Source organism: Strix aluco, chromosome 14, assembly GCF_031877795.1.
Source record: "Strix aluco isolate bStrAlu1 chromosome 14, bStrAlu1.hap1, whole genome shotgun sequence".
Taxonomy (NCBI): Eukaryota; Metazoa; Chordata; class Aves; order Strigiformes; family Strigidae; genus Strix; species Strix aluco.
In genome coordinates, this window is record NC_133944.1 from 15,540,452 (window position 1) to 15,612,540 (window position 72,089).

Here is a 72,089-nt window from a genome sequence, read left to right on the forward strand (position 1 = left end):
TAATCTGTGAAATTTATACTCACTGTGCTAAAAAATCCCAATGGCTTTCTGTTGGAAACTTTTTCATGGGCTATTTCCTGTTGATTTGTTCTACTTAGGTATCTAGCTAGTTTTCATTGGCAGGATTTTCTGTTGCCAAAGGACTGGAATGTTGAGGCTTTTGCATTGACACGCAGGTTTTCTGTGCGTGTGATCTCCCTGTTTTACGTGTCCTGGCCATTCTGAAAATGCCAAATCAAACTGAAATGCTGCAGACGAAGATTATTTCCTTTCCATAAAATACACAATAGATTTGTTGTGTCTACCAACTAACATACATACATAAAAGCAACATGCAAAGATGATCCTACCAATAAAAAAGCTGTTTTAATTGTTTCTGTATAGAAACATGTAATGCTTCTCAACCTAAGTTTTGCTCCGCAAGAAAATTCCTTGAAGAGTTTCAGAAAACATTTCCACAATCACATCCAAACATGCAGTTCCACAGACTATAACCATAATAAAAAACCTCTTGATTATTTACAACTTTATTGTAAGCTTAAAAAAATTTAACTTGAACCCCCACCAAATTTGCAGCTTGGTTGGTGTCTCTAAATTGGGGGAAACCAGTCAACAGGTTTGAGGGCAAGATTCTGATCCAGAAGGACTTAAGACAGGCTGGAGGCTTGGGTCAGCAGGAACCTTATGAAATTCAACAAAGACAAGTACAGGGTCCTACAACTGGGATGCAACAACCCTGTGCAAGAATACAAGCTGAGGACTGTCTGGCTGTGAGCAGCTGTGCTGAAAGGGAGCTGGGGATCCTGCTTAACAGCAAGCTGAATGTATGCCCACAGTGTGCTCTAGCAGCCAAGATGGCCAATAGCATCCTGAGCTGTATTAACAGGAACAGGCCCGTAGATTGAAGGGGTTGTCCCTGCTATACTTACTACTCATTAGGCTGCATCCAAAATACTGTGACCATTTTGGGTTCTCCAATCAAGCAAGACATAGATAAACTGGAGAGTTCTGTGAAGGACCACCAAGACAGCCAGGGCCTGGAGGACCCATCCTGTGAGGAGTAGCAGAGGAAAGAGTGCTGATACAGCCTGGAGAAGGGAAGGCTTTAGGGGGACCCGATAGCAGTCCCTCCCATACCAGTACCTACAAGGAGGTTATCAAAGAGACAGAAGCAGGCTCCTCACAGTAATGTGTGGTGGAAGGATGAGAGATAAAAGACAAATTGAATCAAGAGAGGGTTAGATGGATGCAGGGAAAAAAAAAAAAAAAATCTTTTGAGCATGAAGACAGCCAAGCAGTGGAACAAGTTGTCTCTAACAGTTCTTGAAGGTTTTCAAGGCCCAACAGGATAAGGCCCTGAGCAGTCTGATCTTGTGGCTGACCCTGCTTTCAGTAAGAGGTTGGACTAGGTGGTGTCTGAGGTCCTTTCCAAGCTGAATTAATCTATGATTATACTGACTTAGTAATCAAAATTGGGCCCTATCTAGCACTAATTGTTAACCAAACTCAACAGCAGGGAGAATATAGTCAAGATCTTTCACCAAACACGCTTAGATTTCACAAAAGCATACACTACAGAAAACATAAGGAACATGAGTACTGATAAAGCCAAAGTAAATGAAAAAAAGGCATTAATCTTTTTTTTTTTTTAATAAAAGGAGGAATAAACATTAGCTGTTGACTTTGCTACTCTGAAAAGAGGAACTGTATAGATATGATATTGTGATATTAATGGAAACAAGAATTTCTGTATCAAAATTCTTGTATTTATACATGAGGAATTCTCTTTCTCCTATCCCCCTCATCAGAGAGAGGTTCTGGAAGAATCATCTTGAGGTCTGAGACACAAGCTTGGAGCCTTATTTTTGCTTCAGTAAGAGTAAGATTTTGCAGTTACTGTGTTTATGGGGAATCGTGAATCTTAATTTGCATATATACAGGTATAAAATCTACCAATACAGAAGGATTCCTAAAGCTACACTGTTTTATTTACTTAGATATATGAATATTCAAGGACTCTACACAGGTATTTGAAGTTAAGCAGAAGTAAGTTGCTTTAGGCCGCAAAAAACAAATTATCTAAGAGTAATCTCTTTTTTTTATGCTTAGAACTTTGTAAGCAGTGAACAACCATGGATCTTTAGATGGATGCCTTGATTCTATAAATGAAATTATTTTTTTTTTTGGTGTTCTTATTCAAGACCTTATGTTTACCATTGAGTAGACAAACAGTGGGCCAAATAGAACTAACGTACAGAATCATCATAAACATCATCAGCCTCTCCAATAATACATTTACTGGAAAAAGTTCAGCCATCAAGAAAATTTTTCCAAACTTAAAAAAGATCCAAACAAGCATGTAGTCTTATTAAGGTCAGCTGAATAAGAGCAGCAGGACTGGGCAGCAGATCTATGATATTAAAGTAAAATTTCAGAGTATTTAATAGACATTTTTAATGAAATTCACAAGGCTATAAGCTTCCCAAATAGCAATTTCACTGTCATGTGGATTACTTCAAAAGACTGCCTTTGTAGCCAAGGTTTTCTTTAACTTTTGACCTATTTTTTTTGAGAGAAAACAGTTCTACTAAATAGATTACAACAGGAGCTGAGCATCCTGGCTCAAATAATGAAACCTTATACTTGCTCCTTGGCTATACATAGAGTCTTCCCCAGTGAACTCTTAAGTTTACCCCATAGATAAACCAGCTGGGAAGGTTCTGCAGCACTACAATGAATGCCCTCTTCCAGACCATATGCTTCTTCCAAAACCATATTCCCTTTGTGACAGTCCCAGATTAACCTAGTTTGCATGAACTGAAAACCCGCACATGGCACCTTTGTAGGCCATAGGAATAACTCAGCCCCCTTCTCTCTCTCTCACCCCCTCCAAACCAAAAAACCAACCCTCCCAAAAAACCCAGACCTACCCCCTCCAAAATGTACCTCCCACCAAAAAACAAGACACCACCCCCTCCCCCACCAAAAAAAATAACCCACACCACTCAAAACATTTTGTTTTGTTTTTTTAAAGTATTACAGACTTCCATTACATAGAGAAAGGAAGGGGTTGTTTTGGGGTTTTTTTTTGGTCCAGGTAAAGCAGAATTAGGAGTAGAAATACTAAAAGGATTTGCTTTATTAAACTAGTTAAAATAAAAACACAAATTAGGGCACTTCCAAATTAAACCCAAACTGTAGACCAGTTATGATGCCTCTACAATTTAGAAGGACATGCTAAGTCTGCAAGTCTTTTCTTCTTCGAATCCACAACCAATTTTATTTTATGAATGAAATAAGTGGTATGTTCAATATTCTATTTGCAAGTGCATTGGCTCTTGCAACTTAATTAAATGCCTCACTAACTTCACATATCCAAGCATTTCTGCATGATTGCTTCATATTAAACAATTCACAAGAAACAGAAAATATCACAAAACACTTCTGTAATCAGATATGCCATTGTACTATAAATTATTTTTGTGTAATAGAATCAGCACTAAAAAATAGAGGCAGCTGGTAGAGAAGCCTTTATGGTTAAACGGACCATCATCTCTTTATCACTGGTTAAGCAGAGGGGAATTCCTAAGGAGACAAACACTTGTAAGAAGCTTACCTCTCAACTGCCAGGCTAGGCAGATTAACGACATTGTCAGTCACACCAAATCACCATGATTGTTGCTTCAACTTTATGCAAATATTCTGTTGCTTGCTAGTTTTGTGTTTTAAAACCACAACAGCTTATTAAAAAAAAAAAAAAGCCTATGTATCAAAGTTTCAAGTAAACGTTTATGCTTACGTTTGTATTCAACAGCAGTTGCAAAAGGAGTTATGGTTAGTATGACCTAAGGGCCTGGAAAACACCAGCAAAACAAAAGCTCATGAGGGAGATAAGGAGTTTGTCAAGAAGCTCTTTCAGGCCAAGAGGGCTCTGATTTCATTATTAACCTAAGATCAAAGCATCAGTACATTTAATGTGCCAAAGACATTCAGAACGGCTCTATGGCATACTTCATACTGGAAATGCTCTTTCTGCTTTGGAAGAGAATCATCCTGTGCCAGGTTTAGACAAAACCAGACACTTTGAAGTACACTGAAGCTTCTATGAAAGCATTTCAATGTTGGTCTCTGCAACAGGATACTGAACTCACTACCTTTAGTGCCAGCAAGTGACAACTACTAGTCCTGATGCTCAGTATCTTAGGACTCATAACTTTCTTATGAATTCATTTGTTTGAGCACCAAACAATGCAAACGTTGGCCTGCACCAACAATTGCTATGAAAGCAGTGCAGCATTCCCCACGTACTTCAAAATTCAGACTGCTTGTTCCTGTGCAGCTACTATAGTACAACCTGCTTCACATTTTTGCCTCCATCTTCATTTATCCCTACCATCTTCATGAAAGAAAGTTTAACAATGATCAGAACTGGAACTACATCCACGAAGTTTAGCAAGTCCACAGTTTCATTGCTGTGAAATCAGTCCTATTTTTCCCCTCTCAGAGTACAGTGGATCTTGCAACAACCTGTAGCCACATCTGGGGTAGTTTACATGGAAATGCTGCACAGCAATGCGTCTGCAGTTGTGCATTCCTGTGGCATATGACATACTGCTCCAGATAGTGCTAATGGCATGGGACCTAAAGCACATGTACCTCCCACTGCAAATCTGTTCCTGATTTTCCTTTCCTGAGGTTGTCACATTTTGATGATACTATATGAACACAAAAGATGGGCTTTTCAAAAATGTACGTGCTTAAGTGCTACAGCCACACTTTCTAAAGTACCTGAAGCACTGCAGTCTTTCAGGGGTATTTACGTACCTATACACTTCTGCATATTCTGTAGAGCTCCTTTCTGTATCTTAAGACCCCTAAGCCCCTGTAAAGCTACTGAGTACCTTCTGGAACAACACTTTCCCTGTTATAAAGAAAAAAAAAAAAAAAGAGAGAGAGAGAAGCTGAAACTCCTGGAGCACTGTCTATTACAACTGGATGAGTTGCCAGTAAGGAATTATTTGTTTATATCTTCACATTGTCCACAACATTATTTTAGATTTAAAAAACAAACTGGAAAAAAAACCCAAAAAATCATGACTGGTAGCTAGATTAATATCATCCCTACTGAAAAGCAGAAAAGAGAAGCATAAGAAAATTGAGTTCAGCTGGTTTGATTTTCTCAAATGCACATAATATTCCATCTTAAAAATTATTTAACAGGTTTATTATATTAAACACCAAATCACATCAGGGAAAGAAAACTCATAATGTATTACCATTACTCAGAAAGTGTCTATATATTAACAGGCAGCAACTATATATATAAGCATATATGTTATATATAGTGATGCAAATACGACATTTACTTTTTTTCTTTCAAGATTTTGGAAATATTGTGAAGATAACAGCCCCAACAGTACAAACTGTATTTCTTTACAAGATTTTTCCCTATTATTTTCTTTATTACCAATTCAAACTACAGATTCTCCAAACTGCCTAAGCAGACCTCTTTCTGCAAAACCCTTGACTTTTTTGCACTTTAATTTCTCTATCAATGGAAGTAATAATGTGTACTTCTCAGTAATAATTCTCTAGAGTTTACAGGTGAAGAAACCTCTGTATATCTCAAGAATTATCATTAGTCTGTAAATATTTTGTTCTGCAGAACGTTTAGACGGATTTCTACCTACAAAGAGCTTTTGTAAATTGTTTAACAGTTCACTCATCATTGCAGTTCACAGCACCACATTTTGATAAGTGAACAGTTTTAGGGCTCCTTGATGGTAGTCTACTTAAGTCTTTGGGAAAAACATACACAGGCAATATATCATTCAAGTAAGCGTGCTAATTTATATCAGAGCTGATAGGTTATATCTAGCTTGGAGAGAAATATTACATCTAACTAGTTCAAATGGTATTTAGGCACCTAAAGATACCAATAAGAATCATAGCAAGATTTTCAGTGGTTACTTTTACTTGTAAATTAATTCTACTCTGAAACAGAGTTCTCATGGGGGATCAAACCAAAATAATAGAGCCTGGTGGTTCCAAAATAATAGAACCAACACCAGGTGGTCTATCCAACCACCTGCTAGCTTATTTATAAATAAACCATAAATATCTACATAATTTTTTTTCACTAAAACATTGATATACCTTACTATTTAAGACGCAGCAAGATGACTAAAGCCAACATGAAAATGGACTTGCACAGGCATACAAAAATATCACATTAAAAATTGTCCCTATAAATTAAGAGCTGGTCATATGTTTTTCAAGCTCAAAATTCTGGCTTTCCATGACTGGTTTTGTTTCTTCCCCCCAATCACTCATCAATGCATTAGAATCAAATACAAAATATCATAGGCTTACACCAAAGCAATAGCTTACATAGACTGCTAAAACAAGAAACCAATAAAAAGCAGCAGTCAAAACTACAAAATAACTAGGAAATTAGAGGAAAAAACCCCAAACCTTATATAGAAAACCACCCATCAAACTCTTCATACATCTGCATCACCCTCCCACTTCTCTAAATTTTCAATTCAGAATACAGAGTCTTCATGACCTGGCCTACCTTTTACTCTGAATCGGCAGGTCATATGGCATAGCAGAACCTTAATTCAGCTGGATCTGTCAGGTATTTCCATAACACCAGTTACCAATCATCCCAGCATATATTCTGTTCACCTGTGAGCTAAATTACCTTGTCAGTGCATGGCCTTAATTTAGGGCCAAGGGTGAGCAGGGTATCACAGATGTCTTCAATATAATGCCTGCAGAAAGCTTCAGGAAATAACCTGGTTGAAGGGAGAACACAGATAAGACTGCAACCCATCCCAGTGCATGATCTATTTTCTCCCTCACAACTCTGTTAAGACATGATGAAATCCTTCCTGCTCTTTTTTCTGTCTTAGCAGGAAAGTTTTAGAAGCAGCTTTACCTTTCTGCAAGTGCAGGGATTGCAAATGTTGCCTTGAAGAACTGCATAATGATAGGTTCTGATATAGACCTTCACACACTCTAAAGCCAATAGCTGCATAACATAGCAACCACACAGTATATGTGCCATTTTTTTTTCTTCTGAAATATGCACAACAGAAAATGTGCACCTATTTCCAATATTGTTCAGTAGCACAGTGTCAAATCAATTAGTAGAACAGATAATCCTCAGAAAGGCAGTTAACTCATATCAAATATTAGAAAGTGCAAAATTCTAAGCCTGTTAAACTTGTATTGTACAACAGGATATGATTCAATACCCAGATTCTTCCACAATTACAGAGTTGTTACAACTCACACAATCTATTCTGAAATATAAACACAGTTTTCAAATATACTGGTAAATTTTTACTTGTGGAATAGAACTTGCTCCATAGACCCGCTCAGTGTGTTTCAGAGACTTTTGCCAAACACTGCTTACCATATTTCCCACCCTTCTACACACTGATATCTGATCAGACCTTCTGCTCCATGTCTGCATTCACTAACCACAAGATACTCTTCAACAAGTGTCTAATAGACAGACTTCATGCTTGTTTCACCCAGTAAGAAACTGGAAAGAAACCTTCATAACCTCAAATTTTCATACTCTTTTAAAAAAGAGTTTTACAGCAGATTATAGAACTATTCACTTTATTGTGTCATCCTTTGGACTGGAAAGACATTTCTGGATATAACAGCACACAACCTCTACTGTTTGTTTTGATACCAAACAAGGTATCTCCTTGCCCAACAGTTTGACTTCTTCAATTTAGCTGAATTAATCTTGTGTATGAGTGTATGCTTGTGTATCTTGTGTATGCTGTATGTCTACAGCATTAGGAGATACTATCTTAACAAAACTTTTTCAAAATACACCTACCCTTTATTTTATAGGAGATAGAGAATACATGCTTTCATCACTAGTATTTAGTCCATAACCACCACAACTAAATAGTGGTCCTAGTAACAAGAAGGTGTCACATACTTTAGATGAGAAAAAAGAACTACATTCTATTTCTGTCTCTACAACTACAGCACTGACTAACCATTGGCAACTCTGTTAACTCTCTACTTCTCCTCCTACCTAGAGGCTTATGAACATATACACACAATTTAAGGCAGACTCCCATTACATCCTTCTTACTATGTATCACTCACCGTTAGTGCATTATGATAAAAACAAAAGACAAGCAAGAGCCTATCAGTGAGGAAAGAAATGAAGGGCCATAACATTTTCACAGGAACATTACAAACTTATTTAAGCTGCTCTATTATTTCTATATAATTAAATATCACATTAAAAGAAATCATAACCTCCCCTCCCAAATAGCTCCTCAAGCAGCAATTACATTCACCTCCTACCAGAAACATTTGAATAATGTCCCTGAAAGGCCCTGAGACTAAACCCACCAGATGGGATAGATGAGATATCCTGGGTTTTTGCATGAATTATTTCAATCCATCATAATTTGGAAGACTCATAGCTGCTGTAATACTGGAAAGCTTAATTTGATTTCCGTTTATAAAGTAGGGCTTTGATGGATGCTATAAAACAAAGGATAACCATCTAGCTACTATATCTTTATCTTCTCTGCATTTTTGTTGACAGCAGAGAACTGAGGGCTCTGACTCATGACCTACAGCAGTTTAAACCAATATGCCAGCTGTGACAACAGAGAAACCAACACACAGAAGTCCTGCAGTAGCAAGGGTAGCTGAAGTGAACCTCCTGCAAGTAACACCGGTAACATTTTAGGCCGCTGCAATGTATACCGCTTATGAATCAGAGCCCTAAATTAGTTTTAGTCAAAATTAATGTATTGAACGATTTAAAACAAAAATAACTGTGCATACACACTGGATCAGTAGAGACTCTGCAAACTAATTTCATGATCACCCTACCATTGTCTTAAACCATTTAAATTTTGGTGCGATCTTCTTCATTTGCTCAAAAGCCAGTTTCTGGCTCAGCTCTGGAAAGGAAACAAGTTTGAACATTGTGAAGCTGAGTGTTGATGTTACATGTTTCACACTAAGTTACATTCAGCCTTGGAAATTTCTCTTTAATTAGGCGCTAGCAACTGATAGACACGCGTGCCAAGACAATAAAAAATTGTTTAAAAGTTAAAATATAACAAATTCTATTTCCCTAATGTAAAGAATCCTTGGGTAGCTACAAATGCAACAGAAAACATTATTTTGCTTCCAGTGAATGTCAAATATTACTATTTTAATGCCCCTTCACTTCAGAATGTCAAGAATGTCCTTATCCATATTCTTGGTGTTCTGCCAGTAGGAGATCTGCCAAAGGACTCTGATGTGCTCTTTTTAATTCAGGGCCCTCTGCTGCAAATATCTCCCACAGAAAAGTATTTATAAACCACAGTGTATCTGCTCCTCCTCTCAGAAAATATTGCCAGACCTTCATGCTCTGCCTTTTAGATATTCCCAGTTTTCTTCCGTCTTTGCACAATTGACTTGGATTCATTTGGATTCAAGGTGCAGTAATGCTCCTCACATAAAGGAGGCAGACTCAGACTGGCTTCAGTACCATTTAATCCTTTGTGCTTGTAGGTCACTGTCTCAGTGAAAAGGCTGGGCCCTTCCTGTCTCTGCCTTTGGATTCTACTTTACTGCCCACCAGGTTTTGGAAAAAGTAGACAGCCAGCTCTGCTTTTGTCCTGTTATGTGAGTGTCTGCGATATCATCTCTGATTTTTAATGTAATCCCTTTGAATTTCCTTTTTTTTTTTTTTTTTTTTTTTTAAATACAATTTCTCATGCACTGATATCTTAACTTTTGGGAATCGGAACTGTCCAAACAGCAGATTATTAGTTGCAATTTTCAATTAAAAGAACTCATATCAAAGATAAATATATTATTACCAATTTCATTTTCATCTCAAACCTAAACTATTAGCAAACAGAAGAAAAGTACAGTCCCTAAGCCAAGAAGCAAATGAAACCTAACATACAGCAGCAAGAATACCAATAAAAGTCTAAAACGATACAAAAAGAAATACACGTGAACTTCTGCACTAAGACAGGGTAACTGTGCAAAAACTTATTATGTCCATACATCATCCCGTAGCATTCCACATTTTCTTTGGAGGCCAAGCATGCAACTGTTTACTTTTAAACTGAAGCGTTAACAAGTGGCTCCCTCTACTGTTACAAGAATGTCACTACTGGTATTTCTTTCCAGAAGCTGTTTTACTGCTTTGTGATCATCAAAATCATTACATAAAATTAAAGAACTGAAACGTTCACAATTTGGATTAATCTTTAACATTTGTTTTAAAAAGGGTGTGTGCGTGTGTTTCAATACCAAAATACATGCAAGTCAGCCTTTTATTTTTCACTAATAGCCTCTGAATAATGTTTTGCCCAGCAAAGTTTTCTCTTAAAATTCATAATATAAGACTCAATACTTCGAATATTATATGCTCATTCAACAGCCAGGGAGAAAAATCATACGTGACTTTGGATTTGAATCACAATGATTCCTATACTTAGTGACAAATAATGAGAAAATAAAACTTAATTGGTATATTTCAGCAGAATGATGATTTCTTTAGACCAGAGTTTTTTTATTAAAAATATGTAATATTTTAGTTCTCTAGTGTACATTAAAAATATCATTCCTGGAACAGTTACAACTGTACTCAAGGGGAACCAATGTATTCAAAACCAGTTTGATCTTAAAAAATGCTTCCTTTGAATTAGCCATTTAAAATAATATAATTCAACCTTACAGAATTTATCTAGTCATAAGGCAGACAGCAAAACATGGTTTGTCATACACAGCTGCAGTTTCAACAGTGCAATGGAACCACATTCTAAACATAAATGCATATGCCCACAGGTGAAAAACGTACATATCTAAAATCCATCTGTTGTTTAAAATTCATCAGTTACCTATTCTTTTTACTTGAGCCTTACAATATTTCCACTGTATGCATAGAATTACATACCAACATATATGTACAAAATTGAGTATACACATTAGTAGCCAGGGGCACTAAAAATACTTTGAACATGATTAGTTGCACTCTGTAAGGCCCTTGGGTTTACATTCTGTGATAAAAGAGAGAAACTGGACATATCAGAGACACACCTAGTTTTGTAATCAGACTCCTCCAAATACAGAACACCCTACCATAGTTTATACCACTTCACACAGCAGATTAGGTAGTCTTTGAATCTGCAAAGTAATTATTATTTTAAACTGTATTTATGAAATGCAGGTCCTATACAAGAATTATAGCAGAGCCACAAGTTTCCCAATAAAACAGAGCCATCCAGAACATAAATCAGGCCCAGATCTAAAAATAGCATTGGATACAGCTACAAAAAATTCCAGCAAGAAAGGCGTTCATATCAAGCACAGCCTGCAAGCTTACAAAACAGAAGGAAACACTGTCAGTATTAGAAAGACACTGTATGATTCACTGTTTTTCATGGAACTTTCTCAGGCACTTTCTCTGCTTTGCAAAAGGCAGTTCAGAAATGCTCTTCCAAAACACAAACTACCCTAATATGGCTCTGAAAGAAAAAGGAAAACCAGCAGCACTAGCTCGGAATACTAGAACTCACTTGTAGCTTTGCTTGTGTACAACCAGAATAAAATTATTTACGTTACATAATGCCTATCTTAAAACTTAGAGAAGAAACTCCTTTTAAGAGTAAACTGTTGAATTTATCACTAAAATCTTGTACTCATCCTCACACCAGGAATCAAAGTCAAAGCCTCAGGACTTTATCCTGGAGACAGACGTTAAAGGGAGGGAGAGGAGAATGCTGCATCATAAGGGATGGTCCCTGTTATTTTCCACTCAAAACACTGCTTCTAGTTGGGTTTTTCAGCTACCAAAGGTTGAATAGCACAAAGCATACTTCAGAAACATACTTTAGAGAAAGAAATAAACATTACAACATACATATATTCTCACACCAGCACCTAAAAACTGAACATGTATGCAACCAGGATACACATAAGTGAAAGAAGACAAGTTCTTCAAGGAGCATGTTTGCACATGCATGCAGACTCCAGGCAGTTTAAGTGAGCTTATAGCTAATATCAGACTAAGTGCAAAGAGAAAAGTCATTTCCCTTTAAAACTGAGGACAAACAAAGCCCATAAATCACACTGGGATTGTGTCTTTGCTTGATTAAGTAATTGTGTGACTTTGAAGTGATTCATCTATTCCTGATTAAGTCCAAGCATGAATATTTATTTTGGCATAAGAATATAATACTTAACATTTTTCAGGCATAGCTCAATCATTCAGGACAAGAAAAGCAAACCCCAAAAATCTCTCCCATCAGATGTGACAAGTCAATTCATATGAACAGAAGCCTTGCTATATACTGAGGTAAAAAGACTGAATCCCACCTCCTTTACTACAGATAGCTACAGCATTTACACTATTAAATCATAGCCTAACAGGAAACACATTTGATTGTATCTTTTAGCAGTTATTTAAAAACAAAAGTACAATCTTGACCTCTCTGACACCCCTCACATCATAGACTGTTCAGTACATTGGGCTACCTGCAGTTTACCATCTCAGCTTAGTACTGACATTACTATATTTTGTCAAGCCTAGTGTTGAGGGCAGAGCAGTGAAATTTAAGCTCACCTAAAACACATACCTACTGTGGAGCTGCCCTATATCCAGCTTTAGGGCTTTGATGTTTCCACAGTCGGCCACTGAGCAGGGATTCAGCTTGCGCTCCCCCATCCCCTGTTGCTTTCCCACTAGCCTCTCTCCCCTCAGTGTCTTGCATTCATTTGTTCTCAACCTGCCTGTTTCAGCTACAAAATCGGGCCAAGGCACAGAAAGCCAGCACAGCTGCTGCCCAGACCGCCATACATGCTGGCAAAGCCTTCCCTTAAGCCTTGTGTCAGTCACCAGCCACCCTCCCAGCCTTCCTCACGCCCCTTTTCCCTCCCTCCCTGCCACAGCTCACCCGAGGTGAAACAAGATGGACGCCCTGAGAAGCCTCATTCTCCACGGCAGCACGGCTGTTGTGGCGCTGGTTGCAGGGTCGATGATGCCGGTGCCAGCTGAGAAAAATCTTCACATCAGCCGCAGAAAGGATAGATGCTGTGGTGAGATTTACCAAGGAGCTTTGTCACCACTTCCATCCACCATACTGAGCAGTTTTAGGCAAGTTGGTTCTTTCTTGTGCCTCAGTGTCTCTGTTTGAAAAATGGGAATGATTATGCTGGCCATCTGTGTGGAATGTTTTGGCTGATAAGAAGAAAAGATACTCATCAAATATGCTCCTTGGCAATTCTGTAGTTCCTCATGTCAAAGCCCTTTTCTTCCGTGTTTTCCACCCATTAAAATCTAAGTGTTTCTTAGAGCTATTTATAAAAAGAATGGGAATTATAGTAATATTCATGCTACAGATTGATCCTCCACATGCTTATTCTCTGTGATAAAAGGCAACTTACAATTATGTTTTAAATTATCATTAATCAATTAGTGTATTTTCATAGGCAAAAAGAACACATGGGCACTTGCCATATACCTAGTGGGTTAACTGCTGCCAGTAGGCACTCTCTTGTCCGCAGCAAACTTGTGAATGGACTTCTGTAATGCTCCTCTATGGAAAACACTTGTTCAGTTCTGTAAGTGTGTTCCTAGAGATTTTTACCTACATTAAGTTTTCATCTTAACTTTTTTCAGTGAAGAATAGCTTTCCCACATAACACAGTATTTTGACAACTTTTCATGTTTTTCTATCTTCAAACAAGTTTGCATTAGGAAATAGTATTTTGCAATAAATATAACGGTGTATCTAATTTTTAAACTAATGTGCTTTTTCTCTTGGGTTCAGTCAATTCTGTCTTCCAAGATGGTGGGAAAGGTGCCTGGAACACACAAGGCATTAACACTAGCAGGAAAAGAAAGCCCAAATACATTATAGAACATGCTGGGAAACACAGTATGAAGACGCTTCACAGCGTTAGCTCACATCCAGCAGGAATGACGAGTTCAGGCTCACCATCAGTGCAGGACTTGCTTGCAAAACCATGTCACTCACTGTACACTTCTTTTGCCACTACAGATCCCAGTAATTTATCTGAAGTGTGAGCTGTCTGGGATCTGGAGCAATGCAGAAAGCAGAGTAGAGAGCTCTAAGATCATTGCTTAGAGCTGGATCCTGCTGGTTCAAAACTGACAAATCCAGAGTGCTTTGGGTATCTTGAACTGCACTGTTTGCTACACAAGGATCACAGCGGAACAAAACCATAGTTACACATTAGCTATCACACAGACAACTACTTGAATGCACTCAGGCCATTATGGTATTTTATTGTTTTAGGATGGAGCTAGGAGATTATACATATATGGAGGATTTGGGGGTTCTTATTGTTTATTGCTGGCTCTTGGCAATTTTTTACTATCACAGGTAAACGCAGGGCTGTTCTGTTCAGGTAAAAGTAGTTGTATCTACCTGGAATTATGAATGTCTTATCCTAGACAACAGGGAAGTTCCTTTATCTTCCCATTTCAGTGGAAATACCAAGAAATTGAAAGCTGTATTAGTGATATATACCGTCTCACAGAAAATTAGTTTATTCTAGGGTTCAGGGACATTCTGGCTACATTTGGACTTAGACCTGACCTTTTTCTGTGTTCATTCCACTCTGAGCACTTTGTACAGTTGATAGAATCACAGACCAACTTTCTTGCATAAAAAAGTGTATTTTCTTTGCCATTAAAAAAAAATCCAAAAACCTTGTTCTGTTGGGTGCAAGAAAGCTTTCTCAGTTGCTGTGCTTCATGCAGTACTAGTTCTGTTGTGCACTGAAAGAGACTGTTTATGGATTTTATGAACAGCCATACTTACAGTAAGTAGGCTAATAGGGAACTAGTAAGTGAAAACAAAACTGAAAGACAGGTTTTGTTCCAAATGCAGTTGAGATGCCACCCTGGGTGTTCCTTCACCATATGGCATAGCATTGCGACAGCTCCACCCATTTCCCTCAAGGAAAATTCAGACCATACTGGTTAGGTTTGTCATCTTCCTTGTTATCAGAGATGCAGTATTTAAAACTGAAAGCTGAAGGGACAACAGAACCTTAAAAAAGAAAAATAGAAAACAAAGAATGTTTGGCTCCACTTGGTATCATTTTACATGAACTTTAGCTGTGACAGCTTGCTTTAACGTCTAGCAACAAGCTCCTGCCATCAAAATCAATTAATTTATCAACTCTGTCCTCTTATCTGGGAAAAAGTGGTAAGATTACAGGTTTTAGACAGCTGCTATTCCCAGCTAGGCTTCCTGTGTCATGCAAAAGTAATCAGCTACTATCTGTTAAACACTCAATGCTACATTCCCAATTCCTTTCAAATTGTGTATTTAACATAGAGGTGAACAGCACATCAGCGTTTACTAGCATTAATACAGTTCCTTAATCCACTGCTAGCTAGTGAAGTTTCCATACTTCACCATGTCTTCCCACACTAGACAGTAATCAACATAGTACTTATCTTTTGCTGCCCCTGCAGTGTCATACTCCAATTATCTTCTTCCTTCAGTGTGACAAATGAAAACAAAACCATATTTCTTTATCTGCACTTCTGTACTGCACAGTTGGTTTCTGTTTTGAGTATACTAATACGCAAAGGAGACATGGAGTAGTTTGTATTACTCTTGGCCCACTTCCTTGGTTCTCCTGATTGCCTCTAGAAGAGCTTATTAGGAATTAAGAAGCTGACCCAAAGTTCCTGTGTCTCACTCCAATGCAGAACTAAGCAGAATTATCCAATTCACTACCGCTGTCCTCCTTGGGATCCTAACCCTGTTAAGGAAAAGCCCTTCACTGGTCATAATTTATTCTCTTACTACTTATTAAAAATTATACCAACTCTAATCAGCAACAACAGCTTTTAGGAACCTACCTAAGTTTTTATGGGGACAGAACTTGGTGATCACATAGCACTTCGTAGGTAAGCACTGCTCCTTAGCAAAGACATCATTCTCAGAATGACTCTGCCCACCTGACTAATAAATTGTCCACTCATTTATACAGAAAAAAAATAATCAAGATTTGTCTATTTGGATGTAGAAACATATTCAAAACCTTTCTTTATCCTCACTTGTATTTTTGAGATGCTGTAGTAACTGCTCCTAATGCTTTTCTTTTGCTCTTGCTGCAATCATCTTTCAGCTTGCTCCCGTTGAGGGAAGAGCAAGACTTTGCCTTCTGTTTCTGACTTCAAAATACATCTGAAAGGGCCATGCAAGAAGACAGACTTAACACCCTCATTTCCTCAGCATATTTCAGCTCTTTTGCATTTAAGCAGAGTGATTTCAGAACCCAGGGAACTGGAGAGAAACTCACTATACTTAAGCTTTAGGGTAAGGCTCAGTATGCCAGAAGTTTAACATGGGCTCTGTAGCTCACATTTTCTTTACAGTCTAATTTGATTTTACTAATACGAACACTTAGCACCAGAAACCAGTTAAAAGGAAGGTGTGACAGACTTAAGCATGTACAAAGACACAGACACACAGTAATCTTCACTTTGTTCCTGCTCTTGAAAGTGGTTCTATTGGTCAGCTTTCATAAATTATGTTCCTTTTTTCCCCAACTTAATTTTGGGATAGATCCCAGAACAAATTTAAAGGGGTAGATCTGATTGTTAACTTCAGCGTATTAGCTTTGTGTAAGACAGCATGCCATTTCTATATAAACAGCATCACATTCTGTTAATAGCTTATCACAGCATTCCGATTTAGAAGAGGCAGGACAAACAGGTAACAGCGCAGTTTGTTTAAGATACTAAAATTATTCTGAAAGAGTACTGATGGTCAAAAGAATTTCCAACTTAAGAAGCAATGTAGGTATCACAGATCTTTTAAAGCATTACAAATATTTTCTGTTGAGAAGAGTTGTGAATTTATACTTTCTAATTGAAACCTTCCCTCTCCTAACTACTGCAGCATAGTATCTCTCAACCTGGACAAACAGGCAAATGGATTTTCTTTGGTTTTCATGCTATGGGCACTAAGATTTTACCCCTATATACAAAGCTTCTTAGCTGCCTGTTAATACCAGAAGGCTGCTTAGTATCCGTAAGTTATTCATATAATATAAAATTTTATCCGTAACACTCTTACAGTTACTGTTACCTGTCTCGCATTTTATCTTTATATAAGAACAAACACTTCAGAGTATGTCAGAAGCCTTCCTATTATCATTACAAACCAACAGATGCATAACGCCACCTTGTGACAGTACTCCAACAATACAGCGAACATCCACTGCTCCCATACAGGGATCCTCAAACTGCTGTCCATAGACCCTTAGGAGTATAGCCTATTTCCAAAATCCATGATGCAGGCTTAAGGAAAGCAGGTTCACATACACACTACGCAGAAGGCATCATATCTGCAAATATTAAAAGGGTCTGTTTTATTTCCATGAAGACATATTTCAATGTTCATAAGTGAAGGAGATACTAGTAGAGCATTGGTTTTCTAAGAATATCTATACCCCAGATACAAACACCAACAATAGCCAACAGGTGCACAATTTATGTTATAGTACGTTATGTGTGCAGTGGGAGAATATATCTGAAGCTGTAAGAGTCACTTTTAAGCCTCTGACATGATTCTTCCCTTCTGAGGAAAGGACGATTTAAAAAGTGCTAACACTATTTAAAGTGATAGCAGTTCTTTAGAACTGCTACTGCTTTAATAAGCAATTCAAGTGAAGCAGAAGATTTGGTTTTTTCATAGAAAATATTACTACAAATCTGTAGTAGCAGCAGTTTTAATTTACCAAAAACTGGCATCTATTAGCAACAGAACATACACAAAAAATATCTTTGTTTATACAAATAAAATTACGTTTTGAATATTCACAAAGTAACATAACAGAACAACATTTTTCTTCACATTGATATTCAAAGTTAGTCAGATCAGTTGTGATATAAAATGCCTATACAACATTCAGTCAAGCACCATGGCAGACAGTGCATTAAGATCTCTCATGAATGGATGATCAGCTAGTATTTGATCAATCTTCTGTCTTTGCTCATAATCAGGAAAAATTTTTATCAGGGCTTCTCTTAGTTGTACTGTTTCTGTGGCAGACCTCTGTGGTGGAGATGCCAGACAAGCCTGTATGTTTCCTTCCAGCGGAAGCCATGTTGATGAATGATCACCAGGTACTCTGTTTTTAGGCTGTCGACTGCTACTGGTTGGTTTGGGTGTCTCATAAGAATATTGTCCACTGCTCTGTAAAGCCTTTTGTGCTGACCGAAAATCTCTACGGAATAACAAAAAAATTTTTATTAAATTAAGGTAAAGGAGATGCTAGCTGTCTCTGTGCAAACACAGAAAAGAAAAATGTGTATAACCCCAATACCTTACTGCTGCTCAGCTAGTTACTGATTGAAATCAAACGATAAGCACTTTTTAAAAGTGAAACAAAACAGTAGGTGTAACAGTTTTCAATTTGAATCTGGCATGACTAACAACATTAACTAGCATTATCTAGGACTAGTTCCAATACACTGTGAGTACTTTACTTGACAGAATACAGCAATGGTCAAAGCTTATTTTATGGAGTATCAACATCAATATTTTTGAGCTAAATGGATAAAAAGATACATTGAACATATGTACATTGACTCAGAACATGTGAAAATACTGACAAACCAAAGGACCATCCAGATGCTCCACGAGACTACACCTCATCTGATTTTGCTCATGACTGTGACCCGTGCTCACAGTTAGATCAAGACCTTGTATGATATCCTTAACAGGGCAATGAAGTTTTTCAGCAATTTCAGGATCTGAATATTCTGCCTTAATTATTTAGATTTCATTTCAGACTTTGAAAAGTTGTTGCTACTCTAAACTGCTAGCACTAAAAGATTTAGGGCCAAGTCTACTGCAGATGCCACCAGATAACACAGAAATGTGAACTGGAACTCATGTTACAGTCTAGTTTCCACCACCAAGGGAAACAGTATCTAAATTACAGAGGTCTATTTTAAAAGCATTTAGGTTGTAACGCCTCCCCATTACTCAACACGGAAAGGCTATGTAATTGCTCAAGATCTTTAGTTTCTGATCTTATTCCTGGTGCCATTTATGCTTTCTGCATCATTTAACTCAAGCAGAAAAGTCTCAGGGAAGGAACAAAATTAACTCTTTACACTGGCACCTTTTCTTTGTCTGAAAAAACCCCACCACCCCACCCACAAAAACCAAAGCCTAGTTTCAGTTGCAAGTTTACAGATAGGAAAACAAGCTCTTCTTAGAGTCTTCTTCCATTTCTACAATCATCACAGTTACCTCTCAGAACACACTCTGTTTTCACTTTATTTTTCCAGGACACAGGCAGCTAAAACAGTGTTGCAAATTGCGTATCGTAAGGGTTTTATATTAAAGTTCAAATACTTTCTTAGCATTTCCTACTGGAGTTCTAGAACCACACTTGCTTTTTTCTTGTCCATATTACGTGATTATTTTCAAATCAACCTGACACCTACTGGTATATACATGTCTTACTTTCCTCAATTGTTTACAACAGCTGAGATTCCTGCTTATTCTTCATATCAATCCTTAATTAGAGTTTGCATTTTGTATTGCTGATTTTTAACTACCTCACTTGTTTCTAAAAGCTCTCTCAATACTCCTCACTATCATTAGCACTTATAATTCCTAAGATAGTGAAAGAAGAACAAAAGAGCAGCTTATTTTCTTGTGCAAAAAGACCAAACCCATTCTCTCAAGTCTTGGCAGCTAATGCAAAGCAAATTCATACTTTGAATATATGCACATTTAAAAAGTACAATGATCTTAAAGGAATAATATATGTTTATTAACAGTTAAAATCAGGAATCAAATACAAATTCATTTAATAACAATGCCTCTCAAAAATAGTTTTATTAACAGTACAGTACCCTCAAGCGGGAAGTGAAATGCCTTTCCAGTGACTAAGAATATGAGCCTAGAGTGTTTCTTTTGTAGCATCTACTGTCCCACTAGGAATAAGTGATCAACCAAGGTGTTTTAAATAACATCACAGGATATCAGGCTACCACATACCACACTGGCAGCTTTGTGTGATGGCAACAGTTTGGATCACCTTTCCATGAAAAAGCCACCACAATCAAATCTCAGAGGAAGTTATTGTCTTACTTATCTTAATTCTGAGAGAGATGTCGATTAGATGCAAATGTCACCAGCACTTTCTGATAAGACTGAAGCAATAGGAAAAACATGTTTTTGTTACTACATCCTACAGTGTTCTTGTTTAATTTTACTGTACCTTTACTATACAGATCTAAAAAGGTGTTCAAGTGAACCAGGGAAACAGTTTATTTCAAATGTGAAATCATAACTGTCTCAAACAAAAGTGAAAACAATGCTTATACCTAGGTAAGCCTTCACTTCGAAGGAAGTCATCTAACCTAGGTCCATTTCTTCCCAAAGGATCATCAGGAACCATAAATATGTCACCAGCAAAAGTGTACTGGAGCAACCTGCAAGAGAGTTCTTTCAGTATTATTTACTAACAATGTATTACACCCTTGATGCCCTTCAGTTCTGTAGCACAGGACAAGTTGCCTTAGAGCAGACACTTCACACCACATCAGGAGTGGTTTGAAGGTTAACTAGTAACCCGGTTTAGATACAACCATCATTCACTGTCAAAAAAATTTAATGGAAGCTTCTGTGAACTGTTCCCATTACACTGCAGAACAATGAGGGGTTTTGGTTTGTTTGTTGGGGGTTTTTTTTTGGTTTGGTTTTTTGTTTGTTTGGTTTGGGGTTGAGACCAGAGTGGAATTTTCTATGTGATTAGAGAAGATTTTCTGGTTGTTCAAACTCCCCTTCCTTGTAACAATCTTCAACCACATAGCTAAAATGCATATATTATCAGAAAAGTCACACAACTAGCAAACACGGCATTAGCTGTTCACAGTTAAGACACAAAGAAGCTTTTTTTTTTTTTAAATCATTTTGGGACAGGGTGAAATCTGCATTTAAGGAAAACAGTTCCACTAAAATTTGTCTGCAAGGAGAGAATTTGGTATAGTGGAATTTCCCCAGAAGTAAAACTAATAGCAGAATAGCAGATGTTAACACATGCTCTTAAAAACCCCACAGACTCAGAATGACCTGCTAAGTATTCTTGCTGAAGTTCTGTAGGAGAACAGAACCTGACTTGAGTAGAATTCACTCAAGAAATCGTGTAAATACCTACATGGTTAGTCAACATCAATTCCATGTTCTCCCAACTATACTGTGAGAATCCAGGACAGTTTTCATTTATTTATTCCATTAGAGCTATACAGACCCCAGACAGTGTATGTATCCTCAGAAGATATCAGGGAGACTGAGGGATTAGTGGGATATTTGGCCAACAGAAGATCGTACCTTAATAGTAAAATGACCCGATTTAACTGGAGGGGGAAAAAACAAAACAAAAAAACGAACAACAAAAAAGAAGCCAGCTGCGCAGGAGAAACTATAATTCACAGAGAATCCACAAGCTGAAGCATGGATATTTGATAGCTAAGTGAACTCATCTAAACCCAAAGGACACTCAACAATTGCAGGGAAATGGCTATAGGGATATGTTGCAAGTGTTCATTATGTTGTTTAGTTACGTTGATTTGTTGTTTACTACAGTTTAGAGTGATTGATTCTGAAATCTTAGAAGTGACACTGTATGTCTTCATCAGCATATCTCCTTGAAGAAATGAAATGTAAAACAAGACAGCCTGTGAGAATGGACCGCAAAACGTATACTCGAGCAGGATCTAACACTGAGCTTCAAAAGTGACATAGCTTAGCTGCTACACCAAGCTCCTATTTATGTGAGCAATTAACTGATGTATATTAGAAAATATATGAATAATAGGGACATTAGACTACTCAACACACTATTATAAGGCCATGAATCAAAATGGTGAAACACAGACAGTACTTTGTTGGGTTCTACTAGAATTGCATGACAGATTAATTAAAAATAAAAAATCCCACATGTAAATGGAGTGCCTACAACTGTAAGGACAGACATCCTTTTAAGCTTTCACAGAAATTGAGTAATTACCTTTTTTGAATAATTTCTCTCCAGGCAAGTGATTCTGTCACAAATTCTCTTAAGTTATCATTAGTCACAATAACACCTCCAGTTTTATCAGCAAGGTCTAATAAAAACCTGTAAAATTCATTTCAAAGTCTGTTAAGATAGTCTGGTCTGCTGAAAAATGTGCAAAGATCTAGAAAACCAAACACTTCAACGTCCAAGAGTAATCTACTTGCATGAAAACAAGCACTTTGATTACCAGGAAATTACTGTTTTGACCCACCATATAACTTTAAGTAATGTTTTAGGTAGCATGCATTTATTTGGTGCAGCAGGGGCTTCATGGGAGGCTTTTTTCCCATAAAAAACCCCACAGGCAAAATCCCCCAAACCCATGGGACTATCAGATTCTAAATATTAGTAAATTTTTACGAACTTTTACAAAAGAGTACAGTATTTATTACACATTCCAACACAAACTTTTCCACATACTTTTTTGCTCAGCATTAATGTTTGTGTCTGCAAGGCAGTGTTATGTATGTTAGTTTGCTCTGTCAACACTTGCTAACAAAGAGTGCTCCTACCATTTTGCTGTTAAATGAATCATGACAAAAGGTAACTCTGATTTATTAAGAAAATCCCATGGGTTTTTTTTTACCTATCCAAAGCCAAGCTTTTTTAATTTGAAACTATTTTAGCAAAAAGATAATGGATGGTGTCCTTTTAAAGAAAAGCATACACTTTCGACAAAAGTGCAATTATAGCACAACACTCATTTTCACTGTAATCTCAACTGTAAATACTGCACCTACATAGCATTTTACATGAAACGCTAGGTGTATATAGAAGAATGTGCGTAAACAACTCCAGCTTGGCTGCCTTGTACATTTTTTGGTTTTTGCTATAAATTATTGAAGAGATCAGAGTTGCTATATTTTAACAAGGAAGACAGACTAAGTGCACTCTATGCAAAACTTGACATGCAAAAAATGTAATCGGGTACATGACTGCGCAATCTAACAAAAACAGGCATTCACACGATGCAAAAACTTGACAATTTTGTAGTTGAAAAAATAAAGCATGAATGATCATTAGTAGGAAGAAACTGAAATCCAGTGAACTGTAGCTAGCCACAAAACACAATTTCAAAGTTGCAAACTGCTCATCCATGCAGAGTTAGGAAAGCTGGTTGTGGAAAAAGAACCTTAAGCAGCATGAACTTTTAACTGTGTCTCAAGACTGGGAAAATTTGGCAACAGCAATGCAAGCACTAGGAAACTCCCCTCCAATGCCCAACAAAAAAACCCTAAAGCTTCCTGTTGTCTTGTTCACTGAAAGATGATCCCTGCATTTTGAAGCTGAACTTTGGTGCTCAAACTAACTTGGAAATTTACTAGCCTACACATTGTTACAAATACACTGCTCCAAATACACATCTGTGTCTGTATGCCACAACGGCATCAAGAAAAACAGGAACAAAATAGCACCTCATCAGTAGCTGATTTTGTTAGTGCTCCCCAAACATAATTCAGGGATAGACTGATGATCAGGAAAGCATAAAAATATTACTAGAAGACTAATTTCTTCCTCAATGCAAGTGATGACATTTGAAATGGATTAACTTTTTTTTTTTTTTGGTTAGAATTGCCATGAAAATTCACCATTTTCCATGAATTTCAGAAAACAGCATGTACATTGCTAGAGAATTACATATACAAATGTTTCTTAGGACAGTAAAATAATGTAACAGATGTGGAGCCCAGTTAAGTTGGATGCACAGCCCTGTCTAGACAGGTTGAAGAACTAGCTAATACAACTGCTCATGAAGTATTAAGCTTTTACAACCATTAGTCAGATGTTTAAAAATACTTTAAAACTATGTATATTCCATACCTGTCATCATGAGCAGCAATTCTTGCTCCTAAAACCATCCTTGCAGGTGTGAAAGACAATATTCCAACATCCTCGAGCTGTGTTAAGAAATCCTGCTCTGTTAAAACATGAAACAACTGCTCTTAAAAACAAAAACTTTCTTCTAGGCTATTTATAGATTTAACAATTGGTCTGAGGTATAATTAGCAGAGAAAATGGGCTATTTTTGTACCTATTAATCTAGAAAAATGACGTATTGATGGCTGAAGAATTCTAATATTATAAAAATGGGGCGGAAGAGGTTGAAACTAGAAGTTAAAGAGCAAACAAAAACCAAACCAAACAAAAAGGCCTCCACTTATGACACATCAGTTAGCCTAAAGAGCATTTCAGAGTGTCTCACACTGTACATGGGAACCCAATTACTCATGCTGAGCCGCCAGACTGCTCATGCTTAACATTTTATGAAGTATTCCTTCTCCGTTCATTCTTCACAGAAGTATCCAAAGAGATAGTTACAGTGTAGTTTAATAAAGAAAACATTAGGAAACTATTTCCCTCACCTGTAATGTAAGGATGACGTTTCTTTCTCCACTGTGGAACAAATACAGTAATATTTCTGTGGCCACGTTTCCAAAAGTAGTCAACAGCTATTGCAATTCCTCGACAAGAAAAGAATTTCTTTAAACCATGACTGGGGGTGAAAGAAAATAGAAGGAAGATTAAATTCACTAGAGTTTTACTACTGTGAATATAAAGTAATCAGAACAAAACTTGGCAAAGTGAACCTGGAAGTTACATATACAGCCTCACCAAAATAAAAGGTAGATGGATGTTATAGATGAGGAATCTTATAAATGGAAAGAGATCTTCTGCAAAAGAAGGGAATAGAAACATCACTTTGCAACTTTATAGCTCAGTCTCAGTTTTGTGGGCGCAATGGTATTTGAGTAATCAGAAGTGGGTTTAGCTTTAAAAAGAGGACAATAGCGATGGTTTCTGAAATCTATCGATTATAGATTAAAATTATCTTAATCCAATATTGTGGTAGTCCCAAACACAGTCCCACTACCAAACAGGACACCTTTGGTTCAACTGGTTTCCAAGGATTACCTCTGAAAGTTCTCTGATAATCTAAGGTATTAGGACTCCTCTCCCTTCATTTCAACAATCTGAGCTACAATTTTCAAGCAAAATAATGAAATTTCTTTGAAGAAAAGTTTTCAAAATACTGTATTTTAGTGGTAATCTTTTTCCCCGCATTTAAAAATACAGGATGTTAATTACCTGTTTTTGCAACTCAGTTAAATAACTTTCCAGAAAAATCAGCAACTGCTTAATGTGAGTGATACAAACATTGCAGTTGATGACCTTGTGAGGTCCCTCCCAAACTGAATTATCTCAATGATCCTATATGCCCATTCAACACAGGGCAGGAAGTCCTCCTTTAGCAATTAACTGTCTAACCAGATTCTGGGAACTGAGGTTCAGGAGAATAATGGAAGAAGAATCTTAAAATAAATCACAGTGGACAGAAATAAATAAATAAATAAATTCATACAAAACACATATTAGCACCTTACATAAGGATAATTCCAGTTTTCATTCAGAAACTTCTTCACATTTTCATGGATTAAAGTCTACACTTAGACAAAACAAAGATATACTTAGAAAAGACACGATGATTCAGAACTGAGGGCACAAACAGGCAAAGCATTTCTTACAAAGTAGTACGTGTTTTATGTATTGAGTTAGATGTTAAGTCACTACAAAGTGCTTTCATAACAATAAGTGACAAAGTCGTATTTGTATTTTAAAACACTCTCCTAGTTAATGTGCAGTTGTGTACTATAAGCCTAATAGTAAGCCTTATTAGTTTTGAATGGAATCTTATCTTTAAACCCCTAGTTGAACCTACCAGGAAATCTTCTGAACAGAGAGTTCTTTAAAACATCTCCATGGCAATATTTTACAGTGAAACTCAGCCTTTAGTAGCATTCACATATCCTTTTCCAATTTTGTAAACTCATTTGAAGATAAATATATCAAAATATAAATCTATTAAGGTTCTCTGAATTGGAAATGAATGTTTTATGTAGAAGGGCAGAAAAATGAGTAAGCTACACCTGAACTGTATAACAGACAAAAAGTCTGACTTATTAACAGAGTTTCTGGAGAAAAAAAAATCCTATGCCACACTCGTCCTAATAAAATGAAGTGTTCTTGATATCAAGAGCAGTCAAATAAAGGAATGCAATTGTCACAGAAGAGTTACCCCTCATACACCTTCTAGGTCATAAACTTAAAACGCAGTCATCATCTCCCCACTTTAAGTTAGATACCCTATTCAATAAACTGGAAAACTATGTTAAATACTTTTCACTGTGTTAATAGCTCTCAATTGGACTTCAAGAGATGCAGAGGTCTCAATGTTCACGTTGAAAATTTTGCCTTCTCTATTTGTCCAATCTCCTTTTTTATAGCTTTAAACCTGTTGAACTACACAGAGTACTCTGTTTTTTTAAATGTTTTGAAGCCTAGAACAGCAGCTCTTGATTTGTCCTGATGATCACGAACTCCAGTTCTGCAGCAACTTAAAAAAAAAAAAGGCATCCAAATAGAAGCAATATATTCAACTTTATCAAATAACATGGAGAATTAAGGTGAGCTATAAGTAAATATGTCACTGCTAGATAAACAGAAATATGAAATGCTTTATTTGAGCTAGGTAAACATCTGAAGGACAGCAAATTACCACAGCAAGATGGTCCTTTCAAGACATCCATCTCAACGACTGCATCTGTTCCCCAACTGCCATTGTAAATATTGGTTTTGACTGTCCCAGTTCTTTAAAAAAAACTGTGAAGACCCTACAAAGGTATTTCTTAAGTTAAACAAGATGATCATAAGCAGTACAAAGCATCAAACAGCAGGCTGCTCTCTGGGACATGTACATTTTCCCTTTGGTTTTGTAACTAAATTAAGGAAAGTACATGTCATTATTTACCAACAATTCTAGCAAGATATAATTCCATCCCATTATTCTTTCATTGTGAGTTTCTTCCACATTTTAATAAAATTTAAAATTACCCAACAACTGTCTGGATATTTCAGTCTGCCCTGAAAGGCCTGTTTTCAGCACATAAAAAGAGGTAATTTTTAAAAATACTTGTTAGCAGCTAGAATAAACTCTGGACTTTCTCTCACTCAACAAGTACACTGAAAGTACAGACAGCATTAATATATCAACATGACATTTTTACTAGGCTGCACATGTTAAGAGGAAAAATTTTTCACCTTCTTGCAGTCTCCAGACTTAAGACACAAGGCAAGTAGTAATTCAGAAGCCCATTCAGCCTTAGTCCAAGCATGGGAGCAATACATTAATGCCCCCCCAGCCCCAAACACATGACACTCGGGTCAAAAAAAAAAAACAACCCAACATAGGCATGGAAGCAGATGTCCATAACCTCAAGGTACCAAGAAGTAAAACTGAAAACAATTAAAAGCAAAAGTGAAAACAATTCTTCACTTTCTAAGATCTAAGAAAATAACGAGGCTTTATTTAGCCAGAAGGAAGCTGAATTAAAAAAAAACCCAGGCCCCCATGCACTGATTATTTACCAGGACATTTAAATATCTCGATGGTTCTGCTATTTTGAGGCAGTTCTCTGTCCTTTGCTTTTCATAAGCAGAGTTTTCATTTGGCTGAGGAGCAGGCAGCAGATGTTGTATAACCATATCTGAGGACTGTATGTCAACAGTATTCAGCTACTATGCCCTGTTCTAATATGGGGTGTGAGCACTCCAGCTGGAGTGCAAGACAGTCCATTAGGGTGCATGAAGGAAACATCAGAACATCAGTAATGGACCTATATAGTTGAAAAATATATATATATATGCATGGGGTGCATGCCCAAAGATTTTTTTACTGATAGGTGTGCTCAATCAAAAAAAGTTAGGAGACCATTGCCTACAGTAGTCTCACAGCCATTGGAGAGATAGGCAGATGTTTATTCACCACCTTTTAATTCATTGGTTTCAGATGTATTTGGTTGTTCTTAAAAAAAAGACACAAAACCTCATAGATTAAATATACAGATGAAAAAAAATCTCTTCATATTAAAAAAAAAATAGACAAAGAGGATGTGGTGTATTTGTTATTTTCTATATGACTCCCAACAATTTGCATTTCTCTTCCACTAATATATGTTTGGGAAATAATTTTAAAAGTTCAAGGTAGCTTATGACTCAGTTGTGACTTGCACTTTTACATCACTATTTTCTAAGTAACAGTCTGAACAATGAAGAAATGTTTGCTTTAAAAACTATTTACTGTAACAATACACTGTACTTGAATTAAAGCTGTGTCAAGAGTTATGGATCATGTCAGGCTTCCCATTTAAAGTTAGCAAGACTATAAAATGACAGAAAACCTTAATCTTTTAATTCAATTAATTCTCCAGTGATTGACCTGAAACATTTTACTGTTGCCAGTCATAAGGGACGAGCTCTGGACTCTTTAACCTGGGGAGATCACTTTATAAGGATGATTATCACCTTCTTCAATTAATGATCACTTGGTAGGAAAGGTTGTGCATTAAGAAATCTTCTGACGCTCTTCTCATAAACAGAACAAGTAACTTAGATTTACTTTTGATTCTTTGTCTGTAGTAGAGGGCCTTTATGGACTAACTGCAAACATTTCTGTATTTCTAGGTCCTTGGTCCTTAAACTGTATTTGAAGCTAATAATCTTTAAAATAATGTATGTTTTGTTTTGAATGGGGAAAAAGAGTGACCTAGCAGGAACATGTGCAAATAATGAAGAGGCCTGTCAAAAAAACAGGCAAAGTGAGATATATTTTTATATGAATTAAGTTTAAAACATCAGCAGAAATATTTCCGAATGAACTATACATCTAGAAATTTCAAGGTGTCATCTGGTAGTTTATGTAAGTTATCAGCAAATACTAAGGTATCAAAACAGAAATCATCAGGCTAGGACTGTACATAAAGGGAAGAAGTTAAGATCGATTCCCCAATTTGCTAAAATAATATTAACGGTTCTACTAGCACTTCACAAAAATAACAATATAATTTATTATTTCCGTTCTCAAGCAAAATTCATACATATTACAGAGAAAAGGGAGTTACAAGTATTTATTATCCCTAACAATTAAGAAAGTTTTGCTATTCCATGATTTTGGTGAAATGTTTAGGAGCCAAAGTAGATCCTTCATAACCACAAAAGAAGAGAATCTAAGGACATCTATAGCTATCTCTGTGAAACTAGAAGCAGACATCCATTTTTTTCCCCATTAACACAACTGTGTGTACATGCACATGCAGACCTGTGTTTATATAGTTACTTCTGGGAAACTGTACCAGCTGTCAACTGTCTGAAACATTAAATTCATTTTAGGACAGACTTTGACATTATTTTCTTACAGTAATTAACACTGTAATTTTTTTTTCCTGGAAAAGTTTATTTTCTTTCCCTAAACAGCATTTAAGCCCATTCTTTTGGGAAGTCTCTTTCACCTAATAGCTGGAAGTAGGTGACATACGATGCATGCATCTTAGCCAGTCAGATGCGTTCTCAGCGTAAGAACATCCTACAGAAATCATGGGATCACTGGTAGTACTCTGGCCTGTTCTTAGAAAATATCCTGTTGAAGAATTAGTTACATCTAAATACACGATAATATAGCTGATAGGAGGCTCTTCAGGATTTCCACTATCCAAGACTGAAATCTGTATTTTAAAATAAAAAAGAAAATAAACACTTAAATAGCTTCACCTTTTTCCACTTTCTCTAGGGATACATATGATCTTTCTCAGAATTACTATTGTTTTGCTTAAAGTACTCCATTTTGGTTCTGGCAGCACGATATCAGATTGAAAACTAATTCCTGGGTTTATGCATGTTCAGCAGAGGAATGCTGAATGCACTGAAAAATCTTAAATAGGAAGTTCTCATAGTAGGTTTACTCTTCCTTATTCTTACATTCACCAGTGGAGCAGGAGAACAGTCAGTTTGTTCTTAAAAACTACCACTTCCTCATTAAGAAGAAATACTGCATTTGTCATTGCTCATTTTCATATTCCGAAACTACAAAAAAGCCCCATAGCAAACACTGACAAAACCTTTAAATGTGTGCTTGCCAAAATTACTTAGTATAAAAAGAACAAATCCAAATCTCTTCCTGACTAGAGAACAGAATCAATTCAAGGATAGTTTTGAGGAGACAAATGTTAAAATAAGCAAGTTAAGCACAAAATTTTAAAGAGACACAGGTTATAACTGATTTTTGCTATTCCAGTTAGTTATAACAAACTTAAAAAAAAAAAAGAAAAGAAAAAATGAAAATTGTAACTGGCAATGCCCTCCAAAGTTGTCTACAATAGAAAGATTGAACAAAAAAGAGAAGGAATTAGAAGATATTTACAGTAACGGAAAATCCCTGTATCAGTCAAAGAAAGGAATTTCTTGATCTTTTCAGTATTAACCGTGCCCATTTCATACAGTTTATTTGCATGGTGCCTTCTCAGCCAATCTATTAAAATTATCCAACAGCCCTAGAATTGCCTACTATTATTTGCATGTATTCTTTTAGGTATCAGGAGGAACAGGAGACAAGGTGTGTGCACACATACACACAGTTCTCTGTTCTGAAAGTTTTATGAAGGGGGATGGAATTTTTGTTATATGCCTACATTTGTAAAAAGTAACAGGACCCAAGCACTAATACGTAATTTTGTTAAAGGACAAATATGTTACTACTATATAAGAACCTCCACTTCAAAATTACAAGACGCCAAGAGCAAAAGTAAAAAACCAAAACACTTCACTCTTAAATTGATAACTCATTTTCTTTGTTAGGTGCATGCAAAGCAAATTAAGTTTCCTGCATAAAATTGCTTGCAACAGAGCTGAGCTCACTGAAATTACTTCTGACTGAAGTGTTACATTGAGCTGGAGCACTGATAATTCAAACTAGGTTGCTCTGAAATGGCACAAATCATGCTTAAAATCTGATGACTGCCTAGTAAGAAATGCTGTAGATTTAATTCACTTTTCATTTTGAAACATTTTGTTATCAAAAAGGATCTCATCTACCTCTAACGTAAATCTAGTTTTAGTTTTCATTGCCCATTCTGTTCAAGTTTTTTTCTGATTATTTTAGTATTTGGGCTCCATAAATCTGAGCTGCCCACTTTTCCAAATTCACAAATTTCTACCAGAGCAGGAAAGCCAAGTCTTAAATGGCTTTACAGAAAATATTTTCCAGAGTATTGCAATTACCAGCCAATTTTTTAAGTCAAAATCAAGGATTTTTCTTATTCTATTTGTTATTGCATTTGTTCAACTTCAGACTATGTATTTTTTTTAAAACCAAAAGTAAATTCTACAAGAACTGTTCTATGATTAAATATCCCACAACCACACTGTTCGAGCTGGATTTGTGTACTGAAGTGTCATACAGCGTACCTGCTAAAAACTTCTGAATTTCCTTCTATGTACACATTTCCTTCTATGTCTCAACAAAGAATAACAACTCCAAACAAATCAGTCATAAAAGTGAATGCTGTCACTAAGTGAAGAATAGAAATTATCAAAATTGCTATGCGCTGGAAATTAAAATGGCTACTGGCAATCTCACGTCATTTTTCCTTATCAAGCCTTACCATAACTTACCACTGCAGCCATTACCAGTAGCTGAAAAACCTTGCTGGGTACATGGACTGTTGGGTCACCAAAAAGCTAGCTAGCAAAAACTTCACACATGGCACAGCAACCTCTTAGTCCCCATTTCATTTGAAAGTTCATTGAACGTTTAATAAAAAGACAGCTGAAAAGAACAATACTTACGACATTGCAACATTGCTTCCATCAATAACGATATGTTTTAAATATGGTTTCCCAGGTTCATTTTTCAACTCCAGTCTGTATGGCTTTTTCAGAGATTCCAAAAATCTTTGAACTCCAGTAACTGAAGGATCAGGGTGACGTCTGCGTGGTCCCACTGTCTCTCTATCAGAATTTGAAGGATGTATTTGTGAAGACAATGCCTGGTCTGGGATAGGATTTTCAGAATCTGAGATTTGGGAAAGGCGTTGATTGAGAGATCTCACTTGAGAAGAAGAGCTGCAGTGTCCTAATTGGTCCTCAAAAACAGAATTACTATTCTGTTCAGTTGAGGGCCCTACAGATCTTTGCTGAACTGCAGTTTTAGTCTTAGTTGAGACACACTGCACATCTGAGCTCCCTCTGGCTACAAAATCAACATCTTTTAGAGCACCAGTTTGTACAGTGCTGAAAGTTACCCCACCATCAGTTTCTACATCACTTGACCTTGAACTGGGATTCCTACCAGGGCAATAAATGTCTCTCTTTTTACAGCATATAGCTGAATTTTTACTGGAAGGAGAAGCAGGTTTGCATACCAACATATGCATTTTATCTTCTGTATCAACTTGCATGCTTAGTGAATCTCTTATTTCATGATACTCATTTTTTGTCTCCTTTGAAGTATGACTGGATTTAAGTGGACTTTTATTGCTAGAAATGCCTTTGTCTTCTAGCTTTTGTGAATTATTTGCATTACTTCCTAAAGGAGGATTGATAGTTCTAGGCTTTTGAGATGACTGTTCATGTTCTTCTTGAAACTTTAAGTTTTCCTTTTCAATTTCTTCTAGCAATGTTAATGGTTCCACAGATTGCCCTAGGATACCAATAACTTTTTCTACAATATTTTGGGAATATCCCATTGTTCTGAAAAAGTTCACAAGAATCTTATATTCCATTTCCTCACTGATATCATCGCCTTCTTTAAGGCAGTATCTGGGATCATCTGAATCACTGCAGCTATCCGAAAGCAGATCAATAACTACATTGCTATCTGAAGGATTACTGTGTGAAGCAGATTTCGCTTCCTGATCATTTTCCAAAGAGAATTGCTTTTTAGGGAGCCTTTCCTCATCATCAGAAGATCTTCTTTTACATGATTGCCTTTCTTTAGACACCACTGTCTCTAACAGAGGCACAACATTTATGGGAACAAAACTTGTTTCAGGAGCATCAGAAAACACAGTGTCCATTTGCTTTGTAAGCTCAGTTACAGGTGTCCCAGCATTGTTTCTTGCTTCCTCACCACCTGCTCTTCCATCTCTGTTTGTAATGGTTATTTGGGAGGCTTCGTTCTGTAAAAGCTCTGTTGGGCTTTCAGAACCTGTAAGATCTATGATATTGCTCTCCACTTCACAACATTCAGTTTGTGTGAGAGCTAGGAGTTCTCTTTTTAGTGAGCTAGGCAAAATCAGTAAATCCATTGTATATTTATCTGCATGTGCTTCCACAAATTGTCTGAATTGCTTTTTAATGTCTGATTCATTATCACTTAATAAGCTTTCATTATTCTCAAAAAGCTTCACAAACTGCTGAACATGACTTTGAGCCATAACAACAGCTTCTGCACCTCCCTTAATACTGAGCAATCCTATTTCCAGCACTGTTATATCAGCACACGTATCCTGAATAAGACTGTTGAGGAACAGGCTCTGTGCACCAACAAAGATGCAGTGCATGTCCTTTGGGTAGTACTCCTTTTCTTCTAGCTCAGGTTCACAGAGTCCCTTAATGTACTCCTAGAAGGAGAAAAAGACAGCAGAGTGAATATTTGTGAAAAGCTAATATATAAAGTTGGTTTTGGTAAGGTCAGTAATGGACAAGTACATTAGAAAATAAAACCAACTTAGCATAAGAAATGTGAGAAAATAAATACTGCCAGTAAACAGGATAAGAGATAAAATACAGATATCTGAAATTATTTTCAAAAAGATCTCATAGAAGGCTAACTTTCTTTTATATCCTATCGTTTATAAATAAATTTACTTGAAACTGATAGTAACAGAGTATTTAAATTGTAGCTCAAACAGTTTAAAAGTCAAGTCCATAGAGATTCATTTTCCCATCGCCATTCTTTGGTCAAAGAGAACACACGCTTCATGAACTTTCTAAAGAAAATTTCCAAAGGTTCATCACAGCAGTAACTATCCTATATTTGTAAGCTGTTATGATGTCTAACTTATTCTATACTTACTACTCATGATCAAGGACATGGCATGGCACAACGTAACTAGTAGCCACACTAGTATCCACTAAAAGATACTCTACAGAAAAAAATATGCTAAAAACAAACGAATAACAAAAGCACTACCTGGACTCAGATAGATTCCCTTATTAACCAAATAAAACATTTGTATTTTAAAGCTACAACTGCCAGAGCACCTACTTACAATGGGTATATAACACCAAAGAAAATCACACTCAAAAAGCCCAACAGCAAGCCAGCTTTCAACATGAGGCTTTGAAACACAGTATTCTGAAAAAGCAGATGATACTGACAAATGACTGAGAAAACTCCAGGCTCCAGATAGTTCTGTATTTCAGAAGTTCAGGTTTTTAACAGGTTAAAAAAAAATAATTAGAAAATCCCATTGCTATTTCTGCCACCTAGAAGTTACTATAGGTAAATTCAGTACACTACCTTGTTTTAAATATGTCAGAGTTCAGAACTCCATGCATACAGTATACTATTTCTTCTTTTAGGTAGCATTATTTCTCCCAAACTGTCTCTTTTTGTGCTTAAAATTCTGTGGTGTAGTGAAGCCAGTTTCTAAGCTGCAGTCACTGTATTCGCAGGCTCCCAAGTATACCAACTATTTTTATCTACTTTTACTCTCGAAGTCAAACTTATCTTTTAAATGGAACTGAAAACCAATACAAGATAAGGTATAACATAACACCACTTCCTATCATCTCTTGAGTTCACCACAGGTATCAAGGCAGGCTGCTTCAAAACCATATTAGCACAAACTGCTTCTGCAACAAAATCCACAGGATTACTTCTCATGCCCTAGTCATCATATGACTACTTTTGCAGAGCAACAGGACAATAACATAATTAAAAAAAAGATATTCAAAATCTGGGAACTTTTTTTTTTTTACATTCACTAAGCAGCACTGAAGAATGAATAAATTGCACATGACTGATGAATTAAACACAAACTGCTATCGCCAAACCTTTGGAGGGAAACAATAAAGATGTGCAATGGTTCATATTTTCTAGTCAATAATCCCTCTAGATAGGGTCTGAAAACTGCTCTACATGTAAGGGAAGTCAAGTCTCCCATACCCTTTAAAGTATCTGGAATAGGAAACATTTCGTATGGTATTAGGAAAAGCAGCAATTAGAAAGTGGAAATCTTGTACTGTTTGTTTCAAGCTTTAATTTTCTGGAAAAAAGGAAGTTGTAGTGCAGCTGCCTGGAGAAGAATAGCTGTTTATACTACCTGTAACAGTTTCTGGAGTTTCTCAGCCCAAACATACAAGAAAATTGGTTTAGAGTCAATTTCAGAGTCAAAGAATTCGAAACTGTCAACCTTCATAGTATTTTCCTGATGCGTTACACAGTTAAGGAATCAAGATTTTGAAAGTGGACTGCCAAGTCTGCGAATGAAGTCACAAAATACATGCTAAGGATCTCCACTAATATTTATGTGTATTTAAACAGACACAAATGCCCAAATATAGAGACTCTGGGTTTGAAAGATACTTGCACCCGACCATTCTCATCACGTGATTTAACCAGGACTAGAGTTGCCAGGTCCACTATGAGGAATATTAATTTCTTCATTATTGCTGAGCCCCCCCACAAGTTGGTTGTACCAGAGATTTAACAAAAGAATTCTGGGAAGATACTTCACAGCAAATAGTGTCAGAGTCAGACACGCCCAGCCCAGCCCAGCCGGCTCTCTCTCTTTTAACGTGTTTATGGCGCGTTAGGCAGCAGGCTACCGCTCCAGCGAACAGCCGGGTGATGCAGTCTCGACCTGCCAACTTTTACGCTAAGGAAATTTTAGCTCTGTTAAACTGTTAGTGACAGCTTCGCTAATAAGCTGCCAAATGCCACAGAATAAGTAATGTCTGTGAAGCAACGATGAAACATGGCAACAGCCAACCAAATCCAAGGCAATTCTTGCCTTTGGGAAGAAAAAGGAGAGCGACACGTTTCAACCGCGCTTTAAACCAAAACTTGGCCCATTCTCCCAGGTGTTAAAAGCCCTCACGCAGCTCCAGGCAGACAGCAGTAACATTTCACAGCGAGGTGACGTTCTCCGCAATACCGATGAACTTTCCACTTCTCAGCTGAATTGTTTCTCTTTGTTCTCTACGCTTATGTCAACACCACCGGAGACACCCTGGCACCTGGACCGCACCTCTTTGCCGAGGCAGCACCGTTTCTGTTTCCTGGTGAAGCGCTGCCTTCTTCCCCACCCTTTCTTCCTCCCACCGGCACGTAGCGGCCCCGGGCCGTGCCCCGGCCGAGAGGGGCCTTCCCGTACGCAAACACGGCCCCGGTCTCCGTCCGGGCGACCGAGGCCTCAACGACGCGACCGGGCGCCGCCTCCCGCCCAGCCCCCGGCCCCCCATACCTTGGCGCTGCGCACGGCCTTCCCGCCGCCCGCCAGCTGCACCCAGATCCTGGCGGCAGCGGGTGGCGGGCCGGGCGGCGGGATCGCGGACCGCCAGTCCCCCTGCGCCCCCAGCACGGCCAGCCGCACCTCGAACAAGCCCTCGATGCGGCCCCGGCTGCCATCCAGGAGGCGGCTCTTCTCCGCGGGGACGGTGAACTCATCCACCCCCGGCCCCGGCTCGGAGCCGCGGGCTGCCCAGCGAGCCGCCATCAGCGCCGGCCGCGCCGCCCCGCGCTCCGGCCTCCCATCCCGCCGGGCCCCAGGACAACAACACGGGGAATCCCCGGGCTCCCTCCGCACGGCCCGCCGACGTCATCGGTCCGCGACGGCGGCGGCACCACCGCCCTGCGCCGGGAGGCGGGGAGCGCTCCGCCGCCGCCGCGCCGCCATCTTTAGCCAGGGCGGCGGAAGCGAGACTGCCCCGGCCGGGCGCCGGCCCGCCTTCCCGCGCCGGGGGCGGCCTGCCTGCGGCGGAGCCAAGAGCGGGGCTGGAGGCCGAGCCGCCCGCCTCCTCTGTTTTTCTTTAGTCCACGACTCCCGCTGCAGACCGGTGGGTGCTTGCAGTCGTGCCCCGGTGCTGTGAGAGGAGGTTGGCGGCTCCCCACAGTGCTCCGCTCTATCCTCACCCAGCGGGCTCTGCTCGCCTCGCAGGCTGGGGAGAGGCTCCCGCCCACCCGCGTAGGAAAGAAACCTTCCTCTTTCACGATTTCACTGCCCAGAAGTTTGCTTTTAAGATACTGTTGGCACAGCCATGTTCTGGTATCGTCGTCTTGGATTTCATTAAAAAAGAAAGGCAAGTTTTATCCCTCTAGTCGCAGGGGACAGAAACGTAGCCCCCATCCCCAAATCCTTAGCTATGATAGCTCGGAAAGCAGGACACGTTTTTACTTAAAAAAAAAAAAAAAAAATCTTAAAATGAGACGTGAAAGATGAGATTGGTTAAAAAGTAGGTCTGGGACTTCACTAGACTTTTGAATGCCTGGAACTGACAATACTGATCAACTGTCCTACAAATAAGTAAATATCAGTTTCTTTCATCTCTCCCCATCCTAGACCCAGGTAAATATCTTCCAAGATCCCCCTAGGCTATTTGATTCCCACTTACTTTGTCCATCTCATTAGCATCACTGTGAAGTTAGTTTTTAGTAGCTGTTCATTAAATACAGCTTACTAAGGGAGGATGAATGTTTTATGGTTGTGTATCTAAATGTACATATTTTGTTTTAATCTACTTACATGTTACACCAGGAAGGGCTTAATATAAAACCAAAATATTTTTATAAAGGCACTTGTATCCCTGCTTAGAAACTTTTTAACTAAACGAGTTTGCAGTTCTTAGCACACTGGAAAATCACGCTAAATGTTTATGTCCAGGTATTGCTATATATATACATTTGTCTATCTGAATTTGAAGTGTTATCTTTAAGTTCGCTATAATTTTTGTCTGTGGTGTGGTAAAACGAAAAAAAAATACGTCTGTGTACACACACCGAGTTTACACACATATGTTCTAAACGGGATAGGGTTTTGATGATGAGTGTCGTATTCGAGAAAGATGTACTTTCCCGAAGATAAATTTTTTATGGATTTTTTTGTTTAGGCATTTACATTTTGTTTTGCCATCAAATTATTCTACAACATTTACATATAAGAATGTAATCTAACATTTAGCTAGGCAATTTCTTGAGGTGATTGGTGCCATCAGCTGGTAAAATGTGGTCACTGCAGCCATTGTTGCATTGTAGTCATTAATTAGAAACAAAAGTGTAAGCAAGGAATTTTATAATAGAAACTGAACTATCAGCATTTTGGGATAAAGAAAATGTTTTTATTTCTGTCTACTCTGTCAACACAGTCTTTTGGAATATCTAAGGATAACTGAAAGCTCACTGGTTTCTAAATAAAGTGGATAGTGCTTGGTGCTGTGGATATTTTCTTGTGGTCTGTTTTGCCATACTGTATGTTATAAAACTTGGTCTCAGTGCTGAATTTATTGTAAGCTATATAATTCTATATGTATTCTCTGTAAAACTGTATTCAAAGGTCATTTACAGCATTTTAATGGTCTGAAACTGCTCTCAGGGAGGTTATTGTGAATGTGAATGGTTCTGTAGGACTGTGACCTAGTCTGCTGAGGTTAGGTAGTACATGACATTGTAACATTCAAGACAAACTAAAACCCTTTTGAAGTGAGAAAGACCAATGACATTGAAAAAGTTTACTTATGTTTACAAACATGGGTCAATTATTAAAACAAGTTGAAACTTTCTCCCTGCATTGTTGTGACTCAGACTAGAAAAAACATTTAGATTGTAGCACTTTTTTTTTTTTTTTTAAATTAGTGGCCATTTGAAACAGCAGCTTGAACTTAATTTTCCCCATACTTAGGAGAAATTGCAAGCCTGTTGTCACAAACACATATTCAGTTGTATGAAAAATGAATGTGAGCAAGGTTGAGAACACTAGAAATTCTCATACATTTTATAATAGGCCTCTTACAAGGAGGATTTGTCAAGAAAGAAAGACTACAGGCTTTTCACAGTAAAATATCTAAAGTGACAGGCCCTGTTTAGTTGGAGGGGAAATTTTACTTCCCTGAATTTTTGGTTGGCATTTTATAAGTGTATATTAGGGAAAGGAAAGTGAAATTTTTAGCTGGTAGCAGTCAAAGGAATTGGTTATGCTCAATGCCTGTTCTTGCATTTCTACTTGGAACACCCGTGAGGTATTTTACAGATAGTCCTGAATGTAAGGAAGTGAGTTGTTGCCAAGTTCATTATTTGTATTACTGTTGAAAAAACACTGTCATCTGTAAATATTTTTTCTTTCATGTTTTCAAATAGCTTGCTTCAGCCGCCTTGTGCAACTTCTTGTTTTTTATTAAAATTTCTGCAATTGAGAATTGGTTGCGTAAATGATTTTATGAAACTGGGCCTTCCTGAAATGTTTGGGCTTGAGTTGCACACTTGAAATAGGAGCTGTGTTAGTTGAAACAACATGGAAACTGAATCTTAAAATTGCCTCTCAGATCCATGTTGGTTAAATGAGCTATGCAGTCTATGATGATGCACTTTACAGGTGGTGCTCTGATCCTCATTATTAGTATAATGGTCTTCAGTGGGGTTATTCACATGCATGAATTTAAGTATGTGTTCAATTGTTTGCAGGATGGGGACCTAAAATACTAGGGTATGGAAAGTATCCTGTATGAATTTGAATAGCAGAAACTTTAATTTGTAGTCATAACACAAATAGTAGCATATTTTTTTTCTAAAAGTGATACCTCAAATAAAGTCTATATACTTCAGAAAGGAAAAGGAGCCTTGGCAAGAGCTCTCAAATCTAATGTAATCAAATGTAATATAATCCTAAAACGAAAGACTGGCTCTGTATCAAGCTCTCATTAGGAGATTTTGGTATATGCTTTATTTAAAGTTTTTTCATTTACAAAACTACAAAGTAAAAAGCCCAAAATAGTTTGAAATAAAATGACTTCGCAATGTTTTATAAAGACAAACTTCTTATTTGAGTCTCCAGTTACGCAGTGACGGACATTTATAGTTGTGTGAAGCCCTGGTGGCACTTGTGATGAAGGTTTCCCTTTTGGAGACCTTATTGCAATGCTGACATCTTAATGAATTTATAGATCAAAGATTGGTCTTATTTCTTTAGTATCAAGAGGCAAACTTTTTGAAAATAATCCAAGGTATAGATTCTGTAATTAGTAGTTTCTATTAATGAAACTTATTCTGTCCCTTAATTGTAGAATTAATTATTTCTCTTTATTCCAAATTGCTTTCAAAAGAATCTTTTGTAAATAATTGAATTGTTATAAAAGGAAGAAAAGACAAAAGCATTGCAATTATACATGTTGTTGAGACTGGGTAATTTATTTTTTTTTTATGTAATAGAGTCTGCAATTGGTTTTTGAGGCTTTTTGAGTGTGTTTACTCAAGTTTCTTAATTAGTTACAAAAAGCTGCAGGTGTATTGGCAAAGACTGTTATTTAGCCTGGGAAATGTTCCAGAAGACAGTTTTGTGTTTTTTTTAATGTAAATATTTAGCTGTATTGTTACCAATCACTTTAAAGGTTCCACACTGTGTGCCTGCTGTGTGTTTCAACATTGTCGCTTCACTTGAATGACTGACAAAACCAAGGATAATCTTTATTGTGAGAGGGGACTAAACACTACTGAATTACTTGCAGAAATCACAAGTGGTATTTGAAGGGGTGTCACCATCATGCAGCTGTCTCTGAGGAATACATAGCCCAGCTTCAGCTGACAGGCTGCAAAAAGTATGCCATGCTCAATTGCCACTCTGTAAGTTGGTTTAAAATTGGTGTACTTTATCAAAGGTCCTGCAACTGCAAAAACTAAAGCAGTAGTCTTGCTAATCTTGTAACTACAGATTTTATAAAGCTCTTTCAAGTAATTTTTTAATAGTTTATCAAAAGGTAGACTTAGACTTTTAAGTACCACTAAGGTTTTATGACTTTTGCAGCCAAGAGTCTGTTGTTTGGTTTTGTTTTTTTTTTTTTTTAATAAATTTTCGTAAACAAATATTTTGCTTCTAGTCTGACTACAGGAATTTAAATCCTTTTTGTAAAGCACTAGCTATAGTTACTGAGCAATGTTCTTGTATGTACTGTACCTCTTTGGTAGCTGACTGCTTATAGAATAGGACCTTACAGCTGGCTTCTGTTTGTTCTGGGAGGTTTAGTACAGTATAAAAGAGCTGATGGAAGGTGGCACCAATAGTTGAAAGGTACAAGGGGTGCAATAAGCTTGCAAGATGTGCTTACAATGGCTTTTTAATGCTTTAAGAGATGCAGCATGTAGTAAACCTAACCACAGGTGATCTGCTTTTTGTTTTGCTATTTATATTTCTGCAAAGCTGGATGAGAATAAGTGTAAAAACTTCCATGTCTGAATGATATCAGTTTGCAGATGGCTTACACAAAATCTAACTGTTACAAGGTTAAGTCCAATAGAAATTAATATTGTTCATCTTTATGCATTGTCTCAGTGACTTCAATGAGACTGCTGAACTGACTAAATGTTTTTCATCAGAATGAGTGAAGAGCAGTAAACTTGGATAGTATTTTGGGGACATATGTAATCGGTATGGACAATCGGATGTACAGGAACACACAAAATTGTAATAGTCCTAGTTAAATTGAACACCAAAAGCCAAGTAGTAACAACGAACAAGAGAGAAACATTAATTGAATGAATTGCAATTGAAAACTATTAGATCATAAGTTAACATTACAGGTGTAAAAAGAAGTACCTGTCTGGCTACGCAATACAGTCTTCCAGTGAATAAAGTTGTTCCTACCAGCTGGACCTTCGCATGGGTGCTGATTTACTTTAGTAAGGTTTTCCAGTATCTGGTCCTAAATTTAAATTTTATTTTAATACCTAAAAAAGAATGGTAATGTTTGGCTTACGTTTTCTTTACAGAACAGTATTTTCTTCTTCAATTAAAGAGGAGTATTTTTTTCCCTCTGACTATATCATGGTTTTTAAACTTCTATGTATGGACAGCAGGCTGGGCCAGAGTTTCAGTTCATTTCACTCCATACAATGATTTCTATAGGTCGAAGTGTGTGAAAATGTTTCTGATATATTTACATTGTAACTGATCATCTCTTGAGAGATCTGTATAAAAACACTGCAGTCAAAAATCAGGCTCACAGACTTTCTGTGAGAATATGATCTAATACAAAAAATAAGTGGGAATAATCATCAGCTGTTGTAAATCAGAATATTTCCACTAATTTCAGTTAAATTTTACTTACACCAACTGGGCATGCTAGGCTTGTGTGATAGTGATGAAAAAAGCAAATTAAGTTGACTTTCTTTACATAAAGAACAGTGATGCATTTATATTTGATTCCAGTGTATTTTACTGCATGCCTCAGAGCAAAGGCAGTTCAATTAAATATCGGTGGCGGGCTTTTTCTAGACAGAGACCTCTGGAAATTGCTTTAACCCTTTAACATTTAGAGAGCATATTTAGAGAAATGGGATGCCTCCTTTTATGTCCTTGCCTTCACAGTGGTAGAAAAATAGTAAAACATTTTCAGGAAGATAGCATCGCATTTCGACGTATTCTACTAGAACTAATAGAAATCAGCTCTAAGTTTTGTTTTACGATAAAGACTCCTAGGAAAAATAACTTGGAGTAATTTGCTTTCTATGACAGATGAAATTTTTGAAACTTCTGTCAGTCACGATATCCACTTTTTCATACTGATGTCCTTTCAGTCTCCAGTCATCTCCAGACTATTAAATTCTAAAACAACACACTTCTATCATACATGTAGAAATATGTAAAAGTCAGGACTATCTTCAATTGCATTTGAACTGTATTAGAGCACAGTTAAATGCAATTTTGCCATGGAAATAAAATTTAGTTATTATTTACTTAAAACATTTTATATTTATCTAAATCTGTATATACTTCTAAGTCCAGTTAACCCATAGTGTTTTATATTAGGTGAGGATTGGAAGAGGACAGTTACATTGCAATCTCTTGAACTAGTGTTATCCAGCTAGCACGAGGGCCAAACTTTTTGCCAGAAACTCTCAACAGACTGAAAAAAAAAAAGCTGGGACAGAATCTGTTTTCTGAGCTTATTTAGAAAATATGCTCTTGAAGAAACATGATATGTATGTTTATGACATACAATCTTTCAAGTTTGAATAGAATTTATATTTTACCAAACTCATCACTGAGCCAGTCTTGAGTCTGGTTAATATTTAAAGGGTAAACGGTCATGAATTATTTTTTTTCCTATTGCTGATGAGTTGCAAAGTTCCCATAAATGAGCAGAAATGGTTCTATCCAAATGTTTTCCAAAATACAGGTGCTGCAATTTCAATTTCTTATGCTCTGACAATGAATGAGAAGGCTTTTTGGTTTCTCACACTCTACTGCAGGAGCATCTGCATAAGTATGAGATAAAATCTTCTCCTCTTGTATCAGTGTTTCATTGTGCTTTGAGTTGAAAATGACCAGTGTGAGGTTATAGCAGTATCGTCTAAATAACATTAGAACACACGGTGGGATTTGTGATAAAATAGGACTTCGTAATAAAAAAGAATGCCTATTCATGTCAGCTCATTAACTTTGCTTACTGATTTGATTTGTTAATTTTTGTGCCATAAACACTTGTGAACTGTAGCCATTTCACTCTGCAAGCCTTGAATAAAGATAGGCAATAGCAATTTTAAGATTTGATATTTTTAACAATTGTCTCAAGGGTGCTGAAGATCAGCTCATCAAAGGCAATCATGTACCCAATATATATTTATGTAACTAGTGTACTTTGAAATGGAGAAGTTCAATCTGTCCAAATACCTTTAAGAATTTGGGGGTTATTTTTCACTTACACTAGTAGAAATCAGGGGTTAACAGTATTGATATCATTGGATCTACTGTGGCTTAAAAGCAGAACAAATAAGAGACTTTGGTAATGGCTCTTCAGTGTTTGAGCTCTCTCTTTCCCTGAAAAGTATTTGAAACAATAACCCCATTGCTTTACTTGCCCATCAAGAAATTCATTACCACAGTAGCTGTGATACCAGAACTAAACAGCTGAGTTGGGAATTGAACTGTGGTCTTCCACAACTCAAAGGCACTGTATGATCTCTGTTAGCTGTTAATGAATTGTGTCAACTTGCTAGCTGACAGCAAAATCAATCCTATCAACCTTACTATTTGAAAAATATCATTACTATATAAAAGTTATTATTTGAAATTTGATGTTTTCAGAAAATACATCAAGAAAAAATATTGAATTAAATCTTCATGCTTTCTTTACCCAAATATATAACTTCTGAGAAACTTAGATTATATATTCACTCTAGCTGTTTATGTTCCTGAGAGTTTCCTCCACAAGGCAAGGGCCATCATATATTTTAATTAAAAGCTAGAGAAGAAATAAATTGTCCTTGGCATATGTCATGCTAATGAGCACTGGTTAGTCTGAAAATACATGTTCATTGGTTTTACATGATAATTTCCCTTTGAACCAGAAGACCCCATTCATACAGAAGCGTTTTCTGGAAGCAGTAGGGGGCATCATTTCACTTTTGTAATTCTTCAGAGACATTATCCCAGTGCATTATGTGTGCAAACTGAATTTTCTTTTTTGTTTATGGCATTAATCCTGGGGTTAAGGTTGGCCTATGGTGAGCAATAATAAGTTTAACCTTTGACTTCATACAATAAGATGTAATTTATCATTTCGAGACTCTTTTGTAAGTGCCATTACCCTCACTTCTGCTTAAGATAAATTGAGACAAGTGAGCACTTGATATCAGTGATCTTTACATGCAGAGCATAAATCTAATTTACTTATTGTCTGAGATTAGTTCTTTATCCTCTGATTATGTCTTTTAAACAGTACAAACATTTTTTGTTTGTTTGATGTATTAGTCAATTTTTGTAATTTGTAGAATGTTCGGTCCTTCACATAGATTTCAAACCAGTAAATATAAATCCTGGAATGTGTAAATGCATAGCAACTTTATGAAATATGGAAGCAAAACAAGCAAGGTATTCATATTCATAATATTTACATGCTAAGTAACTGTGATCAGGAAAGCATTTTAAAATTAAACTTCAAAGACAATTTAAAGGTGGTTAAACAACTAGTAGCATGTAAATAGTTTCTGTGGCCATTGCCATTCACTTATAATGTATATGCACCTGTTATTTATAAAATCTCATTATTTCCTAGTTGTAAGTGAAACAATTTTAACTTTTTTATTTTAAAGTACTGGTTTTAATTTGCATTAAATGTTTATGTTGCTTTTTGGTTTGTAATTGAAGAACAAATTTTTAGCAAGTTTATTTCTCTCTGTGCTCTTCAAGCAAGAAAAATAATATACTTTGTAATTGTGTATACTATGAGTACTTCATCTTTTTCTCAATGGTGAGGAAGTTCTGATACATCAAATGTGTTTGGGTGGGGCGTAGGCTGTGAGTTATATGCTGATTTCGTAAAGTACATTTTGGTTTCAGGATAGGATTATCCACGTAGAATGATTCAGGCTCATGACCCTCAGTAAGGCCAGAACATTGAATCTCTCTTTTCCTCATCTCGGGCCTTATTATGTTTTGATATTAAGACCTGTTTTTATCATGGTAATGATCACATAAAAATATTCATCATTATTTGTGAAGTATGTGCAAGTTAAAAGGCAGAAAAAATTGAATAGAAATAAAAATTTTGTAATGCTATTTTGGAAGATTACTAATGTTTGATAAGATTCTAAAATATATTTTTCAGCCTGGATTTAATATTTTGGGATGAAAAAAAGTTAAGTCATGCAGCTGTAGGAACTCAAACCATTTATAGGCCCTTCACATGAAAGCTTATATAGAAAATATATGTGTAATTACATAATTTTCATGGCAGGACTGCCCATGATCACTGTAATTGGTCTTCGTAACACTAAGGGCTACTTGAGGGTAGTTTCAGTCCTGCTCCTAATTTTAGAGTAATTGTTTAAGAACTAAAGAGGCAGCCGGCATCTGTAATATGTGCTGGTATTTGAATCTTCACTAGTTCATTTACTAGAAGCTGTCTTCTGGCTGAGCTTCCTCACAACAAAAAGGGAGTTAGTGGATTAGCTCAGCCCTTGCTGGCTAGTTATAGGTAAGAGATGTAGAATATTATGAATCCAACAGTACCAGCTGTCTCTCATGACACACAATAGACAATGATGTGTTGTCAGAGTAATTAGATTCCTTACAATCTTAGAAGGATAATTTTGAAAATCTTCCTGCACCCTGCATTGCATAGATATACCTTGTAATTTCCCTTAAGTTTTAATTATTTTAGATAATGAAGATGTAATAGTAAGAATTGAAGATACCATCATTTATGCTAGTTTGATACACCACAGCTGTGCTGAGTAGAATGTGCTTAAATGTGAGTTAAGGAGGAAGAAATTATTCTAGTGATACTTATGGAAAAAGGAAAAAAGAAAGGAAGTATTATTTTTTTTTTAAATGTCACACATGTGACATTAAAAAAGATTCATTTATTTTTTAATAGGCTGGGCTGCTCTATTTGAGAACAGAAGAGCTGTGTGAAAAATGAAGGGTATGCTGGTTGTCGGTGAACCAAGAAAATGTATTGTACTAAGCTATTATTCATACTGTAACATGCCTTATCAAGTTAAATGTTTGCAATAGATACCAAATCCTAAGAATGGTAATTCTCCTTACAGTGTTAGAGTGGCAAGGTATGGTAACTTCCATTTGAACCAAAGGAAGATTCGTCAGCTAATGATAATAAACTGTTACTTTGCATAGTGATCAGTTGTTAGAATACCTATGAAAATTTGAAAAGATAGAAATTTTTCTGCATGCCATGAGCATGTGTATTTGACTCATGAACATTCAATAAAGAGATGTTTTTGTGCATCAGCTATTTTCCCCAGAATTCTGGATATCTGATAATGTTATCAGAACTGTTGTGTTTGGAAATTCCAATCTGGAAATTAAAAATCTCCAGTAAGGGACAGAAGATGCACGGATACTACACGTCACTTAAAAGCATTAGTCTACTACTGGAAGTGGTACAGATGAGAGGTATATACTGCAAAATGCCATTGTTCCTACTTTGCGACCATCCTCAGGATAAGTCAGGAGTCTTTTTTGTCTGTCAAATTTGCAGTTAATATATAACGTGCAGTTACGATAAAACAATATAGGACAAAATCCTGGGACCCTTCACAAGACATAATATTTCTTCTAAATTGTCTGTCTTGGAAGCCTCCTTCTACTAAAGAAGGGCTGCCCTGACTACAAGGATCAAGAGAAATACAGGAATGCCATGTGTTTCGTCTGCTTGAACAGAAATGCTGCTAGCATAGATGCTACTTCTTTTGCTGTCAATGTGTCTTTCCATGTTGATTGAGAAAGTCATATTGATAGTAGGAGGGAAGGGAATGGAAAGAGGAATACTGATCTGAAGACTGTAGTCCTACATGTGCATTGCTGGACTTTCATCCCTCGTGTCCTTTCTCAGAATGTGATGGATTGTAAGAAATGGCAGATACCGTCAAAAATATAGTTTTGACATCTCTTTCTTAATTCAAATATTTTTTTTCTTTGATCAAGTGAAAAAAGTTGAGAGAACAATGAGCAAACTGACTGCATGACATGATGTTTTCTGTGGATAAGACATATATATTTATAATACATAATATAAACAAAATTTTAATATATAAATATAAACCAACAAATTAACATACTATTGGTAGCCATTTAAAGGCTAAGGTCAAGTTAAATGTAGTTCTGAGCCCTGATATGTGAATATGAATATACAATCTCATTTTTCTCATGTGCCCTTTCGATATAGAAGTTGTATTCACAGAATACTTAGAAATAAGTTTGCCACCTAGAGGGGAAAAGAAAAAGCTTCCTTAGTTGTCAGAGGCAGCAGACATGAAGGTCTTTCATGAGAGTCTTCATTTTACTGAATGGAAGTGTCCTCTTTCCACTGATAGATTTGCAGGGTTTATATCAAGTCATGTGAGTTTTTTTCTTTTTGAAAATAAAACCAGTCTCAGCAGTGCTGAACAGGTATTGGGATCTTCTCTTCCTGGTGAGTTTCTTCTTTCTTATAGCAGGCTTTTTTAGGTCAGCCTGTTTAGCTTTTAAAACTTGCGGGTTAAAGTTTGGAGAAAAAGAAAGTTGTGGCTCATGTGGAGAAGAGAAGCACTTTGGTAGTTGAAGATGAACAAAAGTCTTACAGCAGGGAGCTGCTGCTGACCCATTACCTCTAATCATTCCAAGCTCTTCTGTGGTGGATGTTTGCTCCAGCTGCAGCTGAGTCATTGGTATACCTAAACTGATTCAACTTCTGGTACAGATACTTTCCATGAGCAGAGTGGTTCAAACAAGAATAAATTCTTCTGGTGCAATTAGAATATTTGCTTGTCCGTGCTAGAAACATGTGTTGGTGCTGCTGGCCGCCACTGGCTTTTCATTGGGGCATATTCTCTTTTATAGGTAAAGACTTAAATGATGAAGAAATTCAGTGGGAAACTATAAAGTGAGTGAAAATTACTTCTCATGCAAATAAAAGTGAAATGCTGAGAATTGTTTTGAAATTCTCGTGTGGGAGATACCGTACTAATTGTGGTGGTTTATTCTCTCCTCTAAAATGTGCACTGCTTTGGCCAGTGGCCAGGAGAAGAATTGCATTCTGACAGTTTTGCCTTTTTATAATCCTATCAAATACTCTTAACTACCCAATTAAGGCAGTTTCTCTTCCACTAACATGCTTTTTTCCATGTATTTTCCGTCAAGATTTTTTTCTGAGTTTAAATACTTGAATTACTGCTTCAGAATGACAGTTGAACATTTTTAGATATGCTGAGATCACTTCAGGTGATTTTTTTCTGATAGTTTGTTATGACTTAAGGGCTGTACAGATCCTAATGCAGTGGCATCTGAATGAAGTTTCTGTGCATGTGGAGTCTGGCTGTGGGTTTCAATGTGTTGTCTTTTCTCTCTATTCTTTTTGTAACACAAAAAATATTTCTGGGAATTTCCAAGGAGTACGGTACGCTTCATTTTTAGTTGTCAAGATAGCTGACAGTTTATTGTGGTACTATGCATAAATTATTCAAGGGTTCACACTTAAAACAAAGGCAGAAATGCTTCCTTTTTTTTTTTTTTTTTTTTTTTAAAGCTGACATTTTGAATTTATATTAAGCATGGTATCACCTGGATACACACTGCATGAAAATGTAGACTATTCAGAATGAATTATTAACCCAAAGCTTTTACCCTTTCTTAGATGCACTGAAGTTACTCTGCAGGATACTACAGGGATATGAATGTGGGAGAGAATAGGGGGTTTCTAATAAGATGTATAACAGGCTGCAGTATCAGCAGATGTCATTGTTCAGCAGCTATTTTCCATAAGAGAAAGTTCTTTATTACTAAGTGCTGTGCAGAGATCCCTAACCATATTATTAGGAGAACAGGAACAGTGTAGTTTCTGGATTTACTTTAGGTAACCGTCTGATATCTAGGGTAACTGCATAGTCAGGATTGTAGTTTAAATGTAGTCAGTAAAACTGTAATCCAATTAGCCACTGAAGTTAGTACACATTTTTAATAATCATGTTTGAAATGTCAAAGTTTAATCTTGTCTCAGTGCTGTCTGAAGAGTGCACCCCTGCAAGACTTTTTGGAACAGTCAACTTGTTCAAAACTGAATGAATCAGCTGTATGTATGATTCTTCAAATAAAATGTTTGGCGAACATGGTGGTAGGTGGCTTGGAAATAGTGTAAGTGTACATGCAGCACCTTCCTAAATAAAGATTGCAAAGTTTGTCTTTTGTTCTTTGTTTGCATTGGATGAATAACTGAAGAGCATCAAGACAAACATTACAGCTTTAGGAAGACTGCTATTGATTTCAGTGAACTTTGAATCATATTCTAAGTGTCATATTACCGATTGTCAGAAGGTATAGGATATTTTGGGCCTGATTCTTTTTTCCCACTGTAGTTCTAGAATACCAAAAGATACAGAGTTATATAATCAGAAAACTCCGTAAAAGGACCATGACCTGAATAGTTTGAGAATTTTTTCTTTCCCTACTGATTTAATGTATAAGTTCTAATGCCGAGACCTTACTTAAAAAAAGAAAAGTCAAAATCACCCAAGTGACGAAGGAAAAATGAGTTAATCCTGAAATAACAAAACTCTTTAGATAGTTAATATACAAGCCTCAAAACCCCCAGTTAATTGACATACAGAGTTGAAGAAAATGAAGTTTAGAGTACGCTAAAAAAGTATGTTAAAAAATGTCCAGGTGACTTAAGCTCTGCCTGTGATCATTTTCAGAATTGTTTTGGTCTTCCTAAGCATCTTACCCATTAGCTGCCCAGTAGCTTTTTTAGCCAGTAGAGTGCTGGAGTGTTCTCAAAACATGCCTACATGATGATTGTTTTATTTTTAAATGTATTATTTAAGAAATGAAGTGATGCTCTCCTTCTGACTTTCAACATCTCTGGGGAGCCTTTACTTCTGATTTTTAAATAATCATCTCCACTGTTTCTTCCTTTACCTTCTTTCCCTTTTGGCTGACATTTTTAACCTTGGATTAGTTTTCACTCTATTTTTTTAAAAAAACTGTATTACTTAGGAGTAGCAATTTCTGAGCAACGGTGCTGTGTAACCTGTAATTACCTCAAGATCAGGCCTAAGTCTAACATATAGTATTAAAAATAGGGATGGAAACAGTGCTGATGCTGCATAGCAGTATCAAGAGATGCAACGAGTGCAGATATTTGTTTAACCCCCCCCCAGAAATAACTAAGCAATTCTATTTCTTCAAACAATATTTTTCCATTTCTAAAAAAAGGAAGTTTGAAACTTCGGTTAAACTACTATTTGCTTTACATTGAGAACTAAATCAAGCACAGCAAAATCTGCTTTGGTCTTCTCTAGTCCAGCATATTTGAAGAGTGACCAGCAGAATCACTCTCTTGATATTCTCTGGTGTTGTCATGCTTTATAGCAAACAGCACCATTTAAAGGGTTCTGGACTTCACAGATTCTTGTACTCATTCTTCTGTCCCTTCATGACATTATGAAGGTCCATTTGATTTGTTTGTTAGGTGCAAAAACTTGAAATTGATATTTAGGAATTATTTTACTTGTTGAGATAGCTGAGATGAATTTGAACTCAAGCTTGACAGGTTTATTCAACTAAAGTGTGGGATATTCTGGTTCTTCAGTTGGAGTCAAAGAAGTCATAGGTATGTCTTTAGGTACATTGAAGAATTTGAATAAATGTGAAAATGAGTTTGAAAGTAAAACCTGAAAGAATAAGCACTGTGCCCCTTTTCAGTTTTTAACTGTAGTTTTCTGTACAGAAGCTTGAATTTCTGCAGATCAGAATGAATTAACAGCTCTTATTTTCTAATAATAATGCAGCCAGCCAGGAGATAGTTGAAAATCTGGGTGCAACTTGTGTTTACAGACCTGTGAGTCCCATTTTCCATGGATGTTCATAATTTTTAAGAAAACAGTTATATATTTTATTTTAAAAAAATTATGAACAGGTATTTCTCCCTGTGAAAGTCCAAAATGGACTTACTACTGATCTGAGTGAAGGAAAATTCATTCCCCTTGATTAACAGAACAACCTTTACTGTTATGGATGCAGAAGACAGTAATTAAAATATATTTAATTTTGAAGCTGCCTCAGTTTGCAGCCCTGGGGGAAGCCAAGTAATTAAGTTTGGATGCAGCACTGATGTGAAGATACATAGTACTAGCAAAAAACCCCAAATAATTATTTGGACAGTACTAGCATAATGGAAGGCTCCCGTTAGATCCTAGAGTACTGTTTGTGACCCTTAGTGGATGCACTACACTAAGTGATATTGACTTCATTACATGCTAGAGTTGGATATTTTACATAGAGATAACAATGTGAAGCCATGGTAATTCTCTAGGATGTCCATCCCGTGCTACAAAAGTAATATCTCTACATTCAAGACCCTGGTTGGAACTGGTAATCAAAATGTCTCTGATCACAAAAAAACCCAACTTGTTGCAAGATCAGACAATAAAGATGAGTCAGTTCAGATGAAATAAAACCAGCAATTTGAGTGATCTGTGGATGGACTGGGAGCAGAAGACAGAGGGAATGAGAGCAGAAGGGGTGAAACTGGCCTCAGAAATAATCACTTCTGTGGCCTGAGTAAATCAAGCACATGATCCTAATACCACAGGACGTGGCAGCTATTTCACATCTCTGAGGCTAAAACTTTGTGGATTTTGATATTGGCAGCAAAGATAAATACATGACCATATCTAAAACATTTTCCCTTCCAAAAATTTGTGGCTATATTTGTCTCCTCGAGAACTGTGCAAGAGTTTGAATTATTCCAATGTGACTGTCAGTCTCAATTCTGTTATTTCATTTCTGCCAGTTACATTTCATATCTGTGGTGTATCATAGCTGTGATGTAACATACGCTACAAATATACATATATGTATATACACATAAATATATTGGTTGGCATACATTTCCCGTTTACTGACTGATGTAAAATAAATCAAGTCTGTACTGGGAATTTTGTCATCTATAATAACATCAGCAGGGTTATATTTTTTTTTCAGACTGCAGAAGACATAATGGTATCAGCAAAATCATGTACATTACACTGTTTCTTCAGAATTTCTATATTTTAGTAGTATTTTCACTATAATTTTTTTCAGCCTTCCACTTGCAATATTCTGTTAGGTGGTGTGAAATAATGTGTTTTCTAACTGAAACCAGTTAACACATCTTGATATGAAGAATCTAAGAGGATCCTTATCTTGTTGAAGAAAAACTTGTCTCCGGTCTTTCTTGTGAAAAAGAACAGAAATAAACCCTGGGTTCCTGGGCAACAGGTCTTCTCAATAAAAGAATTTCTATTGCCTGTGAATATATCTGAGCTTTTGCTAAGAGCATTCTGGCTCCCACATTTTCCTGTACTCACTGTGCTGTCAGTAAGATACTGTGTTATAAAGCGCTTTGGGACACTGACCATAAAGTGGTACGATAGAGAACCAAATTCTGTTTTATTTGATTCCCTGAAATGGTGCAATTCATTTTTTAATAAAAATCACTGTTGCAAAGTGATCTGAAATCATTCTGTTTAGGCATCTGACAGCGTCAATACGATACTCTTCTGAATAGCTAAGCTGAATACCAAAAGGAAATAATAGGAGATAACATTGGTAGGAATGGTAAAAAAAATCTATGATGAATAGTATTTTTTGGACATAAATGGTATTCATTTTACATAATGAATTTCAGGATTTTCTCTGTCCTCTCTCCATAATGTTGTCAGTAAATGTTTTTATTGCAACTTTCGCTGTGCAAAAAATTACAAACCCATAAACCCAATGGAATTACAATAGCATAAATTCTGCATGTACATTAGAATTATCCTGATATTTTAATCTGTTGAAATGCTGGAAGTTTTGTGTGAGCATTCATATCTAATGTTTCGTATTTTAATCAGTCGCAATTAAATGCATATCTGTTATATTTTCAGCTAGCATTCAAGACGTGATTGAAGTAGCAAAGAATTACATGTAAGGATGAGGAAGCATCCCCCACTCATGTTCCTTTTGTTTCACATATTTTACGCTAAAACCATCTTTTGCCATCTATTTATAAACTTTTGACTTTGTGAGAGTGCCTCTTAGGTATGCTGCAGAAAGGTTTTTAATTTTTCATTTTTGTTATTCCTTACCCAAAATCCACAGAATCAGCATGTCTGTATCATCTGTGATCTCACAAGAGCCGGTAACTATGCACTCTGACTGATTTCAGAAAAATAATTGTTAAGAATATATTGCAGTTTTGTGAAGTGCCCATTTACTTAACCGTCTAACAGTCCATTATTTTCTTATGTACTGCATTTATTTTCTGTGATAATGTTTGAGAAAGGTTGATGGAAAGATCCGGAATCCAGGTAAAAAGGGAATCTTCACTGGTTACTGTATCTTGTGCTTGGACAGCAATGAGTTTGTCCGGATTTAACTGAGAACAGATTTTGGATCAATGAGTGCAGCCTTGTAGAAAGAATGACTGTAAAGAGGAAAAAGTGCCATCAGCCCTGAAGCATGTATAGCTTCCTCAGAACAAGCTTGAATTGCTATTGTTAAATTTCTTGCAAGTTTACCTTCTGGCTCATTTTTTATTCAATACACTTTTCAAATTCTTAGTTTTACAAAGAAATTATGCACTGTAATTTATTGTTTACATTTTGCAATGGTGCCAGTGCTAACAATTTCCCAGTAATGGAACGATTTCATGTAGATTTCTCTGCCTTTGTGAAGATTTAGATTCTGAAACAGATAGTTTCTTATGGGAGTCTGAACCTTCACTGCAAGCGATAGTGATTTGTCCATACTTTGAAAGTTCAGGGGTTTTTTTGTGATCCCTCATGACTCTACCGTGCTAATGTAAAGTCCCATAAAGTGATATTGCCTGGAGCCATCATGTTGGTACACTTTGTTTACTAATCCTTCTGAAAAGTCAACAAATGCAGACTGCTATTAGGAATCTGACTGAAAAGATACAAATAGGGGAGATCTAAATGCAGAATCTTTATGGTTGCTCCACCCCTGAGGGTCAGGTGAAATTCTATTGCAGTTCCTTCTAATGATATATATGTGTTTTTCATTGGTTCTTTCCTGTCATAGGGTTTTAGAAGTTCTGTGGGGTTAGCTTATACAAGAGTGATAGTGGGAAGCAATGGACATAACAGGCTATAGCTTTTACTGCGAACTTCCTTAACTCTCTGGAAAGCTATGTATTAGAGCCAAAATTTATATTCTTGTTTGGATACCAGAATTTCAGTTTTCTAATGTACCATGGGGAAAAGAACAAACAGCAAGAAAACAAACATTTGATGCTCAGAAGAAAGATATGGAAACACATCTGCCATTCTGAGCTTTTTTTGAAACACAAAGTAATTGGTTCCTGCTTTGAGTGAAATGTGTCTGAAATGAGCCCTTCTCACTCAGCTTAGTGATTTCACATATCAGGTGAAGTCTCACAACCCTGTTAGTGCTGTGGTTCACTATTGACATCATAGGAAGAGAAGGGCTGCTACCTTTTCCTTATAAAAGTTCATTAAATGGAATTGGCCTGCTCTAGTTTTAATGCGAATGAGAAAAGACATGTTTTTGTATCATGAAATGTACACAATGTCATATAGCACACACTTGCTTTCAAAGTCAGGTATACGCAGTACATATAAGCATATCTAGTTGCTGCAGATGAATGAAGGAAAACTTTATTCAGGTACATTTAATAAGCATAAGATATATGATTTACTGCAAATAATACATTATATAGAAAAGAGACATTTCTATCTGTTCATCATGGGTTTATATTTAATTTTTTTTAATCTACTTGTAGGATAACATTAATCAGCTGTGGCATGATTGATGCATTCACAACTGATAGAGTAGTTGCATGGAACAGGGAAAGGACAGGCTTGTCTGCCAGGGTTTCATTGAAATGTTGCCAGCTCTCAGATTGTTCCTAGCAGAGGAAGAATTCACTGTCAATTGTGGTGAAAAAAGTGAATAATATAAAGAAGAAAAAGCATGTCTGAGCATACTCTAATATTTAAAATTAAGTGCAATGGTCTGGAATTTAACTCCATATTAAGTAATGGCTGCTATCCCAGTTGATTCCGGGAATGACCTAAAGAATTCCAAAACTGAGTCAGACTTTTCAAGATTCAGACTTCAGCTGTGTTCTGAGTCTGAGAGCGATAATGGGATGTGCCTGTTACAAAGTAAGCACATCTGATGGTTTGTTGAACTCACCGACCACTTATTTGTTATCTGGACCCACAGCAATTGCTGTGTAACTTCTCACAGTTTGTTCCCCTTTCTCTCTCCCTATATACTCTGTCATTCTTCTCTGTCTCCCTTTCTCTTCCTTCCTTCATTCCTACTCTGTTGCTATCCTTTGAAAATTTATTTCTCAGAAATGGTATCCAGTACTTGTTGCAATAGATCCCTCTTCTTTAGTGCTATTGTTTTTTCTTTTTTAAACTTTGCTTTGAGAAGCTTTGTATTATTTTATTTGTTTATAAAGAATGATGGGTAATAACATTTGAATCTTTCACAACAGCAACAGCATGAAAGTATCAGAGCATCATGAAGTAACAATACTAACAGATGTATCTGAAAAGTATGGTTAGTAATGGACATAATATTGGGATGGTGACAGTGCTATGGTAATAAATAAATGTACTGGTATTATTAGGCAGCTCTGCTATTTTCTGTAACTGCTGTCCATTGACTAACTACTTAAAAACCACTCTCAGACTCTTGAATGCTCCTGACCTTTACTGAACTTCTTTACTTCTACTTTAAAGATTTTGAGGTTTTCTGACATCTCTCTCCACCCTCAAACTGAGAAGGTATGTACTCCTACCTCATACTTTCTTCATTCAACTGTAAGACTTAAAAGATACACATTTTCCATCCCTAGATCATGCACATGCAGATTTCTGTTCTTTTGTACCATACAGAAGGGAGATAAAAGATTTGATTAGCTATGTCACATACACTGCCTCTTCTCTACTTCTGAGCCTCTGGGAAAATCTGTATGATTTAGGAGAGTGTTTGGACAAAGAATATGCACTAATACACAGTAATCATCTGATACTCTGTTGGAATTCCAGGAATTTCTGAAACCCTATTGTCTTCATTGCTTATCAGTTAGAAAACATAGCAAAAAAATTTCAACAGAGAAACTCAGGAGTGGCAAGGAGGGTGGCCTGCCTGATTACTCACATTTGTGGACCATCCCTATGTTCTATTTTATGATAGGACAGAGAAATGGGCAAAGTAATCACCTTTGTCAGAACAAGAGAAGATAGTTTGGCTAAGGATAACTTTCTGCTTCTTACTCCTTGTGCAAAGATGGATACATGAAAGATGTGTGTTTGTGTTCTCTAGAGGACATCAACCTTATTTTATGATTTTACATTTCTAAAATTGCGATCTTAATACAGCTATAAGAATCTCATTTGACACTTCACATTTATAGTGTGCATAAACCAGTAATTTGAATATACAATATAACACAATGTCTTAGAAGCAGAGTAACTGGCATTCTGAATATGTTGTAAACCCCATGGTGGGCTTAACCCTAGTCAGCGACAGTTGTCTTTTTTGCTAAACAAGTCAGCAGTGGTCTGCTCTTTAAAAACCTTTGCTATTTAGAGTTCTGAGGTGCATAGTCTACTTGAACTGTATACTGTTAGCTCTTCAGAAAAGGGCATTATTTTTAAAAAATTATTTTAAAATGGGAAATGGAAGGTCCAGACCTGATGGTGGATCATGAATGCGAATGAGAATTTATGAGCATTCACTAGCTATTTTGTAGAAGTACATTAATAATTAGGCAATCTCACTGTAAGCATATTCTATCTGAATCAAAAGGATCAACTGTGAATGTATCCTTTTATTAAGAGTGCTGTCTTTTATGGAAATAAAAAAGATATGTCATCCTTTTATATTTTATCCATAGGAAAGTAATTGTTTCCCAGTAGTGAGAAATCCAATAAGACCTTTTTTTTCATGAACTTCCTCTTTCAGAAGAGGCAAATTTCGCTGTATATAGGCTTCATTGTGTAGCAGAGTATTTAAAAGTCTTGTGGTCCATTTTTCAGTTGGCAGCATTGTTTAACTGAGTTACTCCAGTCTTTGTAAGGAGTAAGCCCGTTAGACACAAAAGAGCAAAAGTTAGTATTAACAAGAGGCTGAATGAGGAAACAGTAGGATTTCCTACTGTAGTAATTTTCTGAGTTGTGTTTCTACCAGAGGGAAGATCTGCAGAGTAATCACACACAGTTGATAACTATCTCCAGCAAGCTCAAAGAGGACAGTTCTGTATCTGTCTAGAGCAAAACTTAGTTTATGTTAGAGACAACAGAAGAAATACTGAGGGCAATTTCTTGGCATCAGGTTGATTGCAATTATTAGTTGAGAAATGAAGAGGAATAATCAAAACACTCATAACAGTATGCCATAGAACAACATAAAATTTAAACTGCAAGAAATACAGAAACCTCAGAGAGCAAATGCATAATTTAATTAGAATGGAAGTAAGGCTTTGTAATTTTTGAGTCAAACTGCTTGTATGAAGTAAAGTCTGGTAGTCAGTAAGAAGCATTTTTCCAATTTCTTGTCTTTCTCACATACTTTATGCTGGTTGAAGTTGAATTATTTTACATCTGCGTAAATCCACAGAATTTCTAAAGAGAAAGAGCAAGCAGTAAAAATGCTGGAAATAACACTTAAAGTGGTTTTCCACTACAATGTTTGTGAAGAGATAATATTGTTTTTCAGAGTTGTCTCTCTCACTTTTAGTGTTCATCTCGGTGGTTTACTTTGTGATGAGTGATGTTTTGGAACAAGAAAAATGTACGTATTGTACATATAAGAGAAAGAAACAAAAGTGAAATTTAAGCGGTCTTGAACTGATTTTTCTGTTCACCAAGCTTTGGTGAGAGGCTGACAACTCTAAATAGGTATTGAGAGCTGAGAAATAAAATGTGCACTGCATTTATGAAATGTTCACCCTTAGTTTCAGATCATTTTCCACTTGCTATTTTCAGATATTTATTGTTGCTATATTTTTAAAATTCTTTCTCCCCTAAATTCATTTAGTTCTTTATTATCAGTAAATCTGGCAAACACTAAGAACTTCTTAATTTTTCTGCCAAGTTGTTTTCTTTCAAGTTCAGTTAGATCCAGTGTTATTTACTTTCAAATGGCAGAGTCCTTGAATGAGTTTTAGCATCAAAGTGATCAAAAGAAGGCATCTGAATTCCCTATTGCAGTAAAGGTGTGTGTGAAGGATACACATGGGAGATGCAAGAAGAGCAGAAGATGAACTGTAAAGTATTGATTGGGATGTGGAACAGATGCTGTTTCTGGCTGCTTATAAAAGATCCCATCTACTCTGCTTTTCAAAGGAACTCGAACTACTGTTACTTTTGTCCATTACACTTTTAAATTCCGGAAGTATAGATGGGGAGGTCTGTGTATTTTCACAATATATGCTCTTCTTGTGACTGGCATTATTATTTTGGAAAACAATTTCCACCCCCAAAATTCTCCAGTGAACTTGCAATACTACAGATTCACTGCTTGGTTCATAGTATTTCTGTGCATCATCAGTGAAGGCTGAATGGATTGCCTGTGGTATAGAGAACACAGAGAACTATTGCTGCAAATGGTTTTGCTCCTCCGGCATTCTCTAAAGTGAAGAGCCGTGTAAGGGATTCTCAATCAAGGCATAAGGTTACCTAACAAATAATTTCTCAATAGCAGGGCTTTAACTTAAGAAAAACTTTAAGAATATCCACAGGGAAAATCTCTGGTTCTGCAGCTTCATATCTAGATTACAGTAACTGGAAGTTAATTAGCCCTGCTAGCCTTTTTCTTTTAGGCTAATTAGTAAGAAAACTGGATATAAAAAAGTCAAAGTCATTTTGAGAGACAGAACTTCTACATTTTGTACATAACAGTCCCTTTGGAGGATATTATCTCCATAATGACCATAGGATGCTCTCTGTTCTGACAGAATGTAGTTCTACAGTCTCTGGACTCATTTAGACAACGTCTTAGTCATTAATGATTTTAGGCCTAGCTGCTTGCAATCGCCAGATGAAACCACATGACATGTTGTTTAATTATGCAATGATCAGCAGCCTTTACATTTTAATTAGGGAGCCACTGTAATGAAGCCGTCCCGCTTTACATATGGCTTATTGGGCTGAAAGGTCGTCTTTACTAATTGGTTGTTTGGAAATGTAATTTTGACACAGCAATATAGGTAGACTTGTCTTCACTTCTAATGTGTTTCCTGATCTTTTTTTGATTTGGCTAATTAGTGCTAATAATTTAAAAGCTGCATGGCATTCCAAAACTCCTGCTGTTTACTATATGTATAGTAGTTTCGTTAACAGATTTTAGTACTGTTAATACATGGTGACATACTGCTAGTTTCTACTCATAATTTTCTTTGGTTTTGCAAGATTACAGGGACTTTAATGTCACACATTTCTTTCAGTTAGCTGTGTGTGAAAGAGATTCCTGATGCAAGGAGTTTAAAGAACTATGATTTAACAACCATTTGCAGTACTCTGTAGAGAATATTGGCATTGGAAAATGCATGATTTATTCGAGTTTAAGTTTTTCAATGATTAATTCATGAATATATCCACAAGAATGCCAAGGTCTCCAAAATAATGAAAGCCTATCCTTTTGTAGCTGTTTATTTTCATTTCAAATCAAAGCTGTCTTGTTTGTTTGCTTTTTTAAAGAATGGTCTGTTCTTTCCACTGGGGTCTTGATATCATTTTGACAAGTAAAAGAATTAATTTACATTAAAGAATCAAATAGGTAAAGTTTCCATTTTCTCCTGCATTATTTTATGAGATATGATAAGCAGAAACATTTCCCAACCTACTCTACCAATCCAGTCCACACGCTATGTAAAGTCTCTTTCCTATTTGGTGTTTCATTTTATTTGTAACAATAAAGTAGACAGAATTCATCTTAGTACCTCACAGGGATGGCTGTTTATGAGGATCCTAGCTCAAAAACACCTGGCTCTGTGTCCTTTCTCCCTTAAAGCTATTTTTGCTTATAACCAGTAGGGCAAAAAATAAGTTGCTTCCATTAGTCAAGAGACCCAGCAGAAGTGTTTCAGGCAAACATTACTGCTACCCAATTGTTAGAGCTCTCTAATAGTCAGACTAACATTGATTAAATCTAGGGTTACTTTCAAATGACATTCACAACCCCTCTTTTACCAGCCTCCCAAGACCACTACTTTAGGGTTTCTATTCAGCAGCTTCTGACAGCTATATGGGGTTTAGATCCAGATGTGTCTCTAAAAAGATTCATTTAAAAGGTTTCCTGTGCATTTCAGGAAATCAATCCCATAGCTCTATCTATTACTAATGTAAAGTTGTTGCAGGAGGAAAATGTTTACTATGTATTTTTATTTTACCTAGTGAAACAAAGATTTGAGCCTCATGATATAATTTTGCAACATTGATAAAAAATTAGTAGTAATCTATCAATGACAGAAATCTAACAAGAACTTGCAAGACAGGTGCTAGCTAGCAGTTGAGTCATTTTGTCTCCAGTGTTACAAACAGCTATTATTTATTTAACATTTATTACTATATCAGTATTGTCAGTGTCTTCAGCTGAGCCATTGCGATTCCTGACTTGAAGTGAATAATGTTTGTAGGGTCAAGGTAGAAGGTTATCTTGTTAATTTCTTCTCTGCTTAACATTTTCCTTCATATAAATCTTTTGTACTGGTAACTTGGCTTGGTTTATATTAGTAAGGTGCTAGAACACAATGAGTGTTGTTAAAATAAGTCAATATGAATAAATTCTTCTGACAAAAATACAAATGATGTAATCATTATCAGATAGGGTATATTAGAATGATGCTTGAGCAAGATTTCTTCTGATCACTAACAGGTTTTTATAGTTATCTATAAAAAGTTGCTCTAGCATAAAGAATTGTAGATATCTGTACATATTTAAACAATTTCCTCATTTTCTTCATAGTAAATACTGGATTCTGATGATTACCACATTGAAGTTAGCATGAAAAATTTCACTGAAGTTAGCATAGAACTCTGATGTTTAGACTTTGGTAAAATTCTTGCTGATTTAGTTTAATTAAAACTAACTAACAGAAGATCTAATCTTTTTGAGGGACTGTATAATGTCGCTCCCTGTTCATATGGAAGATTTCCTCCAGCACATGCTTATGCAAGTGTCTTCAAGAGGCTTGTGTTTTTTCTCAGATTTTGACCCAGCTAAAACACTTGTTCCCATGAGTGCTTGGAGATAACAGAGAAGGGCTTGAGGTGGTACGGTGCTGTAGGCATTATCAAGTGGTAGTATAAACAGGGTGTAAATTGAAAAAGTAATAGAAATTAAGTACATATTATTAATATATACTACCTACTACATTTACAATTAGTATTACATTTATTAGTAAATTGTTGCCATCTTCTCTGTGTTTCAGGCCAAGGAATCATTGCTCTAGGTATATGTTTCTTAGAACCCATTTTCTGCATTTGGTTTATATCTCACAGAGCTGTTCCTTAAGAATGTGTATTGACTGATACCTGGTTTGGCTTGGGAAACTTGTGCTAGTTTTGGCTAGGATAGAGTTAATTTTCTTCATAGTAGCTAGTATGGGGCTATGTTTTGGATTTGTGCTGAAAACAGTGTTGAGATTGAGAGAAGTTTTCATTGTTGCTGAGCAGTGCTTACACAGAGTCGAGGCCTTTTCTGCTTCTCACACAACCCCACCAACAAGGAGCTGGGGGTGCACAAGAAGTTGGGAGAGGACACAGCTGGGACAGGTGACCCCAGCTGACCAAAGGGATATCCCACACCGTAGGGTGTCATGCTCAGCATATAAACCTGGGGCAAGAAGGACAAAGGCGGGGGGCATTCAGGGTGATGGTGTTTGTCTTCCCAAGTCACCCTTACGTGTGATGGAGCCCTGCTTTCCTGGAGACAGCTGAATACCTGCCTTCAATGGGAAGTGGTGAATGAATTCTTTGTTTTGCTTTGCTTGCATGCACAGCATTTGCTTTACTTATTAAACTGTCTTTATCTCAACCCGTGAGTTTTCTTTTACTCTTCTGATTTTCACCCCGATCCCACAGGGGGAAAGTGAGTGAGCAGGTGTGTGGTCCTTAGTTGCTGGCTGGGGTTAAACCATGATAAAATTATTTTCTGAAAGAGGAAAAAATGGTTTTCATTTTTCATTTTTGGCAAATTCTGTGTCAGGATCATTGGAGCTCTTAGTTGACATGTTATAAAATAACAGAGGTTTATTCCATATGAGGTGAATAGTTAAATTTGGTGTGTAGGAGTGGTTTATCTCCAACACCATAAGAAACAGAAAAGGTAAGATAAAAGAGGATTCAGTATCAATGTTCCATTAATTTAAACCCCAATATATTAGAATTGATAAATATCCAGAAAATGGTATCAAGGATAGTTAGAAACATGAAGTGGCTTCTGTACAAGAAAGATTGAATAAGTTAAAACTTTTCAGACTGAAAAAAAATTACTTTTTTGAGGATGGGAAACATCCAAATGATGTTGTAGTTGCAGAAATTTGTAGACTTAAAAAGGGAGAGGCAGAGACATCCTTTGGGATGGTCCTTCTAATTAGATAATCAGGTTCAGGAAATCCTCTGAGTGGAAATTATTTGGAGGCTAGGAGATTGTTAGACTGGGAGGTATCTTATACATTTGGTTTGTCCTCCTTATTTACTAAAAAATCTGCTTATTGTCAGCACTGAAAATAAAGTACTGGGATAGATGGATCTTTGGTTTGACTCAGTAGAATTCTTATTTTGGGGGAGTCAGGATCCTGGACTGAGAAGTTAAGAAGTCTGAGTCAGAAAGGTGAATGCTGGGAATCTGATAGCTGAAGTGTTAGAGGAATACTATGGGTATTGAGGACAAGAGTAAGAGTCCAGAGTATGGCCCTATCAGCAGTGGGAGACAGGAGGTGATACTGGATCCTGGGATTATCTGGAATTGCCATGGTAAGAAAGGGAGCTCAAGACCTCTGGCAGGAAGGAAGGGTTCCCTCTGTGGAATGAATAGAATGTAAAATAGGAATAAGTAACAATACTGAGGTCTGACAGTAAGAAATGTGTTTCTGTCACATGTACAGAAAAAAGGTTAGGATAGAAAGAAGAGCGGGAGCGGGGAGAGGAATGGAACTGGTGCTTCTAAGAACATATAGTCAGCATACTTGCATATGCATGTTGACGGGAAGGCACAAAACATTCTTTACCTCATCTGGCACCCTTAAAATATAGTTGAAATGTCCTTCTTCTGATTGCATAGCAGGAAATATTAATGTAAACATTCAACACATGCATCATATGGCAGATTTGGTAGCAACCTTCCATTGCAGGCTATAGGTTATGACATAAAAGTGAATTGTAGCAAATGATTGTTTTTAAAACATTTACCTCAAGGCTTGTATTTTTAGCTGAAAAAGTAATTAATCATAACTGGGATGATGATTAATGGGATTTCTGGAAAAAACGGAACATCAAGATAGTTGAGCTGCACATCTCAACTGAACAATTCTATCAGAATGGATTTGGCCAATAGGTTGCTGTTGGCCTTGGACATGCAGTATCTTCCTGGTGGCTACAGGAATAGAAGTAGTTTTTTGTTGAAACAGGAGTTGTGAGCTGCTCTGATGTTTTACTCAGTGAACTGCAGATATAACTGCAGCTTTGTCATTTCACAGGATTCAATTGTCTCCTGCCAAAGCTTCAGTTTTTAGCCAAATTAGTTTTGTTGTGTGCATACAAAATGGACATAGATCACAAATGACAACACAGGTTCATAGAGAACTGAAGTGATTTTTATCAAAATACGATACATATGAGTTGGTAAGCAGAATTTCATGATGCGAGTACTGCATATTTCTGAGCTTCTTTATATTTATAATTTCAAAACCTCAAATTTTATGCTTTAAGCAATTGGATTTGACTGTGTATTGCTTTCTGGTTACTTCTTCATGTTCAGCAATCAGGACTTGATCCTTCATGATGCTAAGTATTTTTGCCTTTATTTCACATAGCACATGAGCGAGTGCTTCATCTTTACCATGTCAGTAATCTGTCCAAGTTTATTGAGCTTACTCTTGTGGGCTAAAGTTCTAACAACTTCAGAGAAGCCAGCAGGGCCATCTACATGCTTAGGACATTAACAAATCATGACTCTTACATGTTTAACAAAACACATTTTAATGGGACAAAAAAGCCCATGCTTCTAATCCAAATGGTAACCCTTTAAAGGAAAATTGCATGATGCTCCCAACTTCTCATTTGTGATTTGTGATACACCCTGCACAGACTACATTTCTTGTTATCCACCTCCAGCCATGTGACTCTGTGACAAATGGACACATGTACATGTTGATCTGACTAAAAAAGGAACACTTCACATCATTTCGATAAACTGATACAATTCAGTTCATGCTAACAGGAAACAAAATATATTTTGCCTCTGGTTTTGTGGGTTGAAAGGTTTTTTTTTTTAATAAAAAAAATCTCTGTGGAAAATTTCGTTCTGTTTTCTATCATACATCCTTTTGAAAAATGTCTTCTTGACCATCCATCTTCACTTTCTGTTGTTTTTCATAAACATTTATTTGGACTTTAAAAAGACACATTTAGTGTGCTAGTCTTTTTAAAATGTAGTTATGATAAGGTATAGAAAAGAGGATAGCAATGCAAATAAATATGGCCACTTTGTTTACATGTTATACGTCAACATGTTTGAAATAAGCATACACACTTTCCCTGGTAAATTTGGGCCTCTTTCTTCAGCTTCCTAGCTCTCCAGCTTGATGTTTCCAAAACCTTTAAAATGAGAGGCCTGAAGATGAGTATTATTAAGTTTGCATGGAAAACTGAATATCAAACATAAATAATAGCTGCATTTTTCAGTAATGTGAAGGTCTTGGAAGACTGATCATGCAAAAAACAATCTTTGCAAAAGAGCCCTGAAGTGATATGAGGTCTCTGAAATTATAGAATGCATCCTTTTACATTATGGAGAGATTAGCATTTGATTAGCATGTTTTCAACTTCATGCTATCTGTATAGATTTTGATAACAGGGTGTAGTTCTTCCCTGTGTTTTCAGGTGTTTCAAATATATAATTTGATTAGGGTTTTTTGTAATTTATTTGACATATTTTTAGCTTTATAGTGACTGCATATAAACTATTTGCTAATATAAAAGTCATATTTATTTTTTTAAGTTAAACAATACTAAAACAGGGCTATTTTAAAACAAATGGCCAGAACTCTTGCTTCACGTAGCACCTTTGTAAGAGAAATTAAGAACTATGGTATTTATGTGTGTATATGTGTATATATTGAAAGGTTATGACAACTTCAGTAGAACTGCACAGGAGATAAGCTTGGCTTTACTTATGATATTACATAAACCCAGGACTTCGATTTATATCTCTTCTGAGGAAAGGATAGTGTATACCCACTTCTGACTTGTACAAGAGACATGAATGATTCTTCTGTTGTCAGTAAAATTATATGCAGAAGTTAAGACTCACTAGATATTATGTACCAAAGGCTTGGCCAATTGCTGGATAAGGCGTATGTGTACTTTGATTGTGATATCATTGTGATTAAATGTTTCTCTCACATACGCTCAAATTGAGATCTCTGGTCTAAACCAGGATAGACAATTTTGTTGCATGCATACAGTGTTTTCCACATTTTTTAGAAAGAGGTTGTATTTTTTTGCATTTTTGAAGTGCAATGGTGAAATTAATTCAGTAATCTCAGTGTATACTGTGTGCTTATGTTTCAGGTGGAAAATCTGTTTGCTTTGATATCAATACCTCATCTATTTTCTCTTCTGTAGTACAATATTTATTTTAAAATATTTATAGGAAAGTTCCAATGGACTACCTTTATTTTATTAACACTTCAGACAAAAAAAAAATTCCTTGTAAGAGTTTTCACTTTACATTTATTCCATTGGAGTTTTCATTTACATTTTTGGAAGGTAAAGGAGTCTCACTCCCATAGATAATAAACAGATGAGTATGGAATACACAGCACCTGAAATTAAACTTTATGCCATTTCAAGAAAAAAGTCTTGCTGAGCACAAATTTACACTTTTTTTGGAAATGTATTACCTTTTTATGCCATATAGGACTTAATAAACTCTTCTACTTTCCTCTTTTTAGCTCTAAGCACCTTTGGTTCCTTAATAGCTCAAATTATGTTGAAGAATTTAAATGTAATTAAATAGAAGAAAAGAAGCTTTTGAATTCTCAGCTAACTAAAATACAAAGGAATTTACTCTGATTCTTCTTTTCTAGATATATATTGAATTTGAATATGTCCAAAGTTTATAATAACTTAAAAATCTTGCCTATAGAACATTTAAGTTGCTTCTATTCTTTAAATTGTACCTTTTCAATTAAAAAAGAATATTGTGTAAAAATATCCTGTAGAATATTTTTTTTGCATCTATTCTTTTAAAATGAAGTACAGTGATAAAATATCCTTTAGAATAATTGCATATGATTGGGTGTAATACAGTATTTTCATCTCTTAGCAGCGTATTAGCAAGTGAAGCTTACGAATTTTCCCAGAAGTAGATATTAACTAAAATATACTTAATGATGTCTGTTCAAAAGTTTATGGAAATCTTTTTCTTATTTGAAAATATTCCTGATATAAACCAAAGTTTATATCCATTCCTCATATAAACCAAAGTAATGACTGTGCCATGTACTGTTCTATGTTGGCTTCTGTATTGTTCTTATCAGCACCTAGTGCTAAATTAAGAGGCATAACTCACTTATGGTCTCATGCACTTACTTGGCTCTGAAATCACAGTGAATAAGAGCACAACTGAACCTCAGACTTGACTTAAAAAGATTATTCCACCAATTGCTTAGTTCTGAAATTAATCATCATCTGTTGCCAAAATAGCCATTCTTTGTATGTAACACTGGAAAAGAACAGATCAGCTTTCTGGCAGTTTTTTTCCATCCTGCATTATGGCAGATTACTTACTGCACTGTATGATAAGTAGATGTCACATAACCTGTATACTGATATCAGTTTCATTATAAACCCTCTTAAAAGGACAGGAAAACCCCCACAATTAAAGGTAGGCAAGTACACATCAGGTGTGTAGATGAAGGAGATAAAGGTACTCAAATCACTAGCTGGTGATTTGTCTGATTTCAGGACTGTAACACTACCATGTGCCAGAATTGATTTAAATTAGATACTTTTGGAATTCAAAATAACTATCGAACTTGAAAATAAGATGTTGAAATTTTAGTGGTTGCATTAGGTTTTTTATGATCCTGAATTTTAATTATGCTATATCAGCATAGCTGGTAAAATACCTGAGAAGCATGAACAGGATTATCATCCCCTATGGTTAGCTCAAAATACTATGTATTCACTCTATATCTTATTTGTGCATTGCACAGCACTATCTAGCATCATAACAATATGTGATCTATTTTGGAAACCAAGTGAGGGAAGGGAATAGCTCCTAAAATGCTTAGCAAAGGCCTAAGCCAAGGTCTGCCAGAGCCAATGGGAACAATTCTGTAGATTTTAATTCAGTTTTGAATCGGGACCCAAGTATACCAGGATAATCATAGGCTATATAGGTCTTTATCTAAAATCAGGTTAACTGAAGAATTCCACCCACACAGCAGAATAGGAGCAAGAAATGTTTGTATCATGCAGAAGTGCAGGTTCCATACCCAGGTCATGCTGATGCAGCATGCCGACCGTGTCTGAAAGGAAAATTGTTGCTCTTGCTGCTGAGCAAGGCTAGCATGCTGCCTGTGAAAAAACGAGGTTCTTTAAGCAACTGGTCAAGCCGCTGGGTAGAGATAACAGTAAAGCCTAATATTGACTGGGAACTGCAAGTGGTTCTCGGTCATGCTAAGCCTCTTTCTCCAATCCATTTTCCTCCTTTTTGCCAGATAAAGCAGAATATTTTATAATATACTAATTTTTCCTAGGGTATTAAATTTATGTAACTCAGCAGATAAGGCATTAGTATGATAAAACAACCAGAGTGGAATGTCTTTCTAACTATTTCAACTACTGGATTTTAGTTTTAAACACCAAAAATACATTTTTAAACTATGTCTAACGTGTTACATGTCTAACTCATAAAAGTGATTGGTATCTTTTAAAAGATTATGAATGCCATAATCACCTACAATACAGGCATCCCTAAATATGTGCTTGGTATGACTTTTATTTGGGGAACCTGAGTGCTAAACATTAAGATTAAACCTAAATGTTAAAAATAAGTGATAACAATTGTAACAGTATGATCTCATGGTATTCCACAGCATTTCAGTGAGTCATGGCTTATTAATACTTGGTTGGGTTAAACCCATAATTGAATTCCCCATCCCATTTCTACAAGATTTCTAAATCTTTCATACTAAGCTCCATCTTTCTTTTAACAATGGTTTTTTAAATTTTTTTTTATGTAGTAGACCAAAAGACCACATAGTTGCTACATTATATCACTATGGGCTATTGCACTGAAATTATGAAGAATGATTTTTATAGATCTCTGGAGTACCTCCATTGTTATGTATCTATCAAGACAACACTCATCCCTATAATATAAATGAGTCTTTGCTGTATCACAATGAAAATTATTTTACAGATGGAGAGGAAAAATGCAAGCACACTAAGGGCATCTCTCTGCAGAGAAATGCATCACAGAGCAGAGTCCTGAATTTACACCAGCTAAGCCTGTGCCAGAACCCAGGGCAGTATAAACGCAACAGCCAAAAGACAGGGTTTACTGGCTTTGGTGACTACTGTTTAAGGCTATCTTTCTTCTTAGTCTCTGTGTATTTACATGCCAGTTTGGGACAGCAACTGCACAGGGACCCCACATTGTTACGTAATTGCTACATGTCCACGTGACTTCTAAGCCATACATAGTCCTCTGTAACACAAAACAAGGCACAAAATTTGCATCTGCATCATCTAAATTGGTGCCTGGATCAGTCATTTCTCTCTTGAAATATCTGAAAGTCTGTAGCATATTTACTGTGGTGTCTAGATATTCTGTATAACCAACAGTCAGCCCTGCAGATCTACCAACTAAATGCTTGATGCGAGAAGACGATCAGTTTTCCATTACATCTTCCATGCTCATCCCCAGCTAATATTTGGAAATCTTAGGGATTTAGTCTCTGACAGGTGGCTGAATTCTGCCTTTTGTTGTTTTACAGAAATAAGTATGACAACACGTATGTGGAAATATATATTTCTTTACTGTGTAAAGAGAACGGGATAAAAATTGACATCACAACTACCCTGAAAATGATAGAAAAACCTTGAATGTTTTCAGTTTGTACTAAGAAAGATGCTTCACATTACAGAACTGACCTTGATATATCTCAGAATGCACATGTTGGGGGTCATTTATACTGAGAAGGCTTTTGGTCATCAGAATAAAGAAAAAATCACTTCTAACAGATCAAGATGCTCTGCTGGAGAGTCCTTGTACTGAAAGATATGTGTGCGGTGTCCTGAAAATTAAAATTCCACAGTCTGTTACTCTTCAAAAGAATCTACTGCTGGCAAAAAAAAAAGCACTCCTTTTTGTTTCTGCATATGAATTACTGAATGTTAACTCCAACTCAATGTTCTCATTATCTGACTACCTCATTCTAACTCTTACGCATACCAGCTGGTATTAAATTGCCTTTTTACTAACTTGGATATGGTGAAAAAACAGTGGTTAACAAACATGGTCAATAAAGGTTGTTTTTATTGTTTCAAGCTGTTAGATACATAGTTAATTATATCTCAGCTATTTAAGACAGTTGACTTCATGTTAATCCAATTTAAATATTGTAAGCAGTGACTTTATTAAAATAACATTTTTCTTCTAGCACAGCTGCCCCTGAGTTTGACAAAATAATTTTGCTGTACAAAGTATTTTGCTTGTACAGAGAGGAGCTATGCTGCTATAATAGTGCACTAGGGCTGCCTCTCTGACTTCTTTGGTCTGTGTGTTGTCCTCTCATGAAAAGTGGAAGTAAATATTACTCATAAGTGAACCTGCAGTGCTGACTTTTTTGTAGTGTATAGTACATTCCATTAAATATAAAAGAAAAATTAATTTGTCTGGAAGAACACTAATTCTTTGATTATTAAGTAGTCGTTGTAGTTGGAAAAAAAGACCCGTGACTATTGCAGTGTGCTCACAGGCACACTGTGACAACACTCTCTCTTGTGTATTTTCTAATGCACTGCAGTCTGGTTTTATATGATTAGTCAGCATAAACAGGACACCTTTCTGCTATCGTTGTGTTTTAAAGAAAAACAAGCTCAAGTCCCTCAACAAGCTCTAAGGAAACCTCAAACCTTTACACCCCAGAGTCTCATTGTAAAACAGCTGCTGAAAGCAACAGATCATTTTTCAAAGTAGAAAAGAGTTTGGACCCTTCTTGAACTATTTCTCTGCTAAAACCACCTGCTTGCAAAAGCATCATTTTTGTTAATCCCAATGATATTCTGCCATCAAAATCATCAACTGCAATACTTGGTGTTGGTCAGAAAATTCTCATTGCAATTTTTTTTGGTGGAAAAAAGATATTTTGACAAACTATTTTTGTGAAAGTGTACTGATTTTTGGAAATTCTTGAAGAAAAGAAAACATTTTAGAAAATTCAATATTCATTAAAAAAATTATTTTTCCATTAAGGTTTTCTTTTTTCTGCTTTATACTTTCATGATTTTATGTGATTTATAATAGCTAATGTAGGTCCTTACTGCTGCATCATAACAAGACAATACAATAGCTGATTAAAAATAAAATAAATAATTTTAACACTTGTAAACACATGAAAATAAAATGTCTATATTATTCATTATTCAGACATTATATTACTGGCATTTATTGAAAAAAGGTATTTTGTAAATATATACAAAATTGTGAAAACAACACTTTTTTCAAAAAGCCATTAAAAATGTACTTTCACAAGAAGCAAGAAAAAACTGGCAGGGAAAAAAAATGTTACATTTTGGTAAGAAACCAGAATTCTGAGATTCAACTGGGTCCTAGATATTTTTGGAAGAGTATGACCAAATGGTTGAAGGTAATTGCTATTCTTGTCCTTGTTAACGTGTTCTTAGCTATTCTTACAGTAGATCTTAAGACCTGATCCTCATGTAGATCGTGACCAGCAAGGGCAGGGAGTATCCAGTACCACTGAGACATAAGAAGTAAATGACAAGCTTACAGCAGAACAGACTAGTTTTTCTGGTTAGTGTCCTTTGAAACCCAACTTCAGTAAATTCCTCAAAAGTGTTGCTGAATGGGAACCAACCTACAAGTATGCTAATACTTTTGGTTTTTTTTCTAATTAGAACCTCATTGTTCTTTTAA

At 36.4% G+C, this 72,089-nt stretch overlaps 1 protein-coding gene across 4 annotated transcripts; it reads right to left on the reverse strand.

Annotated features, from left to right (window-relative positions):
• Positions 1–17,398: 17,398 nt before the first annotated feature.
• N4BP1 (NEDD4 binding protein 1) lies at positions 17,399–36,877 on the reverse strand. 4 transcript variants are annotated; one of them, XM_074840112.1, is made up of 7 exons: positions 36,432–36,857; positions 31,807–33,581; positions 24,495–24,625; positions 23,953–24,049; positions 22,084–22,191; positions 20,399–20,506; positions 17,399–18,279 (listed from the first exon to the last, which is right to left on the reverse strand). In XM_074840112.1, exons 1-7 carry the CDS (start codon positions 36,681–36,683, stop codon positions 17,961–17,963), a joined length of 2,790 nt encoding a protein of 929 aa, XP_074696213.1. In that variant the 5' UTR covers positions 36,684–36,857; the 3' UTR covers positions 17,399–17,960. The 4 variants fall into 4 exon arrangements, 3 of the variants coding, with proteins under 3 accessions (XP_074696213.1, XP_074696214.1, XP_074696215.1); XM_074840113.1 differs by lacking the exon at positions 36,432–36,857 and adding an exon at positions 34,484–36,279; XR_012625158.1 differs by lacking the exon at positions 17,399–18,279 and having other exon boundaries at positions 23,953–24,044; positions 36,432–36,877.
• Between the last annotated feature and the right edge of the window lie 35,212 nt (positions 36,878–72,089).

Excerpts from the sequence above, each read along its gene's own strand:
- N4BP1 (XM_074840112.1), bottom strand. The coding sequence starts at position 36,683 with ATGGCGGCTCGCTGGGCAGCCCGCGGCTCCGAGCCGGGGCCGGGGGTG. Across the intron at positions 24,626-31,806 it reads GGAAGCAATGTTGCAATGTC|TCATGGTTTAAAGAAATTCT; the intron begins GTAAGTATTGTT and ends TTTCACCCCCAG. Across the intron at positions 22,192-23,952 it reads ATTGCTGCTCATGATGACAG|GTTTTTATTAGACCTTGCTG; the intron begins GTATGGAATATA and ends TGAATTTTACAG.